Below are 71934 nucleotides of genomic sequence, written 5' to 3'. Positions count from 1 at the left end.
GGCGTTCACATCCCGCCGGTAGACGTTGTGAGAAGAACGCTTGCTCTTCGTCCGGCACATGACCCAATCCCTCACCACGGGATAGGCCCTCTCCAACGGCTCCGTCCTCTTGGGCGCGAGGCCCGGAAAGTAGGAGTACACCCACGCCTATAAAACAGAATAGTCAATGACGATCTTTCGATCTTTGATAAAAGAAATTGCTATCAAAAGGAAGGTTCATACCTCCAACAGTAGCCCAGGTCCGACAGCGCCAGGAGAAGTCCCCTTCTCCATCAACTCCGGACGAACCATGGCCCTCATAAAGCGGATGAGGACCGCAAAACCAGCTGTGACCCAGTCCCAACGCCCTAGGGAACTCAAGTCAGAAAGAAAGGGAAGAAGCTTCGTCGACAGCCTCTCACCCTTGTCTCCAAGGTAGATCGAAGACAAGAACCACCAGAGCCACAAACGAGCCCTCTGCTCAGCTGTACAAGGAGGAGGAGCCGTCTCCCTCCCATCAATCACCACCGATGCCGGGGTCTTCCCCGCAAAGTAATCTCGAACATAGGTACTGGGTACCAAACCCGGCACCGCAACAGCCTTCGGCGACGTGTTCCACCGATCAACCTCCTCGCCTCGGCCGAATCCGCCCTCATGCCGCCTCCGCCACATCATCTCCTCGATCCCCGCACTTGGCACCGGAAATCATGCCGTAATCCTCCAAGGTGACTCCCACCTCACCAAAAGGCAGGTGAAACGTGGAAGTCGTATCCCAAAATCGATCCAAGAAAGCGCGGACCAGGCTAAGGTTGGCCCGCAACTTCCTCTTCACGATATCCCTCCAGACCTGCACCAGAGGACCAAACGCTCCACGCTCGATCATGGCCCTCTCCTCCTCCGACAGCCGCTCGTAATGCTCCATCGCCGTCGTGTACCCCGAGAACGACCGGATATTCCCGGCCTCCTATTATGATTCGAAATAAAGCTATCTTTAGTTTTGGAGTGAATTTGAAAGAAATTTGAGCAAAAAAAAAAACAGAAAGAGGATAAGTAATGAGTTAGGGAATTCCTATTTACCAAGCTCTTCACCGTCCTGTAGGACAAGTGACCCTCTGCAGCCCACACAAGGTGCCTACTCTCCCAGGTCTCAGCCCACGCGGGAGCTCCCCTCAGCTGACGACCCCCTCGTCCGAGGTGGGCCCGTCGCGGAATCTCCTCCTCATCGGCAGCCTCCTCCTCAGGAACCTCGTCTGCAGCAGCCATCACCGCAGCGGTGAAGGCCTGCTCCAAAGCCTCCTCAACCGCACTGGCGTCTATGTCCATGGGATCTCTCCCGGAAGTAGAAGCATCGTCACCTGCAACATTAAAGCGAGTCCAGGCCGCATCGCATGATGACAAGCCTTTGTTAAGTAGTTGTTTCAAGCCTTCAAGGTCCGGAAATCGCCCCTTTCTGGCCATCCTTGGCCATATTCCCACCAAATTAGCCACTCATGTGATGAATTGGGTCAAGTCAAGTCCAAGTCAAGGCCTGGTTCCGAGTTCGAGTCGAAAATTCGGCAGCATTTCGCTATAATGGCGGTTATGCCCTAAAAGGGTGTCCTGCAAAAGTTGTCACAAACCAAAATTCCGAGATGGCAGAAAGTTTACCCATCATCCAAGGGTCCTAAATATCAAATTTCATCACAAACGGGCGATCCTAAGGCCATTTTCGAAGCAGTTTATGATCTAGCTGTGAAACCGTCTCAAAATTCACTCAAGGGCTCAAAACTCGATGGAAATTCGAAGTAAATACATGGTTATGTTCCTAACATTGCCTACTACTCATTTCTAGTATCAATTTGGCATGACAAATCCATTTGGGGGAAAAGTCCCAAATTTTCGATCAAAAGGGTCGAAAACCCTAATGTTCGCGGCTCAAAATTCGACGAATACGGATGATTAATGCAAGATTAAAACACATACCTCGATTAGTCATATTGTAAGCAAGCTTTTGAATCCAACCTTGACGGAAATGGTGAAGATTTGAGAGAGAATGGGTGATTTATGTTTCGAATGAAATGAACATTAAACCCTCTGATTTCGCGTTTTTACGCAAGAATTGTCAAATTGGGGAAAGGACGCAGCAGGCGCTGCGCCTCTTCCAAGAGACGCAGCTCTTGCTGCGCCTCTTCCTTTTGTTCCCTCCTTATGGATTTTCAAAAATCCGTTATGAGTTCGTTATTCGTGGGCCCATCTTTGGTGCGCCTCTTCCTCGATGACATTTTTATCACTTTGGTCCGTTTCGACGATTTTTCTTTCGTTCCGGCCCACATTTTATCCAGTGCGACAATATTTTGCAAAGATCGTCCAATTCATTTTATCCCAAATAGCAGAGTATTTTGCAGCAAGATCGCTCACTTAAGGTTTTCTCTTTCGACGATCAAGATGTTCCTAGTCGTCGACATATTCCCCAACAAGAATCCGCTTGAGACCGACGCAAGCAGATTCAACTTCCAAATTTCGCCGCACCGCTTGAGACCGACACAAGCGGATTCCCCCAGCCAGCTTTCTACCAACGTCCTGCTGTTTTCAATATCTCTTATTTCCCGCGAAGTCCGAAGAAGTCTCGTGTATGATCTCTTCTTATGGTCAAGGCGAGCCTCCTTACGTAGTCTAATGGACTTTAAACGACCCTCCCGATAGTCGACAGACTCTAAAATGTTCCCGACGACAAGTCCTTGGCTCGGACCCCTTGAGCCGCCTCGCGTCGCCATAGTCGTCAGGTTGTAATCTTCGATTGACCTGATGGCTATACTTTGACTTTCGCCTTGTCCAAGCCTCAGTCAAAGTGGGGGCTCTGTAGACACCTCGTTTCTGCACCCCTCGCAAACCACCCGGTGATGATTGGGCCGCATGTTTGATTCGCGGAACGATTTGTGACAGTTCGTAAGGTTATCGTCAAGTGATTGCTCAAATATTTAATGTCTACCTCTTAGTTGTCATCTACGTACCGATACGGTCGTTTTGGCAGTAATTAGAGTACATTCGGAGTCCGGGTCAAAAACCGTCTCCATTTTCTCGATAGCTTGTTAAATCCCGAGTCGAATGTTCGAATGTTCCGGTATTTCTATTCCATATTTCACAAATTTTATCTTTTGGCAAATAATATCCCGTAATATTCAAAAGATAATCGAATTAAATCCGTCCTACCATAACTTAAACACGGAAATCTTTCTTAAACAGGAGGAAACCTCCTGGGAATAGACGCAGCAGGTGCTGCGCCTCTTCCAAGAGACGCAGTGGCTGCTGCGCCTCTTCCCAGGCCCTTCTTTGCATGATTTACGTATCTTTTTCATATCTTTCCGAGATTCACTTCCAAAGAGTCTCCGAAACCCTATTTCTTCACGTGATTAGTATAAATAGGAGCTTTCGTTCCTCATATTTCTCACGCGAGTGTCCGCCCTTCTCTTCTCCCTTTGCATTCTAGACTTCGTTCTTACTAATTGGCACCTGCTGCGCCTCTTCGTGAGGCTGCCGCAGTTCCTGCTTCTTTTCTTCTTCCTCCGTCCTCTGTAATTCGTATTCGTGTTTTTTTCATTTGTTCCTTTTGTTCATTAATTCGTTCATCATAATAACATATCAATTCACATGTATATTGTATATTATTTATCATCATTAGCATATTTTAATTCATCATAAATCCGACTCAAATCCCTTATAATTCATATTTGCGGGTTTTCGTCATTAAATTCAATTCGAGTTTTAGGGATTCAATTCGTTCGTATTGGGTTTCTGGAATTCGTCGTTGATAAATTTGCATCTGTTTATTTATTGTTCATCACTAATTCGTCATCAATCCATCATGTTTAATTTAATCAGTTAATTGTTTGTTTAGTTTAATCGTTCATTAACATCGACCCTTCACATAATTAATCCGTTTATTTCCGTCTCATCCATGTCCTACTGTTTTATGACCTCAATCATATGTAAATAATCCATTAATCACTTTCATCCGAGTCTAAATAATAATCAATCCATTAATTTATCAATCAAACGTTAACAATTTGCAGTTCCGGCTTCACAGCCAGAACTCACCCTTGGAACAGACGCAGCAACTGCTGCGCCTCTTCCAAAGGGCGCAGTGTCTGCTGCGCCTGTTCCAGGGTGATTTCTGTCCCTGAACTCCTTTTCTGCCTTGACCTAGTTTAATTAGCTACGTATTAATCAACTAATATTAGTATTATCACCTTCTGACTTATTCGTATTTCTTTGTTTTATTCTTTTATTCTTTTTTTATCAAATCATCCGTTTTAAAGGTATTTTCGACATAAATCGCCTATTCCAATGTAATTAATGTAATTTTCCATTATTGTAATTTATAATTATTGTATCGCTTTTATTATTTGTATGTTTTCACATGTAAATCAACATTAAATTCCAACTTCGACATCAATTGTATGCTAATTAATTGTCTGCCGACTTAGTCTTAATTCACATGTTAGGATTAATCAATGGATGTTGCATTGCATGCATATAACCGACGATATATCGAGTATAAATAAACTTCCCTAATCATTAGTAGAGGCCGCTATCGAGGCGGGCGGGATTAGGTGTTCGATCAAAAGAGCTTCCTAATACGTACCCTCACCCCTTACTCCAGATCTCCGTGAGCACCCGTGTTCATTGGCATCCACGAGAGTCATTCTAGACATAGAATGCTAAGGGTAACGATTGCTTAGTGTTCATGTCACTACTTTGTGTCTTGACATGACACGAGGTATTCGAACGGTTCCAATTTCCCATAAAAATTGGTGGCGACTCCTTACAAAATGCAAACGCTTGTTTTCGAGCCCCCTCACTCCAAGCGCCCCCGTGGGCGGCCCGCTGTCCACACACACATGTATGTGCTAAACAACGAAGATGAGGTGCAACCTTATATTCAAAAACACAAAGATGAGCTCAAATACGATCACCAAAACAAGACCGAGAAGTGGATTGCGAACGAGCATACGAAGACGTTTCCAGAGTGGTTTAGGAATATTGTCTTACAGTGTACTGATCAAACTGGTGATGACATCTCTCCTAGGTTACTACGTCTTGGTTTAGGTCCAAATACCAGGGTCACCTTTTACAACAGTTTTGTCATTAATGGATATACTTTTTACACCCGCGAGCAAGATGAGGTGAGCACAATGCAAAATAGTGGTGTGAGTTCTGAATTTGAGTCAATGCACTTTGCTACTTCAAAAGATAAAAAGCCTATTTGGGGAAAATGCCTTTATTATGGTGTTATTCAAGAAATATTGGTACTAGATTACATTGATTTCACAATGCCTTTGTTTCGATGTAACTGGGTTGATAACAACATCCATTGTGTCCGAAAGGATAAGATGGGATTTACGTTGGTCAATCTGGGTAAGGTTGGCAATAATAAGGATGATCCTTTCATAATGGCATCCCAAGCTAAACAAGTGTTCTATGTCACCGATCCTATGGATAAGAAGTGGTCTGTTGTACTGTCTATAAGGAAAAGAAGGAATAGTCCATCCGATAATGGTGATGATGATCAGGATGTCGTTTTTGAGGGAATGGATCAGTCTACCACTGTATCTTATTTCGACGATGTTGACACTGATCATGAGGACACTGAAAGCATCTATATGCGTGATGACCATGGTGAAGGTATTTGGGTTAACGAAGAAACTATGACATCCAAGAAACGTCCCCGATCCTGAGATAGTTCATCGTGACACGATATTCATGCATCTTTGGTGTTGTCTTATTTTCTTGATCTTATTATTAGATGTGGATGCTTTGGTGTTGAAATTGCTGAATAATGTTGCAAAGATATGGTGCTTCATCACATGTTACTGATGTATTGTTATTAGTTTGGACCGTAATGGAATTACAAAAGAATTTTAAAAAAAAAAAAAAAAGAGGTACAACAATAACAACGGTTATATTTAAATTACCCGTTGTTAATACTTTCAACAACGGGTGTAGTACCTCTACCCGTTGTCAATTATTTTTTTTGACATATTTTATTTTGGCGCTAATTTGGTGAAAATATATTACAACGGGTGTATTTTAACCGTTGTAATAAACTTTTAACAACGGTTGACTTTTATTGACCCGTTGTTATTAATATATAACAACGGTTCGTCTTTGAGCACCCGTTGTCAATAGTTTGTCTTAATAAAAAACTAATATAGAAACCCATACAGCATGCCATACACAAACACACAACATTATTAGTTCAACCGTTGGTATCCTGTGTTAATTCTTCTCTCTTCCTCGTTTTATACATTCTCGTCGCCACCGTGCCGCCCGCTTTAAAGCCCGATTCCGGTTCCTTCCTTATCATCCTGCTCGTTCTCTTTATCATCATCATCAACAGGTATGTTCACTTTAATTTTGTGTTTCGTCATTAGGGTTTTAAGACGATCATCTTGTTTCTTTTTCATGCATCTGTTTGTTTTTCGTCTTCTTTGTTATCTTTATCATCCCGCATCATCTACTTTACTCCTCTTATCAGGGTTTAGGATTTTAGAAGCTCAATCTGTTGTTTTAAATTTTCATTCCTATTAGGGTTTAGGGTTTTAGATAATACTCTGCATGTACGTTGTTAAGTTGTTCATTTACTATATCATTCATATTTGGGTTTTAGGATTATCATGGGTGAAAAACGTAAAAGAAGTCAAAAGAATAATGAGCCTGGTGATAATAAGCCTGGTGAGAGGGGTGCTACGAAGTGCAAGAAAGTCCTTGCAGCTATAGCCGCTAAACAAATTCTCACAATAACATGGAGTGAGATGGGTTTCCCTCTTTTGGTCCAAATGCGGGTCTTTTCTCCGCTTGGATTGGTGCTTGCACAAGACAGTTTGTGCCTATCCATTTAGATGATGTTAGAACTTTGAATCCAAAATTGGCGGAGTTATACTTGGCTCGTGTAAAGGAAGGCTTTATTATACCCGATAAAAGCCATGATAAGTATTTAATGCATAAGGCAGCGGATGTCCACAGGCAGTGGAGGTGTGGCGTTGCTAGGGATTGGTTGTATGTGGACAAGGCAACGGGGGAGATGCGTAAGAGCCCACCGGAAAACAAGTGTCCCACCATCAAGCAGGAAGATTGGGATCTTTTCAAAAAGATGAGAACTACTGAGAAGTTTCAGGTTAAATATCCTCGCCTTTTAACGATTTACCTATCATTTTTTTAATTAATGAGTCCTTTATATATATAATCTTTTTATTATCTCATCTACTTGCGCTTTTATATAATTATTTGAAGGCCGTTAGCAGAAGAAATCGTGCTAACATTTCATGCAAGAAGGGGAAATTCTATGGTTCTCGAGGCGGTTACAGAAAGATAGAAGAGGACCTCGTAAGTAGCATGCATTATTCCCCTGCAGACTTTATTTTTTTAATCACACTTGGACTTGCATTGATACACATTTACGTGTATAAATGTTACCATGTTAATGTGTAGGTGGCAAAGGGAGTGAAAGAGGTGGATCGGCATGTAACTTATAAATAAGGGCACACGCCTAAAGGATCCCTATCGTCGCCGACAAATATGATCGGGAAGTTTTGGCCAACATAGTAAGCATTATTTTATTCATTTGAGTTCATTGCTAACTTTATTATTTTAGTCACAAATATAATTTGAAGTTTATTTAATATATTATAGGAGAACGTATTGAAAGAGGTAGAAGAAGGGAAATTCACTCCCAGTGGTCGTAATGACGTTCTTGCTAGAGCGATCGGCCGACCCGAACATCCAGGTCGTTTGAGGGGCGTCCCGTTACAGGTTGGAGTAACGAAATATTATGGGACAACTGCCCGATAAAGAAGAAAAGGAAGACTAAGTCTGAGAAGGCTGACATGGTAACATTTCTTCTATTATTTTCATTTAAGTTCAATTCACATGTTATTGTTGGGATAAAAATTGCTGACACATTACATTCTTGGCAAGCACTTGATTAATGGCATCCGTACTACTAAAGCCGAATGCTTTGGAGGTAAGCTTTCCGAAGAAGAAGTGAAGATGATGGAGGATGTCATTTCTAAAGGGGGTAATAATAAGGTACAACAGATTGGTCAAGAGGCCGCTACTACCTTGGCAATACATGAGAAGGAAGTATCGGTCAACGAGATTCGAAAGATCGTGTACCTAATAATGCTTCTGAAGTTGTAACAACTAAAGCCGATCAAGTACCTAATACTTCCTTATTTTTCTTTTTTTTTTTTTTTGGGTAAGATCGGGGGTGTGTTCACCGCCACTCTAATGCTATAATTTCTGACATGGTGCCATTGAATTGGTTAATTTTATTAGGTAAATAATGGGTCCGAAAAGGAGATGCAACTTGAGAAGACGGCTGATGGAAAATGAAGATACATCCCCTTCAAGTCGGTTCCTCCTGTTTTCAGTAAGGTATGCATGAAGTGTTTAATTAGTTAAATTTATATGAATGCTTTGAAGTTTGTGCCGCCTTAGACAAAAAGCGTTTTTGCAAAATCTTTTGAATGTTTGAAACGTTTTTGCAAAGATATAATAATGTATGTGTATATTCTTCAGGCCGTAAACAAGAGGCCGTTTTTCTTGTCGACCCTAATAGAACCGAAAAGCCACCGTGCGTGTTGGCCGGGTCTCGTAGAAATGCACCCCAAATCAGAGCGGCCGAAACCGTAGTTCATGGCGAAAAACTTTTGCCGAATCATACCAAAGTAGAGATAATTACAGTCTTTTCCAGGCCATGAAAACTTGCAAATCGCTCGTCCCGATTCGTGGATTTACATTACCATTCTGGGAGATGCGCTTGGAAGTTTCATCCAATGGCCTGAAACTCACATCTACTTGGCGAAGATATCTCCGCCACCTCACCAGCGGAAAGCAGTTGGGGTTAGAAGAAATACCTTTATATATATGTTACATTTTTAATTGTTGAATGTTTTTATATGTTAAATTTATATGTTAATTTTTTTTTTGTAGAGAACAAAAAAGACGGCTTTGGCGGATAAGCCTAAGTCCACAGACATGCCAACGACCTCGACTTCACAACAACTTGATGAGGTATTTAATTAACTTCTCCATTTTTTTAAAAATTAACCTCGCCCCTTTATTTATATTTTGTCTGTATTTATAAAAAGCATGGTAATTTTGTGTAGGGGACAAAAAGACCGATAAGCCTAAGTCCCCGTCTTACTTGCTACTACTACCTCATCATTGAAAGAGCAGGTTGACGAGGTATTTAATTAAGTACGCTTTTATTTTTATTACTCCAACTAGGATATGTTACCTTTGGATTTTTTATTATTTTAATTATCTATACTACATGTGTAGGCTGGTGGTAGTAGCACCACATCAAAGACTCATTCTTTCCCGGTTAGGAGTATAAACTCCACACAATATAAAGGGAAGGATTACATGCAAAAAGTAAGAACGGGGACGATGATGAGACTGTATGAGGAGGCTGGCCATCGCATAGCCTCCGAGCAACTGATAATTATTACGCTCGAGGAGGATATTCTAGGGGCTGAGCGCCAAGCACATATATCATGGGATGTGCTAGCCGTATGGGCTGGCCTAGACCAGAATGATATCCAACACATATTTGTTTGGATGAAGTAAGTTTCTTAATAAATAATTTCATAGTCTAATATTCTGACTACTAGGTAGATAGTGTTTTAAATACCGGAATTAATACCGTAATAATGTAGGATATTGCAATTGAGAGTGATCCCCGAGAAGAATATTCCATCTGATCAATACGGATTCCTGTGCCCCTATGTTTTATCTTTATTTATTCCGGATTTCTCGTTCGAACAACGGGTAGATTATATTGCTCAGCAATTGACGACAACCAAGAAGCTGATTTTTGGCGTTTATAATGAAAAAGGGTAATAAACAAATTAATATTACGTTTCTGATGGTGTCAAGCTATACCTCGCAAGTGCACGATTTTATCGTTGTACACTATTAAGGGTCGATCCCACAAGGAGTTGAAAAGATTACTAATTGTTCTAATCCGATCGTTTAGCTAAGTCGAAAACAAAAGATGAAGGTTGTTATACTAATGCTATCTAGAACAAAACGAAATGCAAACTTAACAAAAGCAAGGAAAATAAGCAAAGACGAAGGGTAGGTTGTAATTCAAATAATTAAACGGCCTAAGACTCGGTTCTTCCCAAACAATTCGCAATTCCACATGGTTAAATTTCTAGGCTAATCACAAGGGTAGTTAGGTGAGGAGGTGACGGCTCTAATTCGCCTAAGACCCCCCTCTCGGGTTCGAAATAGGACACTAGCACTACCCACCAACCCCCCTCTCGGGTTCGAAGGTCGGAATCCCTAACTCAATACCCGACTACCCCAAAAACATGCATTTTCCCAAGGTGGTCCAATATTTGCTAAGGTCATTAAGCCCCATCAATTCCCGGGTCATCCCACTCCCTCTCTCGAGGGTCGATTTCAAACGCTAATTTAGAGGTGTCCTACCCCGGTTCTCCCTTTCGGTCTCAACCGAGGTCAACAGTAGGGTCAAATCTCGGGTATCCAAATCACAACCTAACCAACTCTCGTTGGTGGTCAAGGGTCGTAAGTCGACACTACCCAAGAGTCAACCCATAAACCAAGTCATTCCTCTAAACTACCCTCACCAATTTCCCCAAATAATTAGCCTATATGAAATTCAATTAATGAAATTACTCATGTTGGGTCAAACCGAGCCCTAGTGGAAGACTACTCACTAATCATGGTCCTAATTGCAAAATAAACAATAAAGATGGAAACTTTGGTCACAAACATGGTGAGAAGATGAAATTCACTACTAAACATGCAACAATCTAACAATGGGTGTAAAAAAAGATGATTTAATCTAATAATGAGAATGATTAAACCTAAAGACACAATCTTTAACCAAATCAACTCAAAGATTAAGTCTTTGAGGACAACTACCCAATGATGAACAAAAGAAAGAGGGACAAAGGAAAGATGAACAATGATAAGATAAACAATGATGGAATTAACAACAACAAACAAACAACAACAACAATTTTAACATAAACAATCAAACAAACATAAAAGATGAACAAAATGTAAACAAATGGAAATAGGGAGAGAATTAATACCAACAAAATAGTGAAAGAGGAATTTGGATAGAAATAATAAAGAAGGAAATCCTTCAATCTTCTTACAAACCCAAATTCAATCACTAATTGATTGAAGAACTACTTTAATTAAGGAAAGATTAACAAGGAGATTAAGAAAGTTTAAAGCTTGAAAGGGTAAAAATTCTGGATCTAGGGTTGTGTGTTAAAAAGGGTTTAAGAGGGGGTATTTATAGGCTTGTACAAAATTAGGAAGAAAAGAGGAAGAAAAGCTCAAAATCCCGTCTGCTGCGTTTTGCCGGTGCACCGGCAGCCGGTGGTCTTACCGGTAAAACCGTGCAAGATTTAAAAATAGCTGGCATTTGTGTTTTGCCGGTGGGCGGTTTGCTTGTCGCCCGCCGCAAAAACACCTTCTTCAGGACTTTGGATGTGTGAAATGCCGGTTGACCGGCTGCCGGTGCTCCTACCGGCAGCGAGGCCAAGCTTGTTTTTCACCAAATTCTTCAAATTAATTCCACCTGCTGTGCTTTACCGGTGGACCGGTTGCCGGCCTGCCGGCAAAGCACATTTCTCAACTTTTCTTCAAATTCTTAAGTCATTCTCTGGGGTGTGTTTTGCCGGTGGCTAGACCGGCTGCCGGTCTGCCGGCAAAACACACTCTTCAGCATTTCTTCACCTCTTCTTCATGTAAAGGCAATGGGGTGCCTTTCTTGCCCCAATTTCTCCATACTCGGGTTGTTTCCTACAAAAGGATGCACAAGGTAACAAGTACGGGCATTGGGCACAAAAAGCAAAGAAAAACACCCGAAACCGACTCGTTATGAGTCGGTATGCATAAAAGAAAGAGGGAATTAGAAGTAAATTAATCGTATATCAAACCTCCCCACACTTAAACCTTACTCGTCCCCGAGTAAGTCCCTAAACCAAATGTACAAAGCATTATTATGATAGCTATGGAGAGCGAATGCACAATATAAGCATCACTCAACTAAACTACTACTTAAGCCGATCGAGTATTAGCGCACTCAACGCCCCTTCAACTCACAATTTGACACCCATGAGGGGAGAGTGCCCTATTGCAAGGCAAGTTGGGTCTTGCTACAAAACTTTTGACACATTCATCATGAAAGCACGTAATCAACAAGTAGAATGCATCTAACAAAATGATCCACTTTCCTCATCTAAGTGGCCGAATTTTTCAAATAACTAAACACGGTCTTGGTTGAGAGTACCGTCTCAGAAGTGCCAATTGAGGTGCCAACCCCCTAAACATGACCCAAGCAACCCTTGTGTGACCAATGCTCAAGAAACTAATTCAAGAGCGGGGAAAGGGAAGAAAGGGCAAGTCCGCCGAGAATTACAAAACCGACACAAGATTCAACCAAATGACCCATGACTAAGGAGACCAAGGCAACGACATCCTCACGGTTTTCACTCGTCACTCAATGAAAGAACAAGGTGATTTTTGTGACAAAAAGTAACCAAAATCACTCAACTAACTCGACTAGCGAAAACGTGCCCGCAATCTAATGTGTAACACCGTCCTATGTCCAATGAAATGCAAACAAAGGGAAAAAATGCACAAAACATGAAGCAAGGGTTACAATGGGGCTAAGGAGAAGGTCGAAACGGGATTGGTGCAAGCACCGTTTGGACATGTGGGGTTCAAATCAAGAATCGTCGACACATCACATCCCATCTCTTATTGCAACACATGAGACACGTCTATGCCCTAACATAGCATTGATGACCAAAACCATGCAAAAATTGCATAAACCCAACTCAAGTAGGAAAAATTTGATAAAACTCCTTTTATTTCAACAAATGGTAACGTCTACACCGTAACAACGACTCGGTTTCCCAAGTTATGCAAAAATTGTGTAAACCCGACTCATTTTGGAAAAACATCAATTTGCCCCTTTTTATTTAGCAACGGCTTTTTCTACCCCTTTAAATGATGAGTAGGGGTGTTGCTTGCCTTTTTCTTTTTCTTGACAACAAACAAATATATATACAACACAACTACCTCATTTCTTTTTTTGGATTTTTCATGACCCCTTTTTTTTTTTTTTTTTTTTCACTTTTCTATTTTGTTTTTCATTCCTTTTTCAAAACCTCTTATTTATATAAAATGCCAAATCATACCAAATTCCGACCCAAATAGAGATGTATACTATCCGTCACTATGCCCCAAATCACCTCCTACAACACAACTACAAAAACCGACCAATTCTTGATTAAGGAAGGGTGGTTATGGAATGTAGCTATTTTAGTGGGTTTGCCAAATGAAAAGGCTAAGCTCAAAGGGGGTGAATCAAAAAGGGAAACAATGTAGGGAATAAAACAAGGCTATTTGGCTATGTGAGGTTCATATAAACTGATTTTTGCTTCAAATCATATGCACAAAAATGTAATGCAATTTCATGATCTAAGGACGATGCGACACACTTGTGCGTAGTGATGTGACACGCCTCGCGAGGAGACCTACTCTCGAACCTAGATGAGGGCGGGGTATGAATGTACCCGCCCTAGGAGGCTCTACCCTTACCTTTGAGTAGCTGAGTCGAGCCAAAGGTCTAGTCTACGGCCCTAGGTCTCACAAGGTTGGTCTAAACTCTTTGGTCAAGCCCTCCTTCCTCGGCTAACTAAGAGGCCACGGGTGCGAGTCACGAGGAGGGGAAAGGCACAATTGGGCACATTAGTTCATCATGGGGGTACTTGGTTCCCTTCCTTTGGCCATGTTCTTCCTTAAAAGCTTATTTACAAACTCAATGCAAAAGAAAGAAATGCAACAGGTATTTACATGTGAACAAATGCATGCGGAAATTCAAACAAACATGAAATGAAACGTGCAACAAATTGGCTAAACCTAGCAGCACATCAACACCAAAATTCCAAACGGTCTCCCAAGGAGACACCCAAAGCAACAAAATTCCCATTCTCCTTCAAAATATCAAAGATACCAAAAAGAAAGAATAGTAAAAAGGAGCAAGGGATAGGAAGGATTATACCAAGCGGTCTTCTAGCTCCTTTTTGCCTCAAGTGGTCAATGTGCCATGCCAAAGGTTAGACAAAACATATATATACAATGCAAAATTTTTGAATTTTTTCAGAAATTTTTCAATTTTTAGGCATTTTCTCTAATTTATAAACATTTACAATTATAAACAAATATTCACAAGAGTGGATATTTCCCTCCCCACACTTGAGATGTACATTGTCCTCAATGGACAAAAGCATAGGGAGTGAATAAGGAAAAGAAATGAACATATTTTTTTGATTTTTGATTTTTCAAAGGGAAAATAACATATTTTTTGTGATTTTTGGTTTTGAAAAATTAAAAAGACATATTTTAGGATTTTTGATATGAAAACTCCCTCCCCACACTTATTTATTTACATTACTTCCAAATGGAAATAAATGTGTGGAGGGAGTACAAATTAAAAGACATGTTTTTGTTTTTTTTTTTTAGGCCCTCCCCACACTTATTTATAGACATGGGAGGGCATATTAGTGAAATAAAATAACATGTTTTTGGTGGTTTTTGTCATTTTTCAATTTTTAGTTGGTTTTTATTTTGAAAATGCAATGCATGCTCTATTCTACATGCAAAATTGAAATGACAATGCAAATTATGCTAAGTGAATGCAATTACTACATGTGACAATATATTACAAAATTGAAATCTAATGCAATCCTAGATGATGCAACTAAATGCTTTATCAATTAAATGCATGCGAAAAATTTAAACATGAATGAGAAATTTGGATAAAAGGGAGGAATCATACTTGGCATTTGGATTGATTGGGAGGATAGAAAGCCATCAATTCGGGGACTAAGACCCCATCTCATCATCAAAATCTTCATCATTTATCTCATCTCCGGTGTTTAAATCGGAGCCTTGAATCAAATCATCGGGGTTGAAGGTGAAATTACCTCCACTACCGCCGACACCCGGAAAACCACCCGTGAAATCACCACTCATATTCATCACGCCGCTATCTCCTCCCGTGAAACCACCACCGGAACCCGACGCACCCGCATCACTAGCAAAATAGGGTCGAATTCCCCCAAACCATTGGGCCTCATGCCCCTCCGGTCTAGACTCGGGCATAGGCGGGAAAACGGGTCGCGCAAAGTAGTCCGGTTGGAGGTTAAGACCTCCGCGGACCATACTCCCATCCTCTCTCGAGTAGTTCCCATCGGGCCAAGTGAAGTAGGAGGGGTGAGGGTGCTCATACCCCACGTATTCCCGACGACAAAAATCATCATAGATGGGATAAGTACCGGTAGCTTGATCATAATATATCCGGTCCAACTTTCTCCCCAAAACGTCCCTCTCACTAGCGGCTTTTGCCGTGGCAATGTCCATCCTCTCCATCCACTCGGTGAGGGAAGGTGGCAAGGGAGGAGGGGTCGAGGAGGACGCCTCACCTTGTTGAAAGTGCCACGGTGGAGGTTGATGAGTTTGAGGTGCGGCGTATCGTAGGGAGGAGGGAGTGTCGCGTCTACGGTCCCTAGAATAAACCCGTGGAATGGTGGGAGGAGGTTGGTCGGTGGGAGGCTCTTCTTCAATATCAAGGAGATAAGACTCCTTGTCCTTTTCAATTTTTACCGCGGTAACATTTGGAAGCCGGATGGAGTTCTTGTGATTGATTTGCCAATATTCAAGGCCGTCGTTGGGGTTCTCCTTGAGCCACTCAAGTTTTGTAGTCAAATAGTGCTTTGTCAAGTAAGTGTCCCCGGGTATCCAATTCATCGTGGAAAGGTCAACCGGACGGTCCATGTTGCGGGCAATTCGGGTGATCATGCCACCCACATGTATCGGGGTTCTATGCCCCGGAGAACTAGCAATCTTGGATAGATTAAGGGCTAGGTAGTGAGCCACATTAATTCGGAAGGGGGTGGGTTTCGTGAACAAGTAGGACCCCAAAATTTCAAGCTCGTGGGTCCTAAACACCCATGGCTCATCTACCGCAAGAACGGTGCACCCCATGCATCTATGCCACACCCGAATGACGGGATTGTGGCAACTTGTCGCGGGCCTTTTCACCCCGGGTTGATCATCAAGGCCCGAAATCGCCTTCCAAGCACGGGAATAGTGAAAATCAGCGGGCGGGGTATGCGACGGCGCATTTTCTAGCCCAAAGATTTGAGCCAACCGACCCAAAGTGATGTTATGTTCCCGGTTCATGAGTCTAAAGCTAAGGGTAGCCACCATCCCCGTTTGCCGGTGCTTGTTAATCTTAAGACTACTCAAAAATTCCCATGTAATCCGGGGGTAAGTGTATTCATGCATGGAAAATATGCCCCTCATACCACACCCCGTAAACAAAGCTTCCGTCTCCCCAGCAATCCCAAGGGTACACAAAGACGGATGATGAAGAAATTTAGTAGGGGTGAGGGGACGATTTTTAAAGAGAATAAACTTACCCTTCTGCGTAGGTGTGGTAAACTCGACAGTGGGAAAGTCCGGATCGGGGTATGTATCGGTTGCGGCCCGAGCAATCAATGCCTCTTGGTCCCTTGCTATATCGGCCCTTGTTCTTCTTCCGGCCATCTTGATGATTGGGGTTGATTGGTGAAGGTTAGAGGGAGTTTGATTGAGTTTTAATGGAGTTAGGGTTGAAAAGGGGGAAAAACAATGGAGGATTGAAGAAGGAAGAAAGATGAAATGAAATGAGAAAAGGGGTTTCTCGAGTTATAAAATGTGTTCTGCGGGTGCGTTTTGCCGGTTGGCGAACCGGCAGCCGGTCTGCCGGTAAAACGCACTCTCCCTTTTTCAATTTTTTCGATTTTTCCCTTCAAAATTTTGTCCTCGCTGCCGGTGGACCGACCGGCTGCCGGTCCACCGGCAAAACACTCTCCTCAATTAATTTTTCCCATGTACCAGGTGTGTTCTGCCGGTGAGCCGGCTGCCGTCCTACCGGCAAAACACACTCCTACTCAAAAATCCAACTTCCCAGCTTCAAAATGTGAGTGTTTTACCGGTGAGCCGGTTGCCGGCCTACCGGCAAAACACTCCTCTTCACCAATTTCCAAAATTTTCCAAGTCTTCAGGTGTGTCATGCCGGTGGGCCGGTTGCCGGCCTGCCGGCAAAACACACTTCCAATCATCAATTCCTCGTGTTTTCTGCTTGCCAGATGTGTTATGCCGGTGAGCCGGCTGCCGGCCTACCGGCAAAACACACCCTTACTTCAATTTGCCAAAAATTTCTTTGGTCTCGCTGCCGGTGGACCAACCGGCTGCCGGTCCACCGGCAAAACACAACACACAGCTATTTTTTGTTGTGTTCTTCAAATTTGCCCAATTTTTCTTCAACTCAACTTTGAGCTTTTTCATTGACCCCGGGATTCATGTTTTCCACAATTACTCCGACGCATGATGTCGGGATTTCGGGTCAACAAAAATAAAACTTGTGTTCTTCAAAAATGACCTCCGTCACCAATCCAAATTGACAAAATACGACTCCAAATCTCTCACTACTATTCTAGAATGCAAGTTATTTACAAAGATGCATGGGTTGCCTCCCATGTAGCGCCCTTGTTTAATGTCGTAGGCTCGACGGAGTTGTGAATGACAATCAATAATTTTGAAGGTAGGTAGCAATGGAGCTCACACTCTTGATGATAGGGGTCCCGGCAATGTAGTGCTTTAGCCGTTGTCCATTTACCTTGAATGTTTGGTCTCCATCGGATACCTCAACCGACCCATAGGGGAAAGCTCGGACCACGGTGAAAGGCCCCGACCACCTTGACTTTAGTTTCCCCGAGAATAGCTTGAATCTAGAGTTGAAAAGGAGAACCAAGTCCCCCTCCTTGAATTCCCTCCTTATAATAGCTTTGTCATGGAATCGCTTGGTCTTTTCCTTGTACAACCTAGAGCTCTCATAAGCCTCTAGTCTAAATTCTTCAAGCTCATTGAGGTCAAGTAGCCGCTTCTCCCCGGCGCTCTTCAAGTCAAAGTTGAGTCGTCGGATGGCCCAATGTGCCTTGTGCTCCAACTCAACCGGTAAATGACAAGGCTTACCGTACACCAACCGGAACGGTGAAGTTCCTATTGGTGTCTTGAAAGCGGTCCGGTAGGCCCACAATGCATCATTAAGCTTGGTAGACCAATCTTTCCTTGACCGGCTCACGGTCTTTTCAAGGATCATCTTGATTTCTCGGTTAGAGATTTCGGCTTGGCCGTTAGCTTGTGGGTGATAGGCAAGGCTCCGCCTATGTTGCACCCCATGCTTCTTGAGTAGTGCATCAAGAGTCCTCTCCCGGAAATGAGTTCCACGGTCACTTATCACAATTCGTGGAACTCCAAACCGTGGAAATATGATTGTCTCCATGAGTTTGGTTACTGATTTTGCGTCACAAGTCTTTGTTGGAATTGCTTCAACCCATTTGCTCACGTAATCCACCGCAACAAGAATATACTCGTTCCCATTTGATGAGGGAAAAGGGCCTTGATAGTCAATGCCCCATACATCGAACACCTCCACCTCAAGTATGTAGTTCATTGGCATTTCATGCCTCTTTGAAATGTTACCACTTCTTTGACACTTGTCACACTTCTTGACATAGGTGGCCACATCGTGAAATAGGGAAGGCCAAAAGAATCCACATTGGAGCACCCTCGCGGCGGTTTTTCGTGAACTACCATGCCCTCCACTTGGCATGTCATGGCAATGAGAGATTATGGGTTGGATTTCTTCATTGGGGATGCATCTTCTAATTATCCCGTCGGCACAAGCTTTGTAGAGACACGGTTCTTCCCAAAAATATTGCTTAAGGTCATGGAAGAATTTCTTTCTCTTATGGGAATCATAACCGTGTGGGATGACCCCGGATACCAAATAATTTACGTAGTCCGCGTACCACGGGGTATCCATCAAAGCTAGTGCGAATAGTTGATCATCCGGTAATGTGTCATCAATTGGCAATCCATCCTTATCCTTGACATGGAGTAGCCGAGAAAGATGATCGGCTACCACATTTTCTACACCTTTCTTGTCTCTAATCTCGATATCGAACTCTTGCAACAATAGTATCCACCGAATCAAGCGGGGCTTTGACTCCTTCTTAATTAGCAAGTGTCTCAACGCCGTGTGATCGGTGTGCACAATAACCTTAGAGCCCACCAAATAAGAACGGAACTTGTTCATGGCATATATGACCGCCAAAAGCTCCTTTTCGGTGGTAGTGTAATGTGATTGAGCTTCATCCAAAGTCTTGCTTGCATAATATATGGCATGGAGTTTACCATTCTTCTTTTGCCCTAGCACCGCTCCCACCGCCACATCACTAGCATCGCACATCAACTCAAAAGGTTCTCCCCAAGTGGGAGGTTGCATGATTGGAGCGGTGATGAGAGCTTCCTTCAACTCCACTTGAGGAGGCGTGGATCTCTCCTCTTTCTTATCATCTCTTCTCAAACTTTCAAATTCTTTTTCCGGGTCTTCTTCAATTGTTGCTTCCATAGCTAAAGCGTACTCCCGGTGCTCCTTGCAATCCTTTACCTTGCCCTCAAGGAACCCTTGCAAACCCTTGTCTTCATCAAATTTCTTCATATCAACCCATTCTTCTACCACATCAATCATATAACAAGACTTTTCTTCCGAAGGCTCTTTCATAGCCTTGTTCAAGGAGAATTCAACCTTATCTTCACCCACTTGCAAAGAAAGCTTCCCATTCTTCACATCAATCATGGCACCCCCCGTAGCAAGGCATGGGCGCCCCAATATGATGGGAATATTTGAGTCTTCGGGGATGTCCATAACATAGAAATCACATGGAAATGCAAGTTTCCCCACCTTGAGTGGGACATCCTCCACAAGACCAATAGGGTATCTTACCGACCTATCCGCAAGTTGGAGAGAAACCCTTGTTGGTGAAAGCTCATAACCCTTCAACTTCTTGAAAATTTTGAGGGGCATAAGACTAATGCTTGCCCCCAAATCACACAAAGCCCTTTCAATGTGCACGGTCCCAATCTTGCAAGGTATGGAAAAACTCCCCCGGGTCTTCAAGCTTTTGAGGAGCTTCATTCATGAGAATTGCACTATACTCTTTGGATAAGCTCACCGTGGTTGTTGGGCTCAAAGAGTTTTTGTTTGAGATAAGCTCCTTCAAGAACTTGCCATAGCTTGGAATCTCCTTTACGGCATCAATGAAAGGCATGGTAATGTTGATACCCTTCATCATGTCCATGAACTTCCCATACTTTTGTTCAAGTTTGGCTCTTGCCAACCTTTGTGGAAAGGGAACCGGTGGTACATAAGTTCTTACCACTTGTTGTTGAGGCTCTTCAACCACCCTTGTCGGTTCATCAATCACTTTTGGAGTTTCCACAACAATTTCCACAAGCTCATCTTTTCCCTCCTTTTCTTCAATTACCTTAGGAGGTTCAACCACCATTTGAGGTTCAATGACATTGCCCGGTCTACTACTCTTCCTTTTCTTGACAAATTCCCGGTCTTCCAAATCTCTACCACTCCTCAAGTGAATAGCATTCATGGTTTTCGGATTTTCCTCGGTTTTACCCGGGAATTTACCTTGGGAGGCTTGTAGTTGGCTCATTTGGGTAGCCAATTGGGAGATTTGGTTGTCCGTCATCCATTGAGAAGCTTGCATTTGGGTCCTAAGTTGGTTGATGGATGAGGTTGTCTCGTCATGTTTTTGAGTGGAATGGTTGATGAATTGTGTTTGAGTATTGACAAGTTGGTTTTGGGAAGTCATCAATTGTTCCATCATGAGTTCCAAGCTTGACTTTGGTTGGGTGTTTTGTTGGAAAGGTTGGGTGGTTTGTTGGAAAGGTTGGGTGGTTTGTTGGAAAGGTGGGTTGAGTGGTGGGTTGAGTGGTTGAAATTGTTGTTGTCTTGGTTGGAAGGTTCTCCCTTGGAACCCCGGTGGACCTTGGTTGAATGTAGTGTTTTGTTTTTGAGTTTGGAAGTTTGGTTGTTGTGACTTTTGTTGGAAGGTTGGGTTTTGTACATTTTGAGAGCCATAGGAGAAGTTTGGGTGGGCTCTCAATCCGGGGTGATATTGGTTGTTGTTGAATGCTTGCTTGGCCGGACTAGACTCCCATATCCCGTTCACTTGCTCCATACCACTTCCATCTCCAACCACCAAAGGACACTCATTGGGTGGGTGTCCTTGGTCTCTACAAAGCTCACAACTATAGACTTGGTTCCTCATAGAAGAATTGCTAGATGTTTTGCTTGAGCTCATCAAGGCAACTTGTTGCTTAAGCTCTTCTATCATCTCTTTCACTTCCACATTGTTGGCCGATTCGACCGTTGACTTCCCTTTCCTCTTGTGCCTATCATTGTTCCAATGAAAGGTACGAGAAGCCATTTCTTCAATAAGCTCTTTCGCCGTCTTGTGGTCTATCTTATCCAAAGCTCCCTTCCCCGAGCCGGAATCAAGGTTCATCTTCATATCATTGTTTAACCCTTCATAGAAATTGTTGATGAGCTCATCATCTCCAATGCCGTGGTGAGGACATAGCCTTTGGAGGCCCTTGTACCTCTCCCATGCTTCATAAAGGGTCTCATCTTCTTGTTGGGTGAACCCTTGGAGCTCACTCTTGATTCTTGCGGTTCGTTGGGGTGGGAAGTACTTGTTGAGAAAAGCCTTAGAGACATCATCCCAAGTCCGAAGAGAGTCGGGTTCACAACTTTTAAGCCACTCCTTGGCACTTCCCCTCAAAGAGTAAGGGAAAAGCCTAAGGCGTACGGCGTCTTCCGTGACTCCATTGGCCTTGAACATGTCACAACTATCCAAGAACTCGTTGAGATGCTCGTTGGGGTTTTCGGTGGCTCCCCCTCCGAATTGATTCCCTTGGACAAGTTGTAGCAAGGTGGCTTTCACATCAAAATTGTTGGCTTGAATAGGTGGCTTCACAATACTCGGATTCACCACCTTTTTCGGAGCCAAGTTATCTCTCATAGGAACCGCGGCCATTGTTACTTCCGTTTCCGGTGTTGCAAAAGGATTTTCGAAAGCTTCAAAGACCCGTTGTTCTTCTTGAAGGTCCTCAATTACTGGATTTTCTTGAGGAATCGGTGTTTCTATAAGCCCTCTTCTACGAAGTGAATTTAGTCTTCTTGCGGTTGCTTCGATCTCGTGGTCAATCGGACGTATTGGATGACCTCTTCGAGTTCTCCTTCTCATGCAAAAAGTCCTACACACTCAAGAGAGGGATTAGTAACAAAAGACTTAGTCTAAACAAGAATGAAAACAATTAATATCTAGCCGAACTCCCCGGCAACGGCGCCAAAAACTTGATGGTGTCAAGCTATACCTCGCAAGTGCACGATTTTATCGTTGTACACTATTAAGGGTCGATCCCACAAGGAGTTGAAAAGATTACTAATTGTTCTAATCCGATCGTTTAGCTAAGTCGAAAACAAAAGATGAAGGTTGTTATACTAATGCTATCTAGAACAAAACGAAATGCAAACTTAACAAAAGCAAGGAAAATAAGCAAAGACGAAGGGTAGGTTGTAATTCAAATAATTAAACGGCCTAAGACTCGGTTCTTTCCAAACAATTCGCAATTCCACATGGTTAAATTTCTAGGCTAATCACAAGGGTAGTTAGGTGAGGAGGTGACGGCTCTAATTCGCCTAAGACCCCCCTCTCGGGTTCGAAATAGGACACTAGCACTACCCACCAACCCCCCTCTCGGGTTCGAAGGTCGGAATCCCTAACTCAATACCCGACTACCCCAAAAACATGCATTTTCCCAAGGTGGTCCAATATTTGCTAAGGTCATTAAGCCCCATCAATTCCCGGGTCATCCCACTCCCTCTCTCGAGGGTCGATTTCAAACGCTAATTTAGAGGTGTCCTACCCCGGTTCTCCCTTTCGGTCTCAACCGAGGTCAACAGTAGGGTCAAATCTCGGGTATCCAAATCACAACCTAACCAACTCTCGTTGGTGGTCAAGGGTCGTAAGTCGACACTACCCAAGAGTCAACCCATAAACCAAGTCATTCCTCTAAACTACCCTCACCAATTTCCCCAAATAATTAGCCTATATGAAATTCAATTAATGAAATTACTCATGTTGGGTCAAACCGAGCCCTAGTGGAAGACTACTCACTAATCATGGTCCTAATTGCAAAATAAACAATAAAGATGGAAACTTTGGTCACAAACATGGTGAGAAGATGAAATTCACTACTAAACATGCAACAATCTAACAATGGGTGTAAAAAAAGATGATTTAATCTAATAATGAGAATGATTAAACCTAAAGACACAATCTTTAACCAAATCAACTCAAAGATTAAGTCTTTGAGGACAACTACCCAATGATGAACAAAAGAAAGAGGGACAAAGGAAAGATGAACAATGATAAGATAAACAATGATGGAATTAACAACAACAAACAAACAACAACAACAATTTTAACATAAACAATCAAACAAACATAAAAGATGAACAAAATGTAAACAAATGGAAATAGGGAGAGAATTAATACCAACAAAATAGTGAAAGAGGAATTTGGATAGAAATAATAAAGAAGGAAATCCTTCAATCTTCTTACAAACCCAAATTCAATCACTAATTGATTGAAGAACTACTTTAATTAAGGAAAGATTAACAAGGAGATTAAGAAAGTTTAAAGCTTGAAAGGGTAAAAATTATGGATCTAGGGTTGTGTGTTAAAAAGGGTTTAAGAGGGGATATTTATAGGCTTGTACAAAATTAGGAAGAAAAGAGGAAGAAAAGCTCAAAATCCCGTCTGTGCGTTTTGCTTACGGTGCACCTAGCAAAGGTGGTCTTACCGGTAACACCGTGCAAGATTTAAAAATAGCTGGCATTTGTGTTTTGCCGGTGGGCCGGTTGCCGGCCTGCCGGCAAAACACCTTTTTCAGGACTTTGGATGTGTGAAATGCCGGTTGACCATTGCAGGTGCTCTACCGGGCAGCGAGGCCAAGCTTGTTTTTCACCAAATTCTTCAAATTAATTCCACCTGCTGTGCTTTACCGGTGGACCGGTTGCCGGCCTGCCGGCAAAGCACATTTCTCAACTTTTCTTCAAATTCTTAAGTCATTCTCTGGGGTGTGTTTTGCCGGTGGCTAGACCGGCCACGGCCTCGCCAAGAAAACACACTCTTCAGCATTTCTTCACCTCTTCTTCATGTAAAGGCAATGGGGTGCCTTTCTTGCCCCAATTTCTCCATACTCGGGTTGTTTCCTACAAAAGGATGCACAAGGTAACAAGTACGGGCATTGGGCACAAAAAGCAAAGAAAAACACCCGAAACCGACTCGTTATGAGTCGGTATGCATAAAAGAAAGAGGGAATTAGAAGTAAATTAATCGTATATCAGTTTCCCCCTACAATTGCATTTTCATAACTAATATATGTACTTGTTAATAATGATGATGTCTCTTGATGTAGGACTCATTGGGTGCTAGCAGCCATCATGCCGACAAAGAAAAAAGTTTTCTGGTTGGACTCTTTACATCATCAACCAAGCGAGACTTTTAAGCACTTGATTAAAATGTAAGTTTATAATACTGATTTATTTATAATAACATTTTCAATTTTTATTTATAGAAAAAAGCTCGTTCATATTTTTGCCCCTAAAAAAATTAGTTTCTGCCTCCTTTTTTATTTTTTAAAAAAAGGGCCTTTAAGAAGAAAAGAGCAAACGAGGAGGATCAACCCACGAAAGATTCTGATGTTGGCCCTGATTTTATTACGATAACAGGGGTACGTGCTCAAATACAATAACATTAAGTGCAAAATCTGTGTTTAATACTAATACAATACCTAAAGTTCAAGATTCTGATGTGAGCCTTCTCTCGTCTGTTTTTTTTTTATGTAATAATAGGCCCCTCGCCACCAGGATAGCATACAATGTGGATACTAGGCTTGTCGGTTCATGTTGGAGATTATTAGGCGAAGATATCTCGTTATTCCAGAAAGGGTTAGTAATAATTTAAACATGTGTTTATTACTTTTTTTTTAAATTAGAGCTAATGTTGTCTTGCAATTGCTGCTATATATACCATGATGTTGCTAATGTTGTCTTGCTTGCTGCTATATATACCATAATGTATTCTCTTTGTTTTTTCCGCAGTATGTAATCAACCAGTCACAACAGATTGAGCAATACTCAAGTATAGATATAGACGAGGTAAGAGACATGTGGGGCAACTACGTCTTAGAATATATATAGATAGAAATGCATGATACTATACTCACAGTTTAGATCAGCTTATTAGTAATTTTTTTGTTGAAGTTAGGGAATGATTAATTAGTTCATGTAAATTCAACTCCTTGTAATTATATATATATATATATATGATGCTGCTGTTGTGGTTGAATTGAATCTATTGAGTTCTGATGAACCCAGCTATGATTTATCTTTGGTCTTTGGTATATGGTGTCTTTCTTGATATATGCAGGTTTTTGAATGGCATGAAACAAATTTAATTTTTCAGAACATTAGGTGTACGTAATAAAAACGGTTACTAAAAAAAAACCGTTGTGAATACCTTTCACAACGGTTAATAAAACTAACACCGTTGTGAATGACATTTACAAATACCCGCGCATAATATTCAACAACAGGTTTTAATCAAAGAACCGTTGTTAAAAGTATTCACAATTTTGGAGGTAAAATTACAACAACGGGTATTAAACAAAGAACCGTTGTTACTAACAATTTCAACAACGGGTATGTAACATAAACCCGTTGTCAAAAGACTTCACAATTTTGGAGGAAAAGTTACAACAACGGTTATACATACGACAACCGTTGTTATATAATTCCCTCCAAAATTTTGAAACACTTTCCACAACGGAGAGCATCCAATAACAACGGCTTTTAACCGTTGTGAATAATTTAGACAACGGTTCCACTAAATAAGCAAACCGTTGTAAATACCTTCTACAACGGCCGCTTTAACAACGTCCGCTTTTTTATTTTACAACGGTTTTTACCCGTTGTTATAGGCTGTATCTGTAGTAGTGCATAACTCGTAAAACCCAAATGAAATTGTTGGTAATTCGTGAACTGAGGGGTTGAAAACTCAAAATTACTTCGAGAGAGTTTAGACAAAGACCGACCAAAGTCCATAAAAATGAAATTAACGTCCCATATATCACAAAACCCACCATTGCCTATATACAAATACATTGAAACAATCATTTGTACCCTATTATTTTTATTAGCTCCACCAAAAGAGCCGTTGCTCTTGAACGTTGCCTCCTCCACAAATCAAGCAACATAATATTGTAATTAGTGTATATAGCTAATTTGTTTTATTTGTTTCCTAAACATGTTATTCTTTCTATTGTATATATAGACTAACAATAGGTTGTAATCGTACAAGCAATACAATACACAATTATCTTTCTATATCTCATGTTTATCATGGTATCAAGCTAGGGCATATTTTTTTTTCTCTTGCTAATCTCTGCCGTCTTATTCTTTTTCTTCTTTTCAGTCTCATCATGACAAACCCAGCCACACAAAGTGGCGAACCCACAAAAACTTCTTCACTCTCGATTATTCACGTTGAACATACGGGTCATAGCATCACTCCCGTCATGTTCAATGGGAATAACTACGATGAATGGTCCCGTTCTTTTCAACTTGCACTCATGGCTAAGGGTAAACTCGCCTATCTTGATGGCTCCGTCCCCAAACCATCACAAAATACGGATGATTTCGAAACATGGCAGTCAACGAATGCCTTAGTCTCTATGTGGATTTTAATACCATCGAACCTACCTTGCGCAATCAGATCATAGTTCGTCCCGAAGCGAAACAACTTTGGACAGACATCAAGACACGTTTCTGTCAAATTAACGAGGCCAGAATTTATCAATTGCAGTCCGATCTTTTAACATGTCGCCAGGGACCGACTGAATCCTTAGTTGCATATTATGGTCGGATGATTACTATCTGGAATGCTCTGTTGGAACACGATGCACTTCCGCCATGTTCTTGCTCTTTTTGTCCTTGTGATTGGAAACTTGTTATCACGGCTAGAAGAGAAAAAGAAAAGGTACGTATCTTCTTAATGGGAATTGATGATAGGTTTGCTAGCATACGTTCCCAGATTCTAGGAATCTCTCCCCTGCCTTCTTTAGATTTGATATATAATCGTCTTTTGCAAGACGAGGGCATCAGAAATTTATCTTCTCTTAAGTCTGACTCTACACCTGATGCTATGGCATTTGCTACTCGCTATTCTCAAGGTTCTCGTCAATCGGGGGGGGGGGGGGGGATCCCGTACCCAACGTCGTAACCCAAACGAACCCTCTAAGTATTTTTGCATAGCTTGTAAGAGACCTGGCCATAGTTTGAAATTTTGCTATCTTGTTACGGGAAAATTTCCCGAGTCATGGGGAGACCGTCCGCGGGATCGTATCTATATAGACCCTAATGCGACAGACTTGAGTAATGCTATTTTCGTCCCCGACCCGCGCCGAAAGAACTCCACGGATCAGACGAAACAGTCTGTTTCTGGGCCGTCACCAAAAGCACATATGGCTTCTACATCTATTGCTTCCATGCCCCCTGATACGTCCTCCTCCCATCCCCCTCTTGCTCAATTTGACAAGCTTAATCTCAACAATTTGACTCCACGTGAATTGGAAGAGCTGGGTACCCTCTGGCAGGCTCACAAATCTGACCAAGCAAATGAACGTCTCAATGGTAATGATTCTCTCCTTACTTGGATTATTGATACGGGAGCGTCTCAACATATGTCGGGATGTCTTTCCCATTTCTCACATCTTAAAAATATTACTCCCCTCTCTGTTGGTCTACCAAATGGAGACCTTACTATAGCCACTAAAAGTGGTGATATCAAATTATCATCCCGTCTTACTTTACAAAATGTTTTATACGTTGCTAATTTAAATTGTCATCTAATTTCAGTTTCAAATCTTCTTATGGATAGTACTCTCACCATTCAATTTTCTCACAATTTATGTCTTATTCAGGACCGTATCTCGAAGACGGTGATTGGTGCGGGTGAGCAACACGAGGGGCTCTACTACCTCACAGGTGTTAGACAAGATAAAGCCACAGCATGTATGGCCGATCCTCCGGATTCTGTTGAACTCTGGCACTGAAGGTTGGGGCACCCTTCATCCCACATTTCTCGTTATTTACCTTTTCTTAATAAAACCTCTCGAACTCTTGATAATTTTAGTAGCAAAAGTTGTGAAATTTGTTTACGCGCGAAACAGACTCGCGAACATTTTAATTTAAGCAATAATCGCGCTAATTCTATTTTTTATCTTATACATTGTGATTTATGGGGACCTTACTCCAAAAATGCCTCTTGTGGTTCTACTCATTTTTTAACAATTGCTGATAATTTTTCTCGTTCTACATGGGTTTACCTTTTACGACGGAAAAGTGATACAAAACAAACTTTACTAAATCTTTTTGCCATGATAGAACGTCAATTTGATAAGAAAATTAAAATTTTACGGACCGACAACGGTACCGAATTTCGACCTCTAATATCCTTCTTTAAAGAAAATGGAATCTTTTTTCAAACCTCTAATGTTGACACCCCTCAACAAAACGGGCGGGTGGAACGCAAACATCGTCACATCTTAAATGTCGCACGAGCCCTTCGTTTTCAAGCTGGTCTTCCTTTATATTTTTGGAATGAATGTATCTTAAGTGCCGTTTACTTAATAAATCGCACCCCGACCTCCCTTCTAAATGGAAAAACTCCTTTTGAATTGCTTTTTAATAAATCACCGCCGTTTGACACTATCCGAACCTTCGGTTGTCTTGCATATGCACGGAACTTAAATCGTTCCCATGATAAATTTGCTTCTAGGAGCCGTAAATGTATTTTCATTGGCTATCCATTTGGTAAAAAAGGTTGGCGTCTTTTTGATATGGATACATAAACCTATTTTGAGTCACGAGACGTTATTTTTGTAGAAACCGAATTTCCTTACAAACATCTCCAAATAAGTGCTTTTGATAACGAAACTAATTCTTCCTCTATCGACCCTTTGACTCTTGTCAACGACCCTATACTTGTTCCCACCTCCACTCTCTCATCCACTACTACCTCTACACCGGACGTGCACCCATCTCCCACGTCCAACACGTCTACTTCCTCTTCGCCTCAACCAACGGTACCCGAGCCCACATCAGACCCGATTCTCTCGAACAACATGGGACGGGGACATCGCACTAAGATTCCCAATTCTAATTTACAAGGCTTTATTCTTGATAAACCTCGTCCCTCGTTGCACTCACTTACCACCACCTCATCGTCCTCAGGTACTGCTTTTCCACTTTCTCACTATCTTAGCTATGAAAAGTTTTCTCCTAAACATAAAGTGTTTTTGTCGGCCGTGACTAAACATCATGAGCCTAGTTTCTTTAAAGATGCCGTGTAGGTTCCCGAATGGCGTGAAGCAATGAAACTTGAACTCGAGGCTCTTGAAAAGAACAACACTTGGACTCTTGAACACCTACCTCCGAACAAGAAAGCCATCGCCTCTAAATGGGTTACAAAATTAAATATAATGCTGATGGAACCATAGAACGATACAAAGCTCGCCTCGTTGTTATGGGCAATCGGCAAATTGAAGGCGTCGACTATAATGAAACCTTTGCTCCTACAATAAAAATGGTCACAGTTCGTACGTTACTAGCCATAGCCGCCGCCAAACAATGGATTCTTCACCAAATGGATGTTCATAATGCGTTCTTACATGGAGATCTTCATGAAGAAGTCTACATGAAGCCTCCACACGGTTTTTCTCCATCCACGGATGGTAAGGTTTGTCGCCTAAGGAAATCCCTATACGGTCTTCGTCAAGCACCTCGCTGCTGATATGCTAAACTAGCCTCTGCTCTTGTTCAATATGGTTTCCGTCAATGCCCCTATGACCACTCTTTGTTCTCTTTCTCCTGCTCTGATATCGAAGTCCATGTCCTGGTATATGTCGATGACTTGGTAATATGTGGTAACAACTCCTCTTTTATCACAAAATTTAAAGAATACTTAAGCACATGTTTCTATATGAAGGACCTCGGGACATTTAAGTACTTTCTTGGCCTTGAAATTGCCCGTAATAACTCCGCCATCTTCATCTCCCAACGAAAATACGCTCTTGACATTCTAACAGAAACAGGTCTCCTTGGGACAAAGCCCACTCCTATACCCATTGAGCCAAATCATCGTTTGGCAGTCTCTCAGGCCGAATTAATGTCCAATCCACAACCGTATCGTCGCCTCGTGGGGCGCCTTGTCTATCTCACTATCACTCGTCCTGAGTTGACTTACTCGGTACATACTCTTGCCCAATTTATGAACGCTCCCACCAAGGAGCACTGAAACGCAGCACTTACAGTTGTTCGATACTTGAAAAATTCACCAGGCCAAGGTATCCTTCTTCGTTTCGACAGTGATTTACGTCTACATGCATATTGTGATGCCAATTACGCGACATGCCCTACTAGCCGTCGCTCATTATCCGCCTAATTGGTTTTTCTGGGCTCCTCCCCCATATCATGGAAAACGAAGAAGCAAGCAACAGTGTCTCGGTCCTCGGCTGAATCTGAATACCGTGCCATGACCGTTACCGTATGTGAACTTAAATGGCTTAAGGGACTCCTTCAATCTCTCGGTCTCAAACACAACCGTCCCATTCAACTCCGATGTGATAACAAGTCGGCTCTATATATAGCCCGAAACCCGGTCTTTCACGAACGTACAAAGCACATCGAAGTTGACTGTCACTTCATTCGCGACGAAATTATAAAAGGCGTCATTGCCCCAAGCTATGTCCACACCAAAGCCCAATTAGCATATATTTTTACAAAAGCTCTTGGGCGTGCTTCTTTCGACGATTTACTTTCCAAGTTGGGTGTCTCGAATCTCCACACTCCAACTTGCGGGGGGGTATTAGCTCCACCAAAAGAGCCGTTGCTCTTGAACGTTGCCTCCTCCACAAATCAAGCAACATAATATTGTAATTAGTGTATATAGCTAATTTGTTTTATTTGTTTCCTAAACAAGTTATTCTTTCTATTGTATATATAGACTAACAATAGGTTGTAATCGTACAAGCAATACAATACACAATTATCTTTCTATATCTCATGTTTATCAATTTTCCATGAATGCCTTTAGCCCTACCTAATCAAACCATTTCACCCAAATCTCCCTCAACCATCTATTTCGTCTCCGCACTCCACAAAAATTATGCGTCCGTACTCCATACTCCTCCTTCAACCACTATTTTGACTCTATATTTGTAGATTTACAACTAATTGTATCTACGTATCCCTATTTTTTAAAAAGTAGTACTAAATTTAATTATTTTTATGTTGAATTTTTTTTTGATTAATATTTTTACTCTTTAATCATTACCTATATATTTTTACTCTTTAATTGATATACTGGTAACTTCACCAAAAAAAATTGATATACTGGTCACCATTTTAAATGTTACTATTCATCTATTATAAACAAATTTCTGTTTTATTGTTTGTATTTTTTACCCTTCAAATATTTTTGTGGTCATGTTATAAAAATTATTAATAGTCTGCTATTAATGGAATATACAATAATAAAAATAAATTCTTTTTAAAGATTTTTTCCTTTATTTTCTAGACATTTTTTTACTTTTTTTTTTTTTAATATTAATGGAGTATATCACTTGTATAAAGTGTCATTTAATCCCATCATATTCTTATTTTTTGGCCGTATCATTCAATAATTGAAGTATCATATTTTGAACATTAATCAGATTTCATATTTCACAAAATCTAGTGTTTTAGGAAAATAAAAAAGTTTAATAGAACATGGGTAATGTGGTGGGGCCTTTGGAAAAAAATAAAAAAATTGAACTTTCAACCACAGGCTGACATGTTAGCTCTCTGGTTGTTCGTTTAATATATAGGATTAAACAATCATTAAACATCAAAATAAATACTAATTGAAATTTGGGATTTTATTGTTAGAATGAATTTTACAGACAAAATCATCATTTATATTTTAAGCGTTATTTGTAGTTCTCGCCATATTCTTTCAAAACAATGTTAATCATTCAATCTACCTTAAATTATAGTTCGCGAATAAAAATACATAAATTTCTATTTTAAAAAATTTCTTTTAAGTTGAATTAATTACATATAGATCAACCGTTTTTAATGAAATAATAATAGTAGGTAGAAAAATGACCAAGACGAAGGGAGTATAATAAAAGAAGAAAATAAAAAAAATAAAAAAACAATAATAATAATCGTTGCAAAATACTAACAAACATAGTAATAATTGTGAAAAAATACTAACAAAACGTGGCAAAAGTTTAGTGGGTATATACATAACAATAAATATACCTTGACGATATATTATAACAATATACATGTTGATTAATAACTTTTTTTCTTACTATAGTAAACATATGGTTACTTAAATGTAATACTTGCCTGAATCACATTCTTTGCTATAGTGTCCTCATCTTATCAAAGTTATATGGCAAGGTGGTTCGAACTGTATAAAGTTGTGGAAGTAACGCAAATGATCCTAGTTCACCACATATTCAAAGGGGGTTGTGTGTCCTAATCTTGACATAGCTCCTTCTACAAGAATGTAGATTTTCCCCGGATATTCATGCTCATGTATAAGGACCATCTCGGACGGTATAGTTTCAATATCAACCTCTAAAACCTATAAACAATAATGGATGAAATTCATCCAACAACATATCTTTTAATTTCGATCTGTGTATCTTTCGGTAAATGACTTATAATATTGGATAAACTAGTGAGTGAATCCTTAAGTTGAGTGATCAAGCCACAAATTTTCTCTCAAAAAATTTCAGTCAAACTTTGTAACCCAACAAACTTTCTCAAAGTTTGAAGATTTTCAAACTTATTTGTCAAACAAGAATAAGGGCTAGTTATATGGAAGTTAGTAAACATAATAAATAAGAACTTAATCGATAATGAACTTATGTAGATATTGAATGTGAGTCTCAATTTAGTCGATAAGTTATCAATTTTGTTGTTGATACATGTCATTTGATAGTAGTATGAAAATTGGATAAATTGAGATACGATAAAAGAGACAATTTCTGATTTTGAACACTGTACCATAACCTCCACAACCATAAAATTAAGTCAATTTCATCTATTTAGTTAATTCAAATGTGGACACATGGTCGTTTCTAAATTTGATTGATTTATATCTTTTGGATAGACAAAGCAAGAAAAAGAATCTCCGGGTTATAAAACTAGTTCAATATAGATACACAATGATTAATAAGAAAACACAACTACCATTTCAATCAATTAATCAAATTTGTAATACTTATAGAAATGAGCTTAAGCAATCTAACAAAAGTGTTGAAGCCTCTGTGTTGGAATTCTTTTCAAACTGCCAAAATAAAATAAAATAAATAAGGACAGACATTAGTACATTCTGTTAAAACAAGTAAAACTTTAAAATGATTATTGTGTATTTATTTATGTAATATAACTAACTTACATTGATAATCGGCCTATCTTTCAAACATGCACCAGTCGTATCATGATCTATAACTTTGCAATGCCATAGCTTGAAAATATTAAGATTGCAAGTGTAAAATGAAATATTGAGATAAAGTCCAAAAAGGCCCAAATGCCATAGTTTCTTACTACCTTGAATCGGTCACGGACACACGAGCCAGTTACTTTATCAACATAGGATGTATTAGCGAAGATAAAAAAATCAAGAAAGATAAAAGTAGTAACGATCAAGTCACATATTTTCCACCCTTGCGTAAATTCATGGACAATACCGACATGATATGGTATTGCCCACGAAATAATGATCGACAAAATGGCTACCAACACCTTCCAAAACCTACATCAATATAAAGTAGTGAATTGAATTAACTAGTAGTTCATATATTTCGTCTCAATTGTAATCAACTAATTCGATTTCCGGGCATATTATTAAAAACAACATGAGTAATCACGAATTATACTCAAAGTTTAGCTACTACTTGTATGTTCAAGTCTTCCATTCACTTTCAATTAAGACATTAACCCGAAACATGGCAATTTAAACTCATATACTCTTCAAAAATACTTGATTATTTATGTAGAAAATTAATTTAACTACATATTTACACTCATACAAGATGTCAAGATTAACTACATATAACATAGAATAAAATAGAGAAAATCAAAATCATAGTAGTAGAAGGCGAAATTAAACCCTACAATAAAATAGTGAAAATAAATCAAAATCATACTAGTAAGTAGATAAAATTAAACCCATACAAGATTAATTATATAGCATAATGAACTCATATATAACTTTCAAAAATGCATCAATTTAAATGAAAGAATTCTGAAAAAAAAATACTCTTAAACTACATTTTATCAATTTTCTTACAAAAATAAATTAGGTAATAATTTAACTACATATTTAGACACTCCATGATAAAATAAAATAATTTAATGATCAAGAAATATCAAAGTAAATAAAAAAAATGGGAAAATGTATGTAGAGCTAGTATATACCTAATGAGGGTGTTGGAAAGGTCAAAGAGAAAGCGACCCAGTGGTGATGGTGGCGGTGGCAATAGCCTTCGGTAGTCCAGTTGGCGTTCAACATCGTTATCATCAGTCGTGATAAAGTTTTTGTTGGAAGGTAGTTAGAGAGGAAAACTGGCTAGGTGAATGAAGAAAGTGTATGTGTTTGCAATGCTACTGTTCTATTCGGTTGTTTACACTCAAATTTACAACTCACCACCACCTTCTTTTGTTCTTTACTGTGACTTTGCCATTTTTTTTATGTACGGAGGAGCAAAGATCCTTTGTGGATCCAATCAATTAGTCGGTTTAAAACCGTCTTTTCATGTGAGACGGTCTTTTTTTTTAGAGAAAATATTTATTTTTTGGTATTAATAATTGAGTGATTAATCATAAAAATCCGGTGTCATTAACTCTTAACTACTATGTAAATGATTTTATTTTTTAATTTGTAATTATAATTAATCAAAATTCCATATGTTTATCCACTTTTTTACCTAATGGCTTTAATTTAGTTGTAAAAGATTTAGTATGTGTTTGGTCTTGCTTTTCAAAGTGTTTTTTGGACTTAAAAATACTTTTTGGTCAAACACATCATATATTTAAAAGTTAAAATAATTTCTCAAAAACTCAAATACCATCTGTTTGCCCATAAAAATAGAAGGAGCAATTTGGTATTTCTGATTCTTGAAAACTACTTTTACAAAATCAAACTTTAAAAACAAAAACTCATTTTTAATAATCTAGGTCAAACATGCTCTCAGTGTGTGTTTGACCTTAATTTTCAAAGTGTTTTTGAACTTAAATATACTTTTTGGCCAAACATATTATAAATTTAAAATCTAATAGTAGATTCTCAAAAACTCAAACACCATGTTTTTGCGCATAAAAATAGAAGCATCAATTTGATGTTTCTGTTTCTTGAAAAACACTTTTAAAAAATTAAGATTAAAAAATAGAAACTCATTTTAAGCAAACTAGGCCAAACATGCTCGTGTCCTTGGTCCTTTTTTTTCTTTCTTAATGATTTTATATTATTTTCTTTTTCTTTATTTTTTTTGATAAAAAATGAATTATTCGATCATTTCCAAGCTACTACGGAGTATCTCATTATTATCCTAATGTTATTATGTGAAGTAGGTTATATGCATGTGTGTGATCATTTTTATAGATTCTCATTCTATTAAAATTTAACTATGTTTAATTTTAGTTATTCTTACTTATAATAAAAGTTACTATTTTCTTGCAAAACCCAACTTATTAATTAGTTGCCTTCAAAAATACTGGGACGGGTATTTTCGAAATAAAACATAAAATGCTTGTAATACATTATTTTTTGAGAAAATCATTATACTTCGTATGTCTTAAGATTGGTACATTCGTTTTAAGAAAGGGCAGCTGCAAACGAAATATTTAGTATGTCTTAGTTAAGACAAATGTATATATTGTATAGTGGAAAATGGATTACGAGTTTGAACTCTCTTTTCCTTTATGTCATAGTGTCGTACGTACTATCTTTGTGCCTTGTTTGACCTCAAAGAAATGTTAGACAATCTAAAGTTTACGTTTCATAATTACCTCAACCAATAATATTGAAGTACTATTTACTAGGAGAACATTTGGTGCACTATATATTCCCCTTCCATATGCAAAGATATTAAAAAAAAATAGGACTTGGGACATTTAGTACCTTAACGGCTTAACCTTAACCATAATCACATTGCTAAAATACCCATAATTTCAAATGATGAATATTACATACGAGTATAAACATTCACTTTAAATGAAAAGTATGTTCTCATTCATATTAGTGGAAGTAATTACCTCTTATAAAAAGTTTTTGTTTCATTGATTACAAATAAATTACTCGTTCGGTCATTTATTATCGATTCAATTTGGCACAAAGACCAAGAAAATGAGAACAACAACGACAAGGAAATAATGATAAACAAAAGGGACATACCACATGTCTCTTTGCATACATTATCTCTCCACTTGCCCACTTGTATAAACCTTACCTAGTACTAAAATAGATAACAATTGACCGGTACAGAATGAATGAGTATTACTCTAATTAATATGTAAAAGAACCTAAAATATTGACAAACTATAAAGTATGTAAACGTTACACCTTCTATTACTCATAAGACTCCAAAATTGTGCAATTAGAACAACGTCCCCAGTTTACATGGAATAAAGCAAATATGGTCAAGTCTTTTACTTTCTTGCATACGGATTGTCAAGTCTTTACTACAGTATCATTTTTTTTTGCTAAAAATATATTTTGTCAAAATAATTGGTTATTACTTGTGTAGTTGTGTATATATTTTTATTTGTATCAGATTATAATTTGTTTATCTTTTTCACTATATTTAAGCTCAAAATTCTAATCCGGAAAAAAGAGGGAAATATCCACCGGTTATAATCATTTATTTACATTTGAATTAATTGTCCCTTACAAATAATAATCCTAAAAAGATATGATAAATAAATAATAATGATGGGAGAACCGTACTAAATTTTCAATTAAATCGAGTAAGCTACATTCACAATTAGCCATATATGACTGAAGTCCTATTTCATATAAAATTATTTTTTTTGTTGAGTAACAATTTTATGTTGGAAACTCGTTGAATTTGGGATGTTCGGTTGGTAACTAAAATTGAAGCATTAAATTATAGTAGTAGAAAAACTAAATTTGTGTAGCAAGTGGTATTTAAATTGAGGCATTCACTAAGCAAATGACTTTGTACTAGACAGCTCTACGAAATGAATAACTGTTTTTTTAATTTTTTGCTGTTTTGTTAAAGGAGAACATTTTACATGCACTAACATGTTCAAGGTAACTTCTATGGATACCGCTTTGAAAGAATAGCTTAAAACATGATCCGACATAATAACGTTTTAATATTTTTAACACTATTTAAAGAAAATGGAATATTGTGCTTAGGAATTGAAGAGGCGGACACCTAGCTTCGAGTAAAGAGAGTCAAAGACGACATAACAACAAATGTTCGATGACTTACTCTCTCAAGATTCAAATGAAATTTTATATTGCATTATTTTTAAGATTATCCTATTTTTACACTGCATCTGTATTAAATAGAGTAATTTTATTCTCTTAATATAGTATCAATGAGTCCTACCTTAAGTCGATTCAAACTCAAGTTTAAGAATTCTCAAGGAGTTAAAATTCACGGGTTCAAAATTCGAGACCGAATTAAACATGTGGCGAGGTCGAATTTTGTGGTAGGACTTAGAACATCCGCAACGGTGAAATCTCAACAATTTTCATCTTAGACTTTTTCATCTTTTCTTTCTTCTATTTAGCGTCCACATCAGCTTTTCACTCACCACCAAAAATTATCAAAAAAAAAAAAACACCCACATCAACAAATACTCAACTTTACCTATAAAACGAATTGTTTATGCATTGGGTAGACCAGCCTCACTTTTCCTATAAAATGAATTGTTTATGCATTTTGGTGGGTCTGCACTCCTCTGCGTCAGTTTTCGTACCGACGAAAATTTTCGCAAGTCTTCAACCCTCATTTGTCCTCTTTAACATTTGTTTATGCATTTTTATTCCACAACCATTTTTCACCATTTTCATGAAAACAATTATCGAAATGGTGTCCACGTAGGCTCGTTTTTGACGAGCCTGTAGGAGGCTTAAACACGCCATACGTATTGGCGTGTTTAATTCAATGAACACGCCATACGTAATGGCGTGTTTAGGCAGTCCAAAAAACTAATCAAAGACAGAAGCTGAGAAATATTATCAAAGGAAACACGCCATACGTAATGGCGTGTCTTGAGAACAAAACACGCCATTACGTATGGCGTGTTTAAGCAGCCCAAATTTCTTGCCTGAGTCCAGTAGCTGCAAAATAGAAGAAAATAGAACACGCCATACGTAATGGCGTGTCTTAAGAGCCAAACACGCCAATACGTATGGCGTGTTTAGGCAGAATTTTTTTTTTTTTTTAGTATATCCGTCCCTCCGTCCCTTTCTACTAAACAAAACCTTCATTATTTCGCCTCACAAAGACATACCGCGATAGAACAAACCTCACTCCCCTTCTTATTTCTTCACCTCACACTCATCTCCGGCGAATCTCCGGCGTATCTCCGGCATTATATTGGGTTTTTGCTATTCAAATTATACATTCTACCTAATTAGCAAGGTAATTTAATTCTTTTAACTTATTTAATTTCATCTTTTGAATGTAGATTTTGCTTATTTTGTCTTGATTGTTGGTAATTATGTTGTTTTGTGCCTAGATCTACAACTTATATGTGTTAATTTAAGGTTGTTAAAAAAAAGCCCCAAATTTTCGAAACCCTAATTAGGTAGGATGAACGATTTCTGATTTTTAATTGTTGTTTAGGTATGTATTTTAGGGAAATTAGGTTATTGGTAGTTGATTTATACTAAATTTGTTCAATTTTTTTTTATAGAATGGAAATTTGTGATTTTCCTCTTATTTGTTATTGGGATGGTGAAGTGTTGGAGCAAAATGGATGTGTAACCTATAGAGGAGGGAATCAATGTTTTATTCTAGCGAGTACAAAGATGACATATCTTGAATTAGTTGAAGAGATTTATAAGGGAATTGGTGTTCAAAGTTTGGGTACTCAATTGAAGGTAATGATGAAATTTCCGAGTGCCGGGTGTTTCAAAATTGTTCCTCTTAATAATGAGGGAGCCTTTAAAGCGTTATGGGCAAGTATTCGTCATTCACATGCTCCTTCAATGGACATATTTGTAGAAGTTTCTACTAGTCAAATTGTCATTCCTACACCAAGTATTAGGCTAGATGATGTTGCTCAATTTGTTTCACTTGAAACTAATTACGTAAATGAAGGGGAATTTGATGGTAACTTAGAAGGTGATGAGATTGATGAGGAATTGGCAATACTTGATGAGAATTTGTTGGCAAATGAAGAAGATGGTGATGATGATCTTGTCTTTGCTAGTGCTCCCATCGTTGAGTTTAATAAGATTGATCAATTAGATGAGGATGAACTGAATAGCTGGAAAACTTGGGAAAATATGGTAAGATATGAACATGGGAAAGAGTTTGCGGTTGGACAAGTGTTCCCAAACAAAGCTTCACTTAGCGATGAGGTGACATCATATTGTGTTAAAGCAAATCAATTTTTCAAAGTTGCCGAATCAAAGCCTAATACTATTACCTTCAAATGTGGCCGGATTCCTACACCATGTAATTGGCGGTTAAGGGCTACACAAAAAGACTTTCATTCTGAAGTTTTTACCATTGTGACATACAATAGTCCTCATGATGAGTCTTGTGTTTGTGACATGGTACCTCAAGACCACATGAATTTGAAACGAGCATTCATAAGTCATGAGATTCGTAACCTTGTTGAGGGAGATTGGGGATATAAAGTAAACTCTGTTGTTACTTATATTTTAGATAAGTATGGTTACACAATTTCATACACCAAAGCTTGGAATGCAAAACAAAGAGCAATTGAGGAAATATTTGGAGATTGGGATAAATCATATGAGTTGCTACCTCGTTTCATGCAAGGCTTAAAAGAATCTAATCCTGGCACTATTGTTCAATTTTATACAACACCAACAACTAACCCAAATGTGCAAAAATTCAAGCGTGTTTTTGGGCATTTAAACCATGTATTGATGGCTTTGAACATTGTCGGCCAGTTTTAAGCATTGATGGAACCCACTTATATGGAAAGTTCAAGGGAACAATTTTGACAGCTATGTCAATTGATGCTAATAATCAAATTTTCCCGGTTGCTTTTGCTATTGTTGAAGCCGAAAATACCGATAGTTGGCCTTGGTTTATGTCATGCATAAGAGTATTTGTTACCAAAAGAAGTGGGTTGTGTGTCATTTCCGATAGACACAAAGGGATTATGAAAGCAATGAGTGAAGTTGGTAGTGGGTGGGAGGAGCCGTATGCCTATCATAGGGTTTGCATTCGTCATTTGGCTTCAAATGTTAATACAAGATTTAGAAATACTGCAGTTAAAGAAATGTTTGGGTCAACGGCAATGCAATTACAAAACAAGAAGTTTGACATAGGATTTCGTCGCCTAGGTGAGTTGAATAGAGAGGCACAACAATATGTTGTTGAAATTGGAATAGAGAAGTGGTCAATTTGCCATGATGGTGGACATAGATATGGAATATTGACTACTAATTTGGCGGAGGCATTTAATAATGTTCTTAAAGGAGCACGTTTTCTACCCGTAACGGCAATCATAAAGTGTGTATTTTTTAGAGTCAATGCATACTTTGTTGAGCGACGTGAGTTTGCAAGGAAACGGTTGATGAAGGGGCTTCATTATAGTCCGAAGATTACAACCTTGTTGGAGGAAAATTGCCAAAAAGGAGCATACCATAAGGTTGTGGCTTTTGACCATGTCGGAGGGGTGTACCAAGTCACAACACGTAGAGGTTCTCGACCCATGTCACATGGTAACCATTTGCACACCGTTGATTTATCCAAGAGGACATGTACTTGTAACAAGTTCCAAACATACAAGTATCCATGTTCACATGTGTATGCCGTTTGTAAAAAGAAGGGTTTAAATGCTACTCAATTTGTGGACATCGCCTATTCTACCGGAGAACACTTAGCTTCATATGCTTCTAAATTTCACCCTTTGAAAGATGAGGCTTATTGGGGTCCTTACAATGGGCCTAAAATAGTATGCGATGAGCAAAATAAACGGGGAAAAGGAAGACGGAAGAATAAAAGATTTCTTAATGAAATGGATGAGAAGAGTAAGAACAAGGTCACATGTAGTTTGTGTCGTGGTTTAGGCCACAATAAAAAAACATGTACTTTGAGAGTTAACAATTCACAAGGGTATTCTACTACTTACACTTGTCTTTAATTTTTTTTATTACCATAATTTTTTTAATTATTTGAACATTTATTTTCATGCTAATCTAATAATCTTCTTTTAAATGTGTAGGAATAATGGAACAACATCAACAACAAGGCCCGGTGAACCCGGAACTTCTCACACAACAAGAGGTACACCGGAGCAAGGCAATATTGGAAGGGCGGGACGTTGGTTCCCTTCGATGTAGGTCACACTTAGTTTCGCACAAGGGGTTTTTGGTAAGTGATCAAGTAGTTGATTTCATTAGGGACACTCAGTTTTTTTTTATTCATAGGTTAGTGGGTTTAAAGTTTAATGTGGAATTAATAAGTGCTTTGGTTGAGCGATGGAGGCCGGAAACCCATTCATTTCACTTGACTATTGGCGAGGCTATTGTGACCTTGCAAGATGTTCAAGTGTTGTTAGGGCTACGGATTAGAGGGGATATTATTAGTGGACCAACCGCTTATAATTGGCCCTTGTTAATAACTGAACTCTTAGGCAAAACACCGGGTAGTGAAGACCTTAAGGGGGCTTCTTTGAGGATTGGTTGGTTGTTAGAAAAATTTAGTGGTCTTCCGGAAGATGCAAATGAAGATGTTCTACATCAATATGTGAGGGCATATTTGCTTATCTTAATGGCAACTATCATGTTTCCGGATAAGAGTGGTAATGACATACAAGTTATTTATTTGCCTTTGTTGAGGGATTTGAGTAACTTAGATAACTACTCTTGGGGAAGTGCCGTACTTGCTACTTTGTATCGCAATTTATGTAGAGCAAGCAACGTAAAGTCCAAAGACATTGGAGGTCCCCTTGTTCTATTGCAATTGTGGGCATGGGAGAGGATTAGTATTGGTCGACCTACACTCACGAGACCCGTTAATGCTACCCATCATGGACCAAACCCATTAGGTTCACAACATCAAATCAGGATTGACTCATTGGGTCGTAGGTGGGCAAGTGTGATTCGTAAGAGGCCGGAAGGGGTGACCACACTAATTGGGTATAGGGATGCTTTTGATTCAATGCGACATGATCAGTTTACATGGCAACCTTACACCCGACAGATTTTGTCTTTTTTGCCCCCGTTTTGTTATGATGACTCCGACGATTGGACAGTGATGGCCCCTATGATTTGTTTCGACATTGTTGAGTGGCATTTTCCAAATAGGGTAGCTCGTCAATTTGGGTGGAAACAAATTATCCCGTTAAACTCTGATACCGAACCAAAATTGCACAAAGTAGACAAAAGGGGTGCCTCTTCACGGAATTGGATTGAAAAACATCAACCCTACATAGCAAATTGGGTTAGGAGGGGTGATTTTCGGTTTCGTGGTGAAGAGGATGATATTGAAATGAACTACTTCGACCCCTACATGGTTTGGTACCGGGATCGCACTATTCTTCGCTTGAACCCTTTTCCCCCACAAGCTACTTATCAAGCACCCTTTGGAGCCACAGAATATCTTGTAAGTACACTTTAATATACTTGTCTTAAAATTCTTAACCAATATATCATAAAATGTGATTAGCTTATACTACTTATTTTGTTTTAGGCGCAAGGTTTCGTCAATGTCCATAATACATGTGATACGGAGCTTCGACAAATGCCTCTTGAGGTGCCTCCACATTTCCGGACAATGGTTTCACACCTACGGGACTACTCCTCTCAATCGCTTGAACATGTAGGCTATTCCCATCTCCTTCAACCAACCGTAGAACCAAGGCAAGAAAGTTCATCAATGGTTCAAGAGTCCCTCAACTTAATGAATGTGGATGACGATGCACCATTGGTTCAATACACAAGGAGGGGTAGACGCTCGAACTCATCCATGCCGGCTAGACACTCTATGTCTTCCATGCCTTCCATGTCTTCAATGCCGGCCATGTCTTCAATGCCTTCCATGTCTTCAATGTCACCCACAATGAAGAAGCCGTCAATGAAGAAGGTACCCCGGAGCCTAAGAAAGGGTTTTGGAATCGCCTTCGACGAAAAAGCAAGAAGAAGACTTGAGGATATGATGTAATAGTTAGAAGATTAATGGTTTGTTTGACATTTTAGATGGTTAATTTCTTTGACATTTTAGTTGTAAAACTTAGATTTTAATCCCCTTGTGCGAAACATATGTGTTGTGTAAACTCGGTTTTTATTTATAATAGGCAATGGTTTGTGTTGTCCTTTGCATTGTTGAGCATTGTTGAGCATTGTTGAGTTTGGTTTTCTGTTTTGGCAAAGAAAGATACGGACGAAGGGAATTTGTGCAAAGAATGAAAAAAAAAAAATACAACTGGCTAAACACGCCATACGTATTGGCGTGTTTAAAGAGGAAGACACGCCATTACGTATGGCGTGTTTAGTTTTTGGCAATTTGATAGTCACTGGAAAGGGGTTGGAAAATTGGCTGCTGAAACCCGCCATTACGTATGGCGTGTTTTATTCCTTAGACACGCCATTATGTATGGCGTGTTTCCTTTGCTTATGTTGTCCAGCTACTGACTTTGGTTTAGTATTTTGGGCTGCCTAAACACGCCATTACGTATGGCGTGTTCATTGAAGTAAACACGCCAATACGTATGGCGTGTTTAAGCCTCCTACAGGCTCGTCAGAAACGAGCCTACGTGGACACCATTTCGATAATTGTTTTCAAAACCGACCCAAAACGACAATTCTTTTATTTTTGAGCATTATTTCAAAAACGGACTCTCATTTTATAGCCAAATGTGATCACTATTGAAAAAGAAGTTATCGTAAACTGTAATACTGGCTGTATGCCTGTATAATTGTGATTACATTTAACCATAAAATGGTCACATACGCCTGTTTGAAACTTCAAACAAAAAGTGGTCTTCTGAAACAAGAATTTGCGTTTTTCTTTAATCAGGCTTTCTTAAGACGGATATATCCGTCTTAAAAATAAACCGTGTTAAATAACACTCCACTCTCTTCACATAGATGGGAGTTGGGACAAACCTTTTGCCTTATGTGTGATACTGAATATTTAACTTATCTTTTAAGGTTAAAACGGACATGCCCGTTTTAAATAAGAACTTTTCGACCTTTAATTAATAGCTACTCAATGAAAATGAGTTATTCAACCTCATCCATTTCCCTTTAGAATGACAGATGAGAAAACTCACGACGGCTAGGTTCACTGGATAAACCTACAAATATACGTGATAGCTTGCAAACCAAATATACCAGATTAACCATCTGATAGACTCAAAGTCTAAATAGATGGCAGCCTAAGCAGCGGCGTAATGGCGTAGCCACATACTCGTGGAATCTTAAAATCCCACAGGTTTCAATTGATGTTTTTTATTATTAAATTTTTCTTATTTGAAAATTTTATGTCTTTACAACCCTTTAATAAAAGAATGGACATCAATTACATTAAAATTAACAACACACGTAAACATTTTTTGTTACACCACTGAACCTAAGACCATAAATATTCCACAGCTCTTGAGAGGCTTGACTCTTCGGCCTTAGGCCCTTTAAAAATAACTACACATATAAATCCTGATGTTTATCCTCATCATATATCTATGTCATCAAATGTGCAATGTGAGTATAAGACTTGAATAAGCACATGGAGGTTAAAATCAAAGCAATCTGAAAATTTTGTAATATGAAAAGGGTGGAAATTTGTAATACACTAATACTAAAACAATAATAAAGATCCAACCCTCTAATAATATACGAAAATCGCCTAAAATTAATAAAATATTTCTCACAAAGATTACAAGCCTTTGTTACTTAGAATGTATGAGTGCTTATTAAGCTTAATACAAACAACGATACAAATACAAATACGGTATGTAAATTCTACTTATGGCGTTTTGTAACGAACGTATCATGTTTTATTTTTGCTGTAAGGATATCAATTGAGAGAATTTTCGATGTCAATGACGAACCGGTACTTAACGTCTTTCTTTATTAGCCTTTCAATTGCTTCATTAGCATATTGTATAGGAATGATTTCGACTTTGGGATATAGTTTATTGGTAGCGCAGAACTCCAGCATTTCTCGAATAATTGTGGAACCACCACCTTTGCTGCCAGAGATTGTATTCAAGCCTATAAGAGATCATAGTGTCAGTCCAGAATTCAGATACTATAAAAAGAGTGAAGGACACGATAATCTATGTTATAAAAAGTGTGACTGAACACAAACAGAAATCGGAGAGGTGGTGCTCATGACTAGGGTTCAAATTCCGTCAGTATAAAAAAAATCGCCTTTGTGGTTTCACCAAAAAAAAAAAAAAAAGTATTAAGAGTATAAGACTTACCAAATAAAAGGCTGCCAGTACGGAATTTCACTTCAGAAGGGAAGCCTACAAGAACGTAAGACCCAAACGTCTTCAAAAGCGACATGTATGGATCAAATGCGTGATCTCCTGAGGCCGTGTCTATAATGAAATCCAACGACTTGGCTATAGCCTGCAGTAAGCAATCAATCAACTATTTGTGAAACCAATCGAATTTTATTGCAATGTTATTTCGACACTTTACTTTGCTTGTAGGAACACAAAATATTTACCTTCATTTGTTGTTCATCAGATGAAAGAACAAAATTGTCAGCACCGAGTAAATTCAGGGCTTCGTCTTTCTTTGATATGCTTGTGCTTAACACCGTGACTTTTAGCCCAAATGCTTTACCGAACAATACAGCCATATGTCCAAGGCCACCAAGGCCAATCACCCCAAGACTTTTACCAGGCTGGTCCATGTTATGGCGCACCATCGGAGAATAAACAGTAATTCCAGCACATAATAAGGGTGCTGCTAAATGTTTTGGAAGTGTTTTCGGGATCTTGAAACAGTACCTGCGCATTCAGTTCCCAAAGATTAACTCCCAACATCATTCACATAAATATAATTTTTATTTCCGCGTTCTCCTCCATTTCCTTTGAATATAATTGCAGTAATTTCATCTAAATGACTATGAGATACAAAAATACAGACCTTTGATGAATAACTATGGAAGACGAGTAACCCCCTTTCGTGATTGTACCATCTTTGTCGACTGCATTATAAGTATGAACCGACCCATTCACGCAACAGATCTCGTTCCCCTCATTGCAGTACTCACAATCACGGCATGAATTCACACAAGTTCCCACAGCGACATCATCTCCGACTTTCAAGTGCTCCACATTTGCCCCCACCTCTTGTACTGTTCCTACAATCTCATGACTTCACACCAACCAAGATTTATAAGTATTTATGACAGATGCAAAGACTAACAGCAAGACTTCTTAAACGGCATACATACCCGGGAACAACAGGGTACTTGCAGTCTCCAAGTACGTTCCTCGTCCAGATTACATCAGCGTAACAGACTCCACAGTGCGTAATTTTAATCGAAACATCATCATTTGCAACAGCCCTGAATTCAGCTAGCAAATAAGTTTGATGCAAGTCATGCTGTGAATTACTAAAGTTATGCTAACAAATATACCTTCTATGAAACTCGATAGGTGAAAGAACACCAGATGGATCTCTGGCTGCCCATCCGCGACAATTTGCAGGTGAAGTTTCTGAACTCATGTTCAACTAGTCTGTTCAGATGAATCAAAACAGAACAAAAATCATCATAAACTCCCTAATTTAAACAACTCGTCGTGTCTTGTACAAACAACAAACCCTTAAATTGTTCATACACGACTCTAGACATGGGTTTTGCTCGATGCAACATTACAAAGTGAGAAAACTCAACATACCCATGATTGTAATACTAACTGAAATCATATGAAGCAATTAACATCACAAAATCGACACGATTTTGCATAAAAAGAATATAAACAAACCTGAATGCTTTTTTTCTGTTGTTTTTCCTTACTTTGCTAGATGAAGGTACAAATATTGCAGTGAAATATTTTTGTTTGTATCATTGTATGAAACTCTATTTATATTGGATTGTTGACTTGGCTCATTAATACAGTAAATGTTGAATATTCACCTTGTAAGATGTAAGTGCTGACATATTTCCTGCATCATTTGGTCTTGTTAATACTGCTTGGATGATTCATGGTTTCATTAATGGACTTATAAAATTATATCTTTCAGAATTCAGACTATAATATGAAAATTCCAAACTTATCAACTGAATCTTTAGTCAAAAGTGCGAAGCGCCAAGTGTACGCCTATTATTTGTCGCAAACAAAAATTAAGATTGAGATTAGTTCAATTTTTCCCTAACCCGGACTAGAAATGACCATAAATACATAGGGTAGGTCTCCTGCTAATTTAGTGACCAGAATGATATAGAGTAGTTACGAACATCACAATGTTAGTTACACAAGGTTAAAAGGTGGTTACGAGTGCCAGAATAGGTACTAACAGTAACAGCATAAAATCAGATAAGCTGGAGTTAAAAGGTGGTTACGACTGCCATAATTACTCCGTTACTGGGCCAAACACAAAAACACAATGTTACTGCCAAGTTCTTGTTCCTCTAATAACTTCAGTCATACACGGGTTATGTCGAAGCTAAGCTTACATGAAACAGGGGTAGAGCTAGCCAAAGATCTTACTTTGCTTCTAGTCAATGTCCATTGACTTCTCTTCAGGCGAGACTTTACTCGACCGCCACAGCTTCACTGTCCTATCATAAGAGTATAAGACACGGTAGATATATGCTGTCCATCTGCATCACCAAGAGAAAACGACATATGTAAGGTTCCTAATGTTATATCCATGATAAATTTAAAGCAATATTTTCACAAGTTTATCATATGAACCAGTTCAACCAAAGTTGGCTGGTGTGAGTGGTAAGGATTTCATCTTTTAAACAAGTAGTCAGGGGTTCGATTCCTGACTCTTGCGAATTAAAAAGCCAAATTTGGGATGGTCAACCCATTAAATTGCCTTCAGTACCAGAAGCAGATTGCCCCAACTGTCGGTAGGGGATACTCCTGGTCAATACCTAAACTTGGAAGATTATAGTGAATAGGAGGGAATACGATAAGAAGAATCTCATACCTCCTGATATGTCCAAGGATGTAACTTTGGCTTCATGGCCGAAGAGTGTTCTGACAAGCTTGAAATCCCGAGACAACCATATCTTAGCCGTCATATCATATGAACCCGTCACCAAATAATACCCTTGTTGGGGTTCAAACTTGACCTTTGAAATAAGATTTAAATGCGCGGGAATAATATAAACAGATGTTTTCTTCCTTAAATCCCAAATCCGGCAAGTATTATCCTCACCGCCAGTAGCAAGCTGATATCCGTTTGGGGAGAAATCAATACCAAGAATAGGCTTGACATGCTCTTCGAGAGCAAGGACATTTTTTCCAGTTCGAAGATCCCAAACAAGAGCACGAGAGTCCAACCCACATGAAGCCGCAAGTGAACCGTCTGGATGGAAGCATATTCCATACACACCTCTACTATGTCCTTCTTGAAGAAGCAATTCAGTAGCGGTATTAATATCCCACATACGCCAAGTGTTGTCAAAGCTTGCAGTGGCTAAGTAATCCCCCGATGGATGGAATGCAATACGGGTCAGCCGGTCTGCATGACCTGTAAATGTAGTCAATAGAGTACCCTTAACGTCCCACAAACACGCAGTTTGATCAGCAGAAGCAGTTGCAACAATATCAGTCACAGGAGAGAATGCAATGTCGGTTGCATAATTAGTGTGTCCCTTTAAAGTACAAGTCTTGGTTAACTGAGGCATATTCCAAATTCCGCCATTTCCATTTAACGAGCAAGTTGCAATGAAATTTCCATCTTTTGAGAATGAGCAGCCAGTGAGAGGACGATCACCGCCAATCTCACTGGCGTCAAGGACAAACGTTGCTGCTCGATTGAGAGCCGGGAGAGTATCATCCCTCATACTCTTAGCACGCTGAAGACGGTTTGAGGCTCTACGTATAGAAAACTTGGCAATAAATTTACGAGCCTCCAACAATTGTTTTGAGCCTACAGTATAAAATTCATCAGCCTCTTTAGCCGTAGCCGCCATAGTTGTTGTTTCTTCTAGTTCTTGTTCATGGGCATTGATTAGGGTTTCCAATTGACCGTCAGCATCAAGCTTAGCTATAAGCGTTCGAAGACGGTCTCGTCTTTCCATTTGTCTCTCGCCGAAAAGAGTAATTGGTTCACCGAGGAGACTGAGTCGGGTTCTAACAGCAATGTCGTTGGTCGGTACAGCTAGGGCAGTCGCACGTCGATTCATCGACAAATCGTAGCTTGCCATTGGAGGAATAGTATATACTGTAAAATTGTAAATAGAAGGGTATGTTTCTCGTAACTCGTAAGGTCGATATTTATAGTGTAAGATAAACTCGTGTACCTTGACGGTAACTAGTTAGGAAACTAAAGGTATAAATCTAACAATTGGTCTCCCTTGTGACGGGTTACCATTTGTGGCGGATATTTTGTGAGTTAAAATGGTAACAAAATGGGTTAGTGGAGAAAGGGGACCACATGAATAGTGTTGCATAGAGAGAAAAAATGGGTACTTTATGAGGTAAAATGGTATCCGTCACTCAAGAGTGACGGATATGTGCCGTCACAAACAAGAATTTGTGTAAATCTAAATTCTACTATTATGAAGGAATGAGAGATATGGTATATTAGATAGGAATATAATATACTAGAGCTGATCGTTTGCGGGCTTGGGTCGGATACGGGCCGGGCCAACCTGAATTAAAAGTGTCCGGCGGGCCTATTTTTTTTTTGTACGTGTCCACTATAACATACTTATTGAAGTTGTCCATACCCGTCCAACATAAGTTAGCGGGCTTGTCCATGGGCCGCCGCGCTTTAAAATATACTCCGTAGAAGATACGTATCAAAAAAGATGTATTAGCGTACCAAAAATCGAACAATATACTACGTCTTTGTGCTACATATTACGTCCTCATACCGACATTAGGTAGTTTGAGGCATAATAAATTGCCCAAATTGATGATACAACAATTTGACTGTTATTTTCTTTCTTAATTTAATCGGGTGTTGGATTGTTACATGGACCTTGGTTAATTATTTAGTTTGGTAAATCATTTTATGGAAATAAAAATACATTATAAGCTATTAGCGGGTCTAACGGGCTGTCCACAAATATTTTTATTTAGTCCGTACCCGCCCATTAATTTAGCGGGCCGAGTTTTCCATGTCCATCTCCACTAAACTAAAAGAATAAGAAAGCTCTAATATTTTCCCGCCTAAATGAAATATTCCATATTTGAGCTTTATTATATTTTATCTACAATTGAGCCAAACTGCATAATTCCTTATAATTCTTTCCATTTAAACATTTATGTACTTACAACTGGGCCAATACTATTGTTTTTACTAACCTACTACAAGATAAGAGCATTCATGTATTGTTTTTACTTCTAAAACGAAAAAATTGCCAATAATATATATTTTTCTTACACATTAATTTAATATCTATTTCTACTCTATACAAATGAACATTTAAATTTTGGTTAATTTTTTAATTTTTTTGATTTAATATGTACATAAGTATATTTATTACAACATATATACACACAAAATAGTTTCAGCAATTTTATATAGAGTAACCGTGATGAACCTTCTATTTTCTATCTCTTAATACAAAACATTATTAATATTAAGTTTTATTCTATAGTCTATACTAAAATTTCAAATGGAGTTAAAATAAGTTAAATATAATTAAATAATTGTTAAATTCTCTAATGTTCCTATTTAAAAAACCGCGTGTGCGCGGGATTTATACTAGTTAACCATTAATTTAAAAAAAATCCTTGACCAAGCCCACTTAAGTAGCAGGCCGGACGGGCCGGGCTGGACGGGCCAGCCCGGAGATGATCAGCTCTAGAATATACCATATATCTTACGGAATAAGTTATATTATATTATTATCTTGCATAATATATTTCGCACCATCTTATTATGCAATACAATAATATATAATATAACTAATATGGTATATTCTTATCTAATATATCATATCTATTATTCTTTCCTAATACCTACCTGTTTTAGCAGGATTTCCCCTGAACGGATCCGGCTTGATCAAAGAGTAATTTGGGTATCTAGTTCTATAAGTTTGGAATATTATGAGTGAATAACAAGGGAAGAATTAAGTATAAGGAATAACGTTTCTATTATTTTGATAAGCTGAGTACAATCTTGTGTGTGTAGCTGAATATTCAGGAATAAAAATGAGAGATCAAGTGTAAATAATCGACTAATAATGAATGTCTTTACAATTGTTTGATCTTGCTATTTATAGTTCTACAAATGCTACCGTTATATTCATCCTCAATGTTTTTCCCAATTGTAGGAGATGTTGCCGGATTAATAGGGCACGCTCCCTATTAATTCGCTTGACCCGTTCCTCTCTCAACCAATCTTCAGCTTTTCCTCTTCTTTCCGTCCTGATTCATAGATGATATAGTTTCATGGTTGGACTTGGTCTTCCTTGAGAATAGGACACGGTTATTGACTCATACAACTGCACTTTTTGTTTATCTTCTTAATCCAGCTTGTTTGAATGCCCCACCAGGCTATTCCGTACTTACTATCAGGCTCTTCTTCCAGGATCTAATAGCCTGCTTATCCTATAATACTCTTCATCTGTCAAATAGTAGTCAGATTCGTCCGGCCCCTGGAGGTCTTAATCAGCCTAGAAGGGTCAGGCTAAGTTAGAATCAGACCAGGCTAAACTGGGCCTAACAATTGCCCCTTGACATTTTGCCCGTGCTGGATCAGGCCAGGGGTGAGATGTCAACTTTACCGGGTTAAACAATAAAAAGAATTATATTTACTCAATGACTCTTAGACTCCTAGTTACCGTTAAACACTTGCAACGGCTAATTTGTGTGATGTCACGCTGACAATTTTGTGTTTTCTAGGGTTTTTACACCGTTATTTCTCTCCTATAAATATGGCATTTGCGATGAGTTTGTTCTTCACAAAATTTCTTCCACTTTCCTTGCTCAACTTTCTCTAAAATTCTCCCCTATTTCCCAGGAGTCTTACTCTGCTAACTTATAATTTTTCAATAAGTAAAATTCATCACGATAAATTAAATAATAAAGGATATGGGAGCCAAAAAGCGTCCTGCACCCCAGAAGGCTGCTGCTGAACCTGAACCCAAAGACGTCCAAGAGGAGGAGGTGACTGAAATTGATCCTCCTGCTCGTGCCATAGCTTTTAAATACCAGGATTCTATTTTTTCTGCCCTTCAATCTCTGGATCCTTACTTCCCTGAAGAGAACTTATTGAAAACAAACTATGACAAGGTTTTAAGGGAGAAGAAAATAATTCCTGAGTCGACTGAGGTATGGATTCACGAGTCTTGTCCATCGAGCTAATCGGGTGTCACCTGGTTGGTTCTGTATTTTTGAATGGGCGTTCAAAGCAGACTGTAAGTTACCTTTTACTCCCTTAATGATTGACATCATTCGTGCTATGGAAGTATCACCTTTTCAGATTATGCCAATGGTTTGGAAACGTGTTCATTCCATTGAAAATTTATGTGCTAAACACAACCTTGTAATTACTATTAATGATATCAAGGCAATATATCATATGAAAAATCCTGTTGACGGTCGTTTTAATTTGAGAATTAAGTCAAAGATGTCTCCATTAATTACTAACCTGGACTCTGGAGACGATAAAAGTTGGGCGAAGACTTTCCTGTTTATCCGGACTGAGAGTCTGGGCTCAGGCTTTGACTATTTGAGATATCCTCCTTTGGAGAGTGGTACGTTTCCTGTACTCTCAATTTGCAATTTATATTGAATGAAAGTAGGGTATATAAATCTTACCTGCATATTTTTGTTTTTGTAATGTTTGTAGCTCCTGACTGGAACCATGATCCTCTTGACGAGGAGGTTGTTGCAAGGATAGACGCTTTCCTTTCTATTCCTGAGTAAGAGAGGACCTGGCCTGCCAGTCTGGGCAGGGATTTATTGCCCCGGTATATGAAGACCAAGCTGAGTGGGGTTAGAGTACCCAAAGGCAAGCCTAGCTCCACCGCTTCTCTTTCCGTATGTTTTCTATATGTCTTTATGTTAATTGCTGTCTTCTTATCGCTTCTCATCTGATATTTATGTATACTCGTTATATATTCAGTATTCAGGTCTTCTGCCAGGTTGGCCAGCTTTTCTGCAAAAGATTTAAAGACTGGGGTGGTCAGGATTGCTGAACAGTCCAAGAGCCAGGAGGCTAGTGGGAGTGACAAGACGCTTGATATTTTGGTTTCTGATGTCCAGCCTCCCCAAGAACCGCCCAGACTAGTATCACCAGAGGTCGTTCAGGCTTCTAAAAGGAGAAGGGAAGATGTTATTCTTGAAGAGGAAGGGGGAGAGAAAGAGCCTATTCAGGCTCAACCAATCAGGAGTATTAGACAAGTGTCTGCCAGGATTGACGACATGGATGCTGCCCGGGAACAGATAAATGTATTTTCTGAAAAATGGGCGGCCAAATTTTGTCTGCTAATACCCTTGAGTCTTCTACTAAAGTGGTTTCTATCCTGACTTCTCTTGTGACAAAGGCTGCTGAACTTGCTTCTCAAGCTAAGGAGGTTAGTTGTAAAAGGATGTTTTAATTGTTTATGTGCTCTTTGTGTTGCTTTGTATTGGGCTGATTAATTTCGTTTCTTGTAGGGATTGGATGTCGGGTTGGCTACTGCTTGTCAGCTCAGGGATGCCCAGGCCAGGGTTTCTACTCTGGAAGAAAAACTGGATAAGGTTAACCGTGAGCTGCACACATTCAGGGGTAATGAAGTAGTACTTCAATCTCAGCTGGCGACAACTAGAGAGGCATCCAGGGCTGCTATAGTTTGTGAGGTGGCTGCAAAAAATGTTGAGAAGGTCGTCAGGAAAGAGTTGGAGGTCATCGAGGAGAGCTGGCTGGCCGAGAAGCGAGCAATGCGGATCACCGAGGAAGAATGAAGAGCTTGGTCTTTGAAAAGGAATTAGTGGAGGCGCGGCTTGCTGATTGCCGCTCGGTACTTCTTTGGAAAAGGCCGGGTTGATGCCATGAGGGATCCGGAATCTGACCGGGCTAATTGGGATCCGGACCGGGATGAGACAGCATTGGACACTCAGTATCCTGATTTGGCCAACATGGGTCAAGAAGAAGAAGTGGATTCTCCTCCTTCCAAGGAAAAATCTGATGATCAGAAAATGGTGGATGGTTGTGAGTCGGTTACTGGCTCAAAACCTTCTTAGGTTTATGTTTTTCTTCTTTGTTTTGGCCCATCCAGAGGGGATGTTCCTGGAATTGATATTTTAGGTAATTTTTTTTTTTTTTTTCATTTTTTTTTTTCATTTTTTTTTTGGCCCATCCAGGGGAGATGTCCCTGGAATGGATAATTATTAGGTATGTGGCAAGGCTGGCTATTTTTGATGAATAAATTTTTGGTCTTTGTTGGTTCCTTTTTGTGTTTTGATAAGGTACTTTTGTAGTATTGGATGTCTTACTGGATCTGGTCAGTTATTCGACTGGATCGGGCCAGTTTCTTGTGCTGGATCTGGCCAGTTTATTGTGTTATGGGTGAAGTTGTTGCCTGTCTGGAGGGCTTATGTCCCCTGCCTTTCTGGAGGGCTTATGACCCATCTATGTTATACAATCCAGGAATAGATTTTCCAGGTTTGTATGTTAAGTTGAGTTCAATATTTTAAGGCTTGTTTTTGCAACTGAAAGTTGGGTATCAGTTGGATATTGGTGGGGGTGGCCCCCAATCTTTAAGATTTGTTTTAAGTAAAGTGCAGTATATAAAACAAGTATTGAAGATTCTACTTGGTAAAAAGAAATATGAGAATATTGACAAGTACTTGGGCACATCATGGGAGAAATTATATAAGGCATTTATTCATATAATGGCAAGTATCATACATGTAGTTTCATATCAAGCCAGGCAAGAAATGTCAAGGTGAAAATTATACCTGGACTGGGAGATATATTTTATATGTGAAATAGTTTTAAGTGTGCAATATTCCAAGCTCTTGGGATCATTTCGCCGTCCAGGGTTTGTAACCTATAAGCTCCCTGGCCGACTATTGAGTCAATCGGTAGGGACTTTCCCGTGTTGGGGCCAATTTGCCAAAGATTCTTTTCTTTTGTGTTTTGGAAGACTTTCCCGAGGACCAGATCTCCTACCCCGAATACCCTGGCTTTGACATCTTGTTGTAGCTTTTCGCAACTCTTTGCCGATATCTTTGCCCAATCTAATCTTGTTGCATCTCTTAGCTCTTCCGTTAAGTCCAGGTTGTCCTCCATTAGAGGTATATTGCTTGTTATTGTGTTCAGCCGCATCTGGCTGATGGAATGTCTACCTCAGTGGGATTATCGCTTCACATCCATAGACCAAGGAGTAGGGGGTTTGGCCTGTGGATGTTTTAGGCGTGGTTCTGTCAGCCCAGAGGACCAGGGGGAGCTCTTTAGCCCATCTGCATTTCCTTCTTTCTAGCTTCTTCTTTATGCAGCTGATTACTACTTTGTTACTGGATTCTGCCTGACCGTTAGCTTTTGGATATCCTGGTGTGGAGGTTACCAGATTGATGTTCCATTGAGCACAGAAGGCTGCTGTTCTTTTTCCCACGAATTGCGTGCCATTGTCGCATACTATTTCAGAGAGGATGTCATATCTACATATGATGTTGTGTTTGATGAATGCTATGACATCCTTTTCCTTGACTTGCCTGTATGAATCAACTTCTATCCACTTGGAGAAGTAATCAGTTATTGCTAGCATGAAAACTTTTTGTCCGGGTGCTTGAGGTAGTTTCCCTACTATATTCATGCCCCACTTCAAAATGGCCAGGGTGCGGATATGGAATGTAGTTCCTCAGATGGCTGATGGATATATGGTCCGTGAATCTGACAAGCTTTACATTTAGAGCTAAATTCCAGGCAATCGGCCCTCAAGGTGGGCCAATAATAACCTTGTTCGAGTACTTTGCTTGCGGACTTCTTCCACCTTTATGATTTCCACGATCCTTCATGGATTTCGATAATATCTGCTCAGCTTCTTGTGGCTCTAGGCATCTAAGGTATGGCCCAGCCTGCGATTTCTTAAAAAGCACGTTGTTAATAATGGTATATGAAGCAGCTTTTATTTTTAGTGCTCTGGCATCTTGCTTATTTAGGGGGAGGATTCCCTGTTGTAGCCAGTCATAGTAAGGTTTTGTCCAAGAAATGGCAACATAAATTGGGAAACTTTCATCTTGTTTATTTATTGCAGGTTCTAATAAATGTACGATGGGTATTTTGTCGAAGTCAAGGGGACTGAAGTTGGATCCTAGGCCGGCTAAGGCGTCGGCCTGGGTATTCAAGTCCCTGGGAATTTGGTCAATATTAAAATTGCGGAATTTTAATTTTAAAATTTGAACAATTTCCAAATAAAGTATCATTTTTGAGTCTTTTGCAGTATATATTCCGTTTACTTGGTTGGAAATAAGAAGGAAATCAGTACGTACCTTTAGGTTTTGCACACCAAGGTCAATACATACCTTTAATCCAGCTATTAGGGCTTCATATTCTGCCTCATTGTTGGTAGCCTCAAATGCACAGCTTATAGCCTGTACTATCTTATCCCCCTGTGGCGATTTTAGTACTACCCCCAGGCCTGTGCCCCTCATGTTGGCTGCACCATCGACAAATAGGGTCCATTCTAGGTCCGTTTGGTCGCTGGTCAGTTTATTTACTTCTTTTATTAGGTCGGGTTCTAGGGTTGGACTAAAATCAGCCACAAAGTCTGCTAGTGCTTGTAATTTAATTGTTGTCCTTGGCTCAAATGTTATGTTGTATGTGCTCAGTTGGACTGACCATTTGCACATTCGTCCGGACAATTCTGGCTTCCTAAGTACAGACTTGATAGGAAGATTGGTTCTGACTATTATAGGGTGGCTTTCAAAGTATGGTCTTAATTTTGTGCAACTCATAATTAAAGCTAAAACATATTTTTCAAGCAGGCCATACCGATCTCTCGCATCCAAGACTTTTACTTACGTAATAGACGGTGTTGTTGTCCGTCTGCTTCTTTGACCAAGACCGACCGACAAGATTTTCGTGGATCGATGTATACTTTGTCGGGGGTTCATCTTTGACTGGTTTTGCCAGCAAGGGAGGAGAGGATAGATATGTTTTCAGGTCTTCAAAGGCAGCCTCATGATCAGGGGTCCATTGAAAGTCCTTGTTCTTCCTTAGCAGATTATAGAATGATTTGCACCTCTCTGACGATCTTGAAATGACACTACTACAAATCCAGGCAACTACAACGCCCCTTTAACAACGATTATTCACGAAAATCACAATAGACGTTGTAGAATGTATGGCGCGAATTTTACTAAAATAAATTACAACGGGTATGGTTATAAAAACCGTTGTTATTAGTTTTAACAACGGGTCACACATGCACAACCGTTGTTAATAATTTGGCGCAAAATTGGCGCAAAGTTAGTGAAAAGTAATAACAACGGTTATTTTTGAAACCCGTTGTTAAAACTTATTTAACAACGGGTGTTTTTTACAACCGTTGTTAAAACATATTTGACAACGGTTGTTGTTTAATAACCGTTGTCAATACCTTCCATACTATAAACCACACAAACAGAAATCTGCTGCAGCCACAAAACACAACCCTTATTAATACACAAACACAAACACAGCAGACAAACAAACACAAAACACATACACACTCTCTTTCTCTCTTTCTCTCTTTCTCTCTTTCTCTCTTTCTCATCGTCGCTTTATCTTCTCGCCGTCACTGTGATTTCATCGTCTATTACGTTCTGTATTTATCAGGTAAATCTCGCCGTCACTGTTAGTTTCATCGTCATTATTTTCTTTTTCTATTTATTTCTTTTGCATGTATATGTTTGTATCGACCATTATGTTATTTGTTTAAGTATTGTTCGCATAATTAGTTAGTAAAACAATGAAGAAGCAAGATGAAGAAGTAAGATAAACATAATTAATATATATATATATTTATAAATACATAAATTAAAAAAAAAATTACATATGTAAAAATGCAATTCTTATATTTTCATAGAGGATCTTATTCTGCTCTATCGTATCCGTCCTCTCCTCCTTGGCTATTTGGAGGTTTCGTTCAGCAGTTGCTATATCGTCATATAGCCGCAATCGCTCGCTCCGTCAAGCCATCTTCTTTGGCGTGCTTCAGTGCGGATCGAGCATCCGCAAGGTAGCTCCTGAAACTTTTCTCAATATGGAGGAACCGGCGGATGAAGTTGTTGTTGTTCTCGATCATGGTAAGAGTCTTAAGGATGAAATCATTCATTTTGTTGGAGTTTTTTGAGTTTGTTTTGAAAGATTAAGTAGAGTTTGTTTTAGCAGTTAGGGTTTGGAGATGAATATATTGAGATAATGGAAATGTTAGTTGAGATATGCAATGTATTTATACTAAGCAATGTGTGGGTTGAGTTGCTTTTTAATTAATATATATGTTAGGAAGTTGTGCCATAATCATCATCATATCTCTCAATAATGCTGCTTCAAATCTTATTACTAACCCTTCTCATTCCATATTATCCGTTCATATGTACAAAGGATGTCGGTAATAATGCATGCATCGGAATTCTAACAGGCCGTAATTATGCATGCATCTAGTAATATTTAATTTATTTATTTTTTTATTTTTTAAGAACAAACAACAACGGTTATTTTAAAACAACCCGTTGTCTTTAATTTAGTTATAACAACGGTTTTGTATATTAAAACCCGTTGTTATAACTTTCCCCCCAAAATTGAGTCACACTTTCCACAACGGGTTTTTATACATAAAACCGTTGTTAATAGTTTTAACAACGGTTTCCTTAAGAAAACTAACCGTTGTTAAAACCTTCTACAACGGACGCTTTAACAACGTCCGCTTTTTTATATAACAACGGTTTTTGACCGTTGTTATAGCCTGTATCTGTAGTAGTGTGAACCTGTTCAGGGCTGCTATTCTTCCAGTCAACTTTTGTATGTCTTTGACCGTCTTTGGTGGTTCTACCTCCAGGATAGCTTTGATCTGTTCAGGGATGGCTTCTATTCCTCTTTTTGTCACCATATAGCCCAAGAATTTGCCTACTGAGACTCCAAAATGGCATTTTTGTGGGTTGAGCTTCATATTGAATTTCTCCAGTATTTGAAAGGCTACTTCCAAGTCTTTGACGTGGTCTTCTGCCTTTTTTGACTTGACTACCATGTCATCTATGTAGACTTCCATGGTATATCCTATTTGGTCTTTGAACCTCATGTTGACTAGCCTTTGATAGGTTGCACCTGCATTCTTTAATCCAAAGGGCATAGCAGTATAACAATATATACCTCTTTCAGTAATGAAAGCTGTGCTTTCCGATCTGCGGGGTGCATCTTTATTTGATTGAATCCGCTGGAGGCATCCATGAATGTTAACATTTCGTGGCCTGCAGTGGCATCCACCATTGCATCGATGTGTGGCAGGGGAAATGGATCTTTTGGGCAGGCTTTGTTTAGGTCGGTGTAGTCTACACAGACTCTCCATTTGCCATTTTTCTTTTGGATGACTACTACGTTTGCAAGCCAGTCAGGGCACATTACTTCCCTAATCATTCCCATGTCCAGTAGCTTGTCGACTTCTTGGTTGATGATTTCATGCCTTTTTGCAGCAAATTTTCTTCTCTTTTGCTGTACAGGCTTAAAGGATTTGTCAATATTCAACTTATGAGTTATAATATCAGCATCTATACCAGTCATATCAAAATGTGACCAAGAAAAACAAGACATTTTAGTTTTGAGAAAGCTGACCAGATTGGGTCTGACCGAGTCTGGTGCATCTGACCCTACAAGTACTTTCCTGTCAGGGAATTCTGGGTCCAACATGACCTCTCCTGTTTCCATCTGTGATTGTGCAATATACTCTTCCCTGACAGGTGACTTTAATTGCTATGCAAGGGACTTACCTGACTTTGAGGGTTTCAAAGCCTTAGTGTAACATTCCTGAGCCGTCCTCTGTTCTCCCCTGATGGTGGTTATCCCCCATTCGGTTGGTATTTTCACACATTGATGGTATGTTGATGGGATTGCTTTGACATTGTGGATCCATGGTCTGCCCAGGATTACATTATATGAGGATAGGCAATCCATTACTCCAAATCTTTCATATGAAGCCACGCCTTCCACATAGGTTGGCAGGCTGATTTCTCGTAGGGTGTTCTTTGTTTCTACGCTGAATCCAACCAGGACGCTGGATTTCTTGATGATCTTTCCTTCATCTATCTTCATAGCTTTGAGGACGTCAAGCATCACCAGATTGATTGAACTGCCTCCGTCTATCAGGATTCTTGATACCTTAGCTGTGCCAATTTGCATGGTGATTACCAAGCTGTCATGGTGTAGATCCGATATTCCCTGCAGGTCCGAGTCATCAAAAGTAATAGCAGGCAATGACTTGGACCTTGAAGGGGGCTGAAGTCTGGATTCCCTGGATATTCTTTTGGCAGCTGAGCTGGTCAGACCACAGATTTCCGATCCTCCATTTATGAACTTAACTTCATAGATGGGGGGAGGAGAAGGATCTCTGCCGTTCCCTGAATCTCTCTTGTTTTGTCCTTCATCTTTGTTCTTTGGCTGCTGGATTAAGTCCTTCAAAAAGCCTCTCTTTAGGAGATATGCCACCTGTTTCCTGAGTTGGATGCATTCTTCTGTGGTGTGCCCGATGTCCTGATGGAAGTCACACCATCTTGTTGGGTCTTTCTTAGGGTTGTCGGATTTCTTGGGCCATCTGACTGTATCTCCCAGGCTTTCCAGGCGTTTGATTAATCCTGCAGTATTAATAGAGAAGTTATATTTAGGAATAGTTGGAAGGCTAGAGAGGTTACCTTTGTGTTCTTGTGCCATGTTGACTTCAGATCGTTCAGGCCTGGAATAGGGTGCTGATCTGGGGTTGCCTCCTTTCTGGTAGGAGCTTTTCCTGTTAGTGTGTCCATAGCCTTGCTTTCCTCCGGATGAGTTCGTCCTGAAATTGAGATCTTCTTCCAATCTGACATGCTCTAAGGCGATGGATTGAACAGTGGCAAAGGTTGGGCATGCTTTCTTGGTTAAGTCTGCATAGATGTCACTATCAAGCAGGACTCCTTGCCTGAAGGCTTCTACCGCTGTCTCTTCATCACACCTGGGAATGGCCACCTTCTCTTTGACAAACCTTGCCAGGAATTCTTTGAGAGATTCTTCAGGAAGTTGCTTTACCCTGAATAGGTTACTGGGTCTCTTGGCCATATCTCTGCTGCTTGCGAATTGTTGATTGAAAGCATTGATTAATTCTGCAAAAATTCTTGATACCTCCATTTGGGAGATTAATGAACCATCACTAGTACAAAAAGTCCTATTGACATCGCCTTAGTTACATCATTTCTTAATAAAAACGATGTAATCTTTAATATTGGAGTTATTAACATTGGTTTAAAAATCAAAACGATGTTATTTATATTATATTAACATCGGTTTATATGAAAACCGATGTTAATATATCGACATTACATCAGTTTTCTTAAAACCGAGGTCATAACCGTTGACAATTATTTTAAAGGACTTTCAAATACATCGGTTGTAACCGATGTCATTAAAACAAGTCCTTCACGCGTCAAACACGTAATACTCAGACCGACCTTTCAGTTACCCGCATAATTCCCACGAAAAACCCTTCCCCCACGCAAAAACCCTTACCCCTTTGCTTCCCACAAAAACCCACGCACCCATCGTCGTCGCCTCCTCTTTTTCCGGCCACCACAATTCTTATCTACCCGTCGTCACGCACTTTTTGCGAACCCCTCAATCGATTTTCTTGCTTTGACCCGTATGATCTATTAATCGGTATGCCTGCATCCAATTTTTTTTTATTGTTTCTCCAATTATTTTGCAATTACATATGCTGTAGTCAATTATATGTGACAACTATTTGGTTACTTGTATGATATGTGAAAGCAATCTGAAGTTATTTGCGATTGTTAGAATTCAATATAGCGATTTAGGGCTCTGGTACTTCTGTTAATTGTTACGGAGTAATACCGTCTTATGCTACAATTAGCACCGTCTTATGCTACTGCTGATGAAAACAATAATTTGCGTTCTTAGAAATCATTCGCTTGTTGTTGCTGACTAGTTGTTGTTGTTGCTGTGTGAAACTAGTTACGTGTATTTTGGGATTGATGCTCGTTTTAATATCCCCGCTTGATTATTGTTTTGTTCTGTGAAATTTTTTCGCAATAATGATACTGATGACAATGTTTTGTTTCCTTTTCCAATGAATCGAAAGGTTCACTTTTCATCCGTTTCGGATTAGGATGGTATATAGAAAAATAACTCACTGAATTAACCTTTTGCCAGTTCCATAAACATACGGATTATCTAATACTTCCTCTGTTGTACTATATAGTGACGGTTTTGTTGTAGGAATTGAGTCAAGTGACGGTCTGACTTTCAATTTGACAAAATAGTACAAAAAAAAATGAAACTTGTAAAAATATTTTTGTGTTGAAAATTACCCTAATAAGAGCAACAGTTCATAGTTTTTATGTATTTTTTTTAAGAGAGATTTAATGTTGAAGTGTGTCTCTTAAATCTTAGAACTACTTATTAGTAGCCGGGTTCAAGATCAGATATTTTATTAGTAATACTATCGGGTGAGACGTCCCTAGGCGAGGCGGTGACTGTACCTCTAAGAGAAGCTAAAATGCTATTATCAAAACTAGATCATATTAATAGATCCCTGCACTGTGTCCTCAGAGTCTATGCAAGTGCAAAATTTGAGGAAGTTTGGTTATAGTTCACTCACTAGTATTATAGTGTCATTTTATGAATACATATCAAATCTTACTTGGATAGATTGAGAGGAATTTTCTTCTCCTTGCATTATGGCATCCAATGGCCAGGTGGGTCCATCGTATGAACACAGGGTTTAATGCAATGTGCTCGAAAATGAATCATCGTCATCATTGGTAACAGAAGCCAAATAACAGGATGTATACAAAGTCAACTGTTTAATATGTTGCATTAGTAGTGGGTACGGCTTGACTATGGTCCTTAATAGTTCAGACCTGCTGAATGTTTTTTTCAGTTCCAAGGCTTCTATTCACAAATTGTCCGTTAATATCTCCGCCAGTTTGTTAATGGTTCTGGTTTTTGTACAAGTCGGATAAGATATGCAGCTTTATGTTTGATTACTAGTACAAGTCGCCAGTAATTTGTGTACTTTCATTAATAAATGCCGCTGCATTTGAGAATCTTGTGTCTATGCAATTGATTGATTAAATTAGCTGCTTAAGGGGTGGTAGTGATGAAAATTGTTGCTGTTTTGCGAATGCGTTTCATTAATAAGTTAAGTTACTTTTTGTTTATGACTTTGCTTAAGTTCAAGGACACAATCGAAATTCATAACTACATGGAACTTAAGCAAAGACCAACCAGTCTTGCTTATGACTCTACTGTCTATGCACTTAACTTAACTGTCACTGAAACTTCAGTTCCACAATTCCATCCTCACTAATATGGCAGCGACTGATATGTGAATTATTTACACCTTATTTCCCTCTTTCTTTGACGCATTCCGGCTCATAACGAGTCGGTTTCGTGTGCCTTTCCTTGCATTTGTGCCCGATCCCCGTACTTGTCATTTTGTGTGCCCTTTTGTAGGAACCGAGTCGAGTATGAAGGAATTGGGGCAAGAAAAGGCATTCTAATGCCTTTACATGAAGAAAAGGGAGATGAAGGATTTTGAAGAATAAATCCCCTGCCGGTAGGCCGGCAGCCGGCCCACCGGTAGAGGATATGGCTATATGGAGAAAATGGAGGAAACCAGCCAAGAGAGTGTTCTCTGCGGCGGCCGGCAAACTGCCCACCGGCGGGGAACACAATCCCATACTTAGTCAAATTTTTGAAGAAGTTTTTGGCCAAAGTTCAAGCAACGCGCTACCGGCCTGGTGTAGCCGGCGCCGGTCAACCAACCTACAGAGGGTACCGATATGAAGAATTGGAAGAAAATCTCAAGAAGAGGAAATCCTCTGCCGGCAAGGCCGGTAAGGCCACCCACCGGGCAGGGGATTACGCAACCTTCATTTCTCTCGCTTTTTGAAAGAACGCTGCTGCAGAGAGGAGGCCGGCAGCCGCCCGCCGGTAGAGGAGCACTTTACACGCAAATGGGCTTTTCCACTCTTTCCTCCCTTAATCCAATGATAGCCTATAAATACCCCCTCCTTAAACCCTTTTGCACATAACCCTAGATCTGAGAACTTTCCTTATTAATTGTAATCCTTTCTTAATCAAGCACTAATCTTTCCTTAATCTTTCCTTAATATTTAGTAAAACTAGTAATTGTTAGTTAGAATCAATAGCTTACTCTTGTTCTTTGAAGTTTGTATTGGGGATTTTGAAGGGTTTTCCTTCTTATTAATCAATCAAGCATTCATCTTTCCTTTTGTTGGTATAATTCCTCTCCTTTCTTTTACTTGTTTATCATTTGTTTACATTTTCCTTGTCTTTTGATATTGCTATAGCATTCATCATGTCTCCTCCTTGTGTTGTTTGCTTCCCTTCTCTATTTAGCATAATTTCCCTTAACATGAGTGAGTAGATCCCTTCTAGGGTTTAGGGTGATTCTTTATGGAATTTATGGGCATGATTCTTTGAATATTTTGGTCTTTGGTGAAATTGTTTAACTTTCCTATTCATTGCATTCAAGGTGTTTGTTGATTTGCTCAAGTGAAAGCTTTTGCCTTTCTTGCATTATTGCTTAATTCTCCCTTGGAATGAAAGTTTTTGGGGGTCTTGATGTTTGTCTAGGAGGGGTGTGATGCTTAATGAAAATTAGTAGCCACCTTTAAGATAGCCAAGACATTGGTTCTTCATCTTAGGTTAATCTCTCACCATTGACCCTTTTTGATCTTCATGTTTGCCCCTAAACCATATTGATGACCCCGAAGGCCCTAGCTTTTAATTAACCGTATTCATTATCATAAACTTGTTTGTCTTTTGCTTTAGTGATTATAACCAAAACCCTTTCTTTTAATTTTGATTAAACTTGACTCTTAATCGAGCTTTGTAGCAACCCCCGCCGTCCTTGAGTTCGACCCCGACTAAATACTACGTTTTTTCGGGTTTTAAAAATAGTTTTGGTATAGGAAGTAGACGACAAATTTCCTACTATCAAATGGCGCCGTTGCCAGGGATGGCGTTAGGTTATGCTTAGTTTTATTTAGAGTCTTTGCTTTAATCTTGTCTCTATTGTTAGTTTGCTTTAGTAGTTGATTGTTGTTTGTAGAGTGTGTGTGATTTTTGCCTTTCCCTAGTGTGTAAAAACACTAGGAGACTTACGATTCGTTAAGTGTATGCCTAGAAGGAATCACCAAGCTCTTCTATTCAACTCCGACCCCGAGAGGCTTTTTAGGACCTTGAGGACTAGGACTCTTGAAAGAGTAAGGAATAATTCCACCCAAGCAAACATTGGTCAACCAAACTCACACATCCCACAAAATTTTGATACAACAACTACGATTCAACCAAATACCACAATTGAGACTTTAGTAGAGAACCCCTTTCATAACTTCCTTAATTACAATAGTCCACCTCAAACACCACCACATCAAGAACCAAACCACCCACCACAAATGGCTCTTAGAGATCACAACCGGCCTAACCATAATGATTCATGTAATCCCATCAATTTTGGCACCTTGGCCCCAAACAACTTTGAAATGCATCCCGCCCAAGCCGGGTTAGTTGAGAAGGACTTGTTTGGAGGTCATATTGAGGAGGATGCCCATGCTCATCTCCGGAAGTTTAAGAGGAAAGTTTCGATGATGAAGAAGAATGGGGTGTCCGAAGACACCTTGAGAATGATGTTGTTTCCGTTTTCGTTGACGGGCAAAGCGGACCGGTGGTTGAACATTCACCCACCGGATACTTTCACTACTTGGGATGACTTAGCCCAAGCATTTATGGCCAAGTACTACCCTTCCTCAAAGACCGCGATGCTCCGCAACGAGATCCATACGTTCCAACAAGAGGATGGGGAGTCCTTAGGTGAGGCTTGGGACCGTTACCAAGACTTGATAGCAAGTTGCCCCCACCATGGAATACCGGAATGGTACATTACTCAAACATTTTTCCAAACTCTACTACCAAGAACTAAGGAGATGGTAAATGCCTCCGCGGGGGGAGGTTTTGACCACTTGAATGATGAAGAGGGCACGGCATTGATAAAAAAAATGGTAGACTCGGAGGCAAACTATGGTTCTAGAGGGAACATGCTACGAAGGAACGGGAAATTTCCTAAGGAAAATGCCTCCAACTCCGAGACAAATGCCAAGCTCGACTTGCTCACAAAGCAATTTGAGAAGTTTTCAAAGAATCAAGTGAACCAAGCCGCGACCTCATATGGGCCGCCCATGGAAGAAGTTGCTCAAGTCGCGAGTTGTGAACTTTGTGGAGGAAGTGGTCATACATATGACTTGTGTGGCAACAATTACAGTGGTGCCTATGAAGAGAATGCTCAAGAGGTGAACGCTTTTCAAAGTTACAACAACAATCCTAGACCACCAAGGCCTCCTTACAACAACCCAAACACCTACAATCCAAATACCAATTTCTACCACCCCGGGTTAAGGAACCACCCCAACTTTAGTTACAAAAGCACCAATGTTCAAAACCCCCAACATCTCCAACCACAAACCCAAACCAATCCACCCGGTTTTGCTCAACCAAGAGGAATTCTCCAAAACCCAAGAAATAATTTTGGAAATCAAAACCAATGGTCAAGCAACAATCCACCCCAAAACTATGGCAACCAACAACAAGGGCACCAAGAGTTTGGTGGAAACCAAAGCAACCAAGGGTTTTACCAAGGGAATCAAGTAAATCAAGCAAATCAAGGATTTGGGCAAGGGTATGTTCAAGGGTCTCAAGAACAAGGTCAAGGATCAAACTTCAACAACTATGGTCCGAGAGGTAACTTTCAAGTGGGGCAAAACAACAACCAAGGTCCCAATGCTAGATATGACTATGGGTTCCCTTTACCCATAGCCAACCAACCTCATCAAGAACCCCAAGGTGAGCTCTCTCAAGTGGAGCTTTTGAAGATGATTAAGAACATGCAACTTCAACATAGCCAAGAGATAGCTAATTTTGCAAAAGCTACTCAACAAGAACAAGCAAACTTGAGGGCTACATTTCTTAAGGACATGAGGGAAATGGAATCTAGGATGGCTTCTCATGCTATGGCTAACCCTCAAAGGCCGCCCGGTGGTTTGTTGGCTCAAGAACAAAGCTCCAAAGATGCCTCAAATAGCCACCATGCTCATGCGGTAGTGCTAAGGAGTGGTTTAGAGCTTGAGGACCCTTACAAAGACCTTGAGTTGGAAGTTGATGAAGATCCCAAGGGGAATGAGGTAGAAGTGGATGATGACGAGGAAAGCTCACCCATTGAGGCTTCGGGTAAAGCTAATGAAGACAAGAAAGGAAAGAAAGCTTGTGAAGATTTGACTAGAAGAGGAATTCAAGTGGGCAAGGATGTTGATGGATATGTGGAAGACCTCCCTTATGAGGAGGAAGCTATTGAATAAATACCTTTGCAACATTCTAAAAAGGTAACAAAAAGTTCGGCTCCTCCAAAGGTATCTTCCAATTCCCAACTTGTTTCTAAAATTCCTTACCCTTCAAGAGCCATAAAGAGTAGGGAAAACCTCAAGTATGCCAAATTTTGTGATATGCTTGAGAAACTTGAGGTTACCCTACCCTTTACGGAAGTGATAATGAACATGCCAACCTACTCAAAATTTTTAAAAGACATTTTGACAAGGAAAAGAGTCTTGGGTGACCAAGAAATAGTGGCTATGGAAGAAGCATGTAGTGCTCATATCCTTAACAAATTGCCCACTAAACTTGGTGACCCGGGAAGCTTTTCCATTCCTTGCGTAGTTGGCGGTGTTCCTATCTCTAGAGCTCTTTGTGACTTGGGAGCAAGTGTTAGTGTTATTCCTTTGAAAGTTGCAAGAAGGATTGGCATTCAAAACTTGGCTCCCACTACCATGACTCTCCAATTGGCAGATAGATCCGTCAAACGCCCTATGGGGGTGCTTGAGGACGTGCCCGTCAAGGTTGGAAAGTTTTTGATTCCCACCGATTTTGTTGTCCTTGATATTCCGGAGGATAGCCACACTCCCATCATCCTAGGTAGGCCATTTTTGGCTACCGGAGGAGTTCTTATTGATGTGAAGAATGGGCGGCTAACCTTCCAAATTGAGGGCAACAAAATCGAATTTAACTTGCCAAATTTGATGAAAGGTCCAAGTGTAGAAAGATTGAGCACAATCGAGGTAATTGATGAAGTAGTGCACGAAGTAGCCCGTGAAGAGGCGGAGATGGAAGAGGTTTTTCAAATCTCTTTACATGATGAGGCAATGAAAGAGGATCACGAAGTTGATGAGGAACTATTAAAGAAAGTGGAGGGCTTTCTCCCTCCAAAGGTACAACTCAAACCCTTGCCTCCCTCCCTCAAATATGCTTTCCTTGATGAGGGAGAGGCCTATCCGGTGATCGTTAATGCTAACCTAAGTGAGTCCCAAGAAAAGAAGCTTTTGGAAATCTTGAAAACTCATAGAGGAGCACTTGGGTATAGCATTGATGACATCAAAGGCTTAAGTCCGAGTTTGTGCATGCATAGAATAGTTTTGGAAGAGGGGAGTCAACCCAAGGTTGACGGTCTTAGGAGGATTAACCCAAAGATGGCCGAGGTGGTGAAAAGTGAAGTGTTGAAACTCCTAGAGGCCGGTATTATATACCAAATTACCGATAGCAAATGGGTTAGTCCGGTCCACGTGGTACCCAAAAAGGGGGGGATACAAATGGTTGAACAAGAGGATGGCACCACACCCTACCCACTAGACCCGTGACCGGGTGGCGAATGTGTATTGACTACCGCAAGCTCAATGCCGCCACCCTCAAAGACCACTTCCCAATTCCCTTCATTGACCAAATGCTAGAAAGGCTCGCGGGCCATGCATATTATTGCTTCTTAGACGGTTATTCCGGGTTTTTCCAAATTCCCATCCACCCGGATGACCAAGAGAAGACGACCTTCACTTGTCCAATAGGGGTCTATGCCTACCGTAGGATGCCATTCGGGCTTTGTAATGCGCCCGGCACCTTCCAAAGGTGCATGATGGCAATATTTTCAGATTTCCTTGAAAAAAGCATGGAAGTCTTCATGGACGACTTTAGTGTCCATGGGGACTCATTTGAGCTTGGTCTTGAGAACTTGGCTAGTGTGTTGAAACGGTGTGAGGAGCATAACCTCGTCCTTAATTGGGAAAAGTGCCATTTCATGGTGGAGGAGGGGGTTGTCCTCGGTCACATCGTTTCAAGGAGGGGTATTGAGGTCGATGGGGCCAAAGTTGCGGTCATAGAGAACTTGTCACCCCCTTCCAATGTTAAGGGAGTGAGAAGTTTTCTAGGTCATGCCGGGTTTTATCGGCGTTTTATCAAGGATTTTTCAAAAATAGCAAAGCCCCTAACCTCATTACTCCTTAAGGATTCCCCCTTTGTGTTTGATGATTCTTGTCTTGAAGCTTTTAATAGGTTGAAGAGAGCATTGGTCACGGCACCGATAATCCGGTCTCCGGATTGGAATCTTCCCTTTGAGATAATGTGTGATGCTTCGGACTTCGCGGTTGGTGCGGTACTTGGGCACGCGCAAGTTGTGGATAAGAAGCATCATGTGATATATTACACAAGCAAGACTATTGATCAAACTCAATGTGGATATGCTACTACCGAAAAGGAAATGTTGGCAATTGTTCATGCCGTGGAGAAATTTCGGCAATACCTTGTCGGGTCTAAGGTGGTGGTTTACTCCGATCACACCGCCTTGAGACAATTGATGGTGAAGAAAGATGCAAAGCCCCGACTCTTGAGATGGGTCCTTCTTCTTCAAGAATTTGATTTAGAGATTAAGGATAAGGCCGGTTCGGAAAACGTTGTAGCCGACCACTTATCTAGATTGACCGTTGAAGACCATGGGTTAGAAGACAAGAGTGGACCCATAAATGAGTGATTGCGGGATGATGGACTCATGGAAGTTACCGCCAAAACCCCTTGGTTTGCGGATCTTGCAAACTACATTGTGAGTGGTTTCCTACCGGATGAAATGGAACCAAGAGAAAGGCGGAAGTTGAGAAATGATGCTAGGAGATACTTTTGGAATGATCCCCACTTGTTCCGCAAGTGTGGGGATGGAATGTTCCGGAGATGTGTTTCAAGAGAGGAGGGCTTGGAGATTGTTGACCGGGTCCACAATTCCGCCTATGGAGGACACTTGGCCACCTCTAGAACAATTGCCAAGATCCTCCAAGGTGGGTTTTATTGGCCCTCCATGTTCAAAGACATTCACTACTTGGTTAAATCTTGTGATGCTTGTCAAAGAGTTGGGAACATTGGGAAGAGAAGTGAGATGCCCTTGACTAACATATTGGAGATTGAGCTTTTTGATTGTTGGGGCATAGACTTCATGGGACCCTTTCCCAACTCTTGTGGAAATGAATACATCTTGGTTGCGGTGGACTATGTATCCAAATGGATTGAAGCGGTTGCCTCCCCCACCAATGATAGCAAGGTTGTAATGAAGCTTTTTAAAGGCACGATTTTTCCAAGGTTCGGAACACCAAGAGTGGTCATAAGTGATGGTGGATCTCATTTCCGCAAAAGTACCTTCAAAGCTCTACTTGAATCACATGGAGTGCGGCACAAAACCGCACTTGCCTACCACCCTCAAACTAGTGGGCAAGTGGAGGTTTCTAACCGCCAAATTAAAGCCATTTTGGAGAAAGTCACCAACAAGAGCCGGAAAGATTGGCCAAAAGCTCCCGGATGTCTTATGGGCATTGAGAACCGCCTTCAAGACACCCCTTGGCACCACCCCGTATAAGCTTGTGTACGGGAAAGCTTGCCATTTGCCGGTGGAGTTGGAACACAAAGCTTGGTGGGCTCTTAAAGAAATGAATTTTGACTTTGATGCCGCCGGAGAAGTGCGCTTTCTCCAAATGAATGAGCTTGAGGAATTGAGATTGGAGGCTTATGAGAGCTCCAAAATCTACAAATACCAAACGAAGAAATGGCATGATGCCAAGATCATGAAGAAAGAGGTAAGTGTTGGAGACCTTGTTCTCCTTTTTAACTCCAAAATCAAGGTGTTTTCGGGCAAGCTCAAATCACGATGGTCCGGACCCTTTAAAGTGATGAAAGTATTTCCTTATGGTGCTTTCGAGCTATGGAGTGAAGAAGGGGGAACTTTTAGGGTCAATGGGCAAAGAATCAAGCGCTACTATGACGGTGATAGCAAAGGTCCCATCGAAGTGCTCTATCTCGGGGAACCCCTCCCCGAGGAGAGGGCAAGTTGAAACTCTCGAAAGTGAATTGGTTTGGTGGTGTTCCACAAGAACCACCATTTGTA

The 71934-nt window shown here is 39.8% G+C and overlaps 6 protein-coding genes and 2 non-coding genes across 8 annotated transcripts; 5 read left to right on the top strand and 3 right to left on the bottom strand.

Moving 5' to 3' along the window:
- Positions 1–21546: 21546 nt before the first annotated feature.
- On the top strand, positions 21547–21653 carry LOC141597686 (small nucleolar RNA R71). The gene has a single exon (XR_012522907.1). It is a non-coding gene; the product is annotated as a small nucleolar RNA R71 (small nucleolar RNA).
- Positions 21654–26759: 5106 nt separating this feature from the next.
- On the top strand, positions 26760–28167 carry LOC141594622 (uncharacterized). The gene is made up of 3 exons (XM_074414626.1): positions 26760–27285; positions 27368–27745; positions 27971–28167. The coding sequence occupies exons 1-3, from the start codon at positions 26760–26762 to the stop codon at positions 28165–28167; spliced, it is 1101 nt and encodes a 366-aa protein (XP_074270727.1).
- Positions 28168–39065: 10898 nt separating this feature from the next.
- On the top strand, positions 39066–40301 carry LOC141594620 (uncharacterized). Its single transcript, XM_074414625.1, has one exon. It carries the CDS (start codon positions 39066–39068, stop codon positions 40299–40301), a length of 1236 nt encoding a protein of 411 aa, XP_074270726.1.
- LOC141594618 (serine/threonine-protein phosphatase 7 long form homolog) lies at positions 40249–43518 on the top strand. The gene is made up of 2 exons (XM_074414623.1): positions 40249–42960; positions 43048–43518. Exons 1-2 carry the CDS (start codon positions 41584–41586, stop codon positions 43516–43518), a joined length of 1848 nt encoding a protein of 615 aa, XP_074270724.1. The 5' UTR covers positions 40249–41583.
- On the top strand, positions 40355–41584 carry LOC141594619 (uncharacterized). The gene is made up of 2 exons (XM_074414624.1): positions 40355–41308; positions 41579–41584. Exons 1-2 carry the CDS (start codon positions 40355–40357, stop codon positions 41582–41584), a joined length of 960 nt encoding a protein of 319 aa, XP_074270725.1.
- Positions 43519–45231: 1713 nt separating the features above from the next.
- LOC141594088 (putative cinnamyl alcohol dehydrogenase 1) lies at positions 45232–47050 on the bottom strand. The gene is made up of 6 exons (XM_074414284.1): positions 46954–47050; positions 46768–46881; positions 46458–46688; positions 46033–46318; positions 45782–45932; positions 45232–45569 (listed from the first exon to the last, which is right to left on the bottom strand). Exons 1-6 carry the CDS (start codon positions 47040–47042, stop codon positions 45373–45375), a joined length of 1068 nt encoding a protein of 355 aa, XP_074270385.1. The 5' UTR covers positions 47043–47050; the 3' UTR covers positions 45232–45372.
- A 934-nt stretch (positions 47051–47984) lies between these two features.
- On the bottom strand, positions 47985–49783 carry LOC141594087 (U4/U6 small nuclear ribonucleoprotein PRP4-like protein). Its single transcript, XM_074414283.1, is given in 3 exon segments — positions 47985–48116; positions 48119–48141; positions 48477–49783. Coding segments are annotated over 3 exon segments (1329 nt in total). The 5' UTR covers positions 49702–49783; the 3' UTR covers positions 47985–48035.
- A 16677-nt stretch (positions 49784–66460) lies between these two features.
- LOC141597824 (small nucleolar RNA R71) lies at positions 66461–66567 on the bottom strand. The gene has a single exon (XR_012523038.1). It is a non-coding gene; the product is annotated as a small nucleolar RNA R71 (small nucleolar RNA).
- Positions 66568–71934: the final 5367 nt, after the last annotated feature.

Source organism: Silene latifolia, chromosome 8 (assembly GCF_048544455.1).
Source record: "Silene latifolia isolate original U9 population chromosome 8, ASM4854445v1, whole genome shotgun sequence".
In the NCBI taxonomy this organism is placed as follows: Eukaryota; Viridiplantae; Streptophyta; class Magnoliopsida; order Caryophyllales; family Caryophyllaceae; genus Silene; species Silene latifolia.
The sequence above is the reverse complement of the archived record's forward strand: the minus strand, read 5'-3'. Positions and strand labels throughout refer to the sequence as shown.

Coding starts and splice junctions, on each gene's coding strand:
- LOC141594622 (XM_074414626.1), top strand. CDS start 26,760: ATGGCAGTCAACGAATGCCTTAGTCTCTATGTGGATTTTAATACCATC. Junction 27,286..27,367: donor TGCTACTCGCTATTCTCAAG/GTTCTCGTCAAT, acceptor ATTTTTGCATAG/CTTGTAAGAGACCTGGCCAT. Junction 27,746..27,970: donor AGCAAATGAACGTCTCAATG/GTAATGATTCTC, acceptor ATCTAATTTCAG/TTTCAAATCTTCTTATGGAT.
- LOC141594620 (XM_074414625.1), top strand. CDS start 39,066: ATGGAAATTTGTGATTTTCCTCTTATTTGTTATTGGGATGGTGAAGTG.
- LOC141594619 (XM_074414624.1), top strand. CDS start 40,355: ATGTCAATTGATGCTAATAATCAAATTTTCCCGGTTGCTTTTGCTATT.
- LOC141594618 (XM_074414623.1), top strand. CDS start 41,584: ATGGAACAACATCAACAACAAGGCCCGGTGAACCCGGAACTTCTCACA. Junction 42,961..43,047: donor TTGGAGCCACAGAATATCTT/GTAAGTACACTT, acceptor ATTTTGTTTTAG/GCGCAAGGTTTCGTCAATGT.
- LOC141594088 (XM_074414284.1), bottom strand. CDS start 47,042: ATGAGTTCAGAAACTTCACCTGCAAATTGTCGCGGATGGGCAGCCAGA. Junction 46,882..46,953: donor CCTATCGAGTTTCATAGAAG/GTATATTTGTTA, acceptor AGCTGAATTCAG/GGCTGTTGCAAATGATGATG. Junction 45,570..45,781: donor TACTGGCAGCCTTTTATTTG/GTAAGTCTTATA, acceptor GATCTCTTATAG/GCTTGAATACAATCTCTGGC.